Source organism: Impatiens glandulifera, chromosome 3 (assembly GCF_907164915.1).
Source record: "Impatiens glandulifera chromosome 3, dImpGla2.1, whole genome shotgun sequence".
Lineage (NCBI taxonomy): Eukaryota > Viridiplantae > Streptophyta > Magnoliopsida > Ericales > Balsaminaceae > Impatiens > Impatiens glandulifera.
The window spans coordinates 42216709-42288797 of NC_061864.1; the positions used below are offsets into that span (position 1 = coordinate 42216709).

At 36.8% G+C, this 72089-nt stretch overlaps 1 protein-coding gene across 1 annotated transcript in view; it reads left to right on the forward strand.

Moving 5' to 3' along the window:
- The window catches only part of LOC124930768 (receptor-like protein kinase 7), a 3277-nt gene extending 2217 nt beyond the window's left edge, over positions 1-1060 (forward strand). Inside the window, exons 1-2 of the mRNA XM_047471121.1 lie at positions 1-389; positions 475-1060. The exon at positions 1-389 is cut by the window's left edge and continues 2217 nt beyond it. Of these exons, the coding sequence (XP_047327077.1) occupies positions 1-389; positions 475-866 (781 nt within the window). The 3' untranslated portion in view covers positions 867-1060. The remainder of the gene's footprint in view (positions 390-474) is intronic.
- The last annotated feature ends 71029 nt before the right edge of the window (positions 1061-72089 follow it).

The window sequence follows — 72089 nt, forward strand, 5'->3', positions numbered from 1 at the left end:
CGATGCTGAGGTTCGAACTTTAAGCTCAATCCGACACGTTAACGTTGTCAAACTTTATTGTAGTATAACAAACGAAGACTCTAGCTTGTTAGTATACGAATTCATGCCAAACGGGAGTTTGTGGGATCGACTTCACATGTGCGCTAAGATGTCTTTGGATTGGGAGACAAGGTACGAGATTGCTTTAGGCTCGGCCAAAGGGTTGGAGTATCTTCATCACAGTTGCGATCGTCCCATAATTCATCGAGACGTGAAATCGAGCAATATTTTGTTGGATGAGCTTCTAAAACCTAGGATCGCTGATTTCGGACTCGCAAAAATTGTACAAGTTGCAAATTCCAATGATTCCACCCAAGTCATCGCGGGAACATACGGCTACATTGCTCCTGGTATGTAAGACTAATTTTGATTTCATTTATCTCAATGAATAATTAATCTCTAATTTGTATTTATCTTCTTTGTGGGCGGGCACAGAATACGGTTATACATGTAAGGTGGACGAGAAGAGTGACGTTTACAGTTTTGGTGTAGTGTTGATGGAATTAGTGACGGGTAAGAAGCCGATTGATCTAGAGTTTGGAGAGAATAAGGATATAGTGGATTGGATTTACGGGAGAGTGAAGAGCCGAGATAGGGAGAGTGTATTGAGCATTGTAGACTTGACAATTCAAGGTTATCATCGAGAAGAGGCGCTCAAGGTTCTTAGAATCGCAATCGAGTGCACCGCAAGGTGTCCATCGGTTAGGCCAACAATGAGAAGTGTGGTCCAAATGTTGCAAGAAGCCGAGCCTTGTAAACTGGTGAGCATCAAAGTAAACAAAGATGACAATAAGGACCGAATTGGAGACACATTAGATAAATCATAAGTTTATTATTAGCAGCTTGGTAGTAGTTGATTTACTATTAAAAAATGGAATAATCTCGAGAGTATATTCTGATCTTGTTTCGGAGTTGTCCGATCTTGTTTCAGAGTTGTAACAAATTGCTAGTTTATCTCGACATGTTGAAAAAATGGAATAATCTTGTATTGGAATTGTAACATATTGTTAGTTTATCTCTTATTGGGAAATGATTTCAGAATTTAAGATCTGTACCACTTTGTTCATATATACGAGGACATACTTTAATGGCTTCGAAATTACTATTTCAATTTATTTTATTTTTATTATTATTTATTTATTTATTTATTTATTTATTTAATTTTTAATAAATGACTTACACCATTAATTAAAAAATTCAAAAAGAATAAAAAGAGTACTACAACTAAAATTGAGCTTACAACAATTTGTTTAAAATCAACACACGATGGCCATTAAAATCCACAGTTGCCCAAGAAACGCACACGAACATTGTATCAAAGTGTAAAAGTAAATAAAGAATGAAACTAGCAATTAATCAACTAAAACAAGACGATAGAAGTTAATTTTCTCGGACTCGTCTCTTTTGTCTTTGCCCTTGATCTTTTTTTTCTTCTTTCTTATCACCCTTAGGTCTTTTTGAGATATATTTCTGGATAGAGTTCTAGCTTCTTCGTCTTCTCTAGTTTCTCTTGTCACTTTTTTCTTTTTGGGCTTGAGTTTGTAATTGAGCGTATGAGTTGTTTCCTTTAATGTGGTTTCTTTGACAACGTTGCAACTTTCTTTGGTTTCGGAGCTCATGCTTTTCGAGATGCTTTGGCTTTCGCTATCATCCACGTCGACGTCGGGCTTTTCGAACCTAATTAGTGGAAAAAGGGACTCGGTTTCAGGCTTGGTGGGATCGGGATCGGTTCGGTTCTCGTTCATGTGTTCGTTGTGGCTTTCATTTGCTTTGAGAATTTCGATATAGGATTTCTTGACCACCCTAACATTCTCTTGTTCAGGGGTGGCCACGTTTTTTTTTTTGCATTTCCCACTCCTCTTTTTCTGACTGCTTGTACATGACCTCAATGGTGGCCATGTTTCCATTCTGGCATCTTAGCTCAATTTTTTCCGGTTTTGTACTCGTTGAGTCGATCTCAATGCAAATGCGGACAAACGTGACCCGTTCAAACGAGTCAAAGTTGGGATCGATCTTAAGCGACTTTTCAATGAGTTTGGTGAGGTAGGAAAGTGCTTTGGTATTACAAAGGTGTAGTGGGATGTTTCTTAGTCTCACCCACACTTGTTCGGATTGTGACGTTTGCTATTGATGTCCATTTCTTCATTTTATTTGCCGAACTTGAAACATAAACTGAACATGAATGTGAAATCTGATTTGGCAATGACTTAGGCTTCGGGCTCCGTGCCAAAAGTGAGGAAGAAATAGCCAAAGTCATTGACTTTGATTTTTTTGAGTCCCTTTTCCCTCCATTGTCGGAAAAGAGCGGCCTTGATTGCTCGAAATGGGGTATTGTGGGTGCCCATGAAGTGACCGACGACAACTCGCTTCCAATTGTTGACGCATCCCATTTCAATTTCCAGGGGAGTTCAATTTGGAGTGGGTGTTCGAGCGTTTAACTTTTAGGTTAGGATCCACATTGAGCTTGCCTCCACTAACTGTCCCGTTTTTGCCCCAAACCTTGTTGGTTTCCATGTTAGGTTTGCGTTTGTTTGTGTATGTTGAGAAAAGATACAATCTATACACACGATAAAAGAAGATATAGAGATAAAGTGGTAAAGAAATAATAAAGAACACAAGATATAACGAGGTTCAGTCAATAATGTTTACATCCTCAGGGAGTCATCCATTTTATTGATTTTTATGAAATAATGGTCCAAGTAACCCTATGTTATAATGTCTCTCTTTATAGGAGTACAACAAAAGTCAAAAGACTAAATTATTACTCACAATCCCAATAAAGGTTTAAAGCCGCATGTACCTATTGTGCTGCCTGTGCTGATCGTATCGTGTCGCCCGTGCCGATCGCGCTTCCGTTGATCAATGCTGATTTCGGCGCCGATTTTATGACTTCCGACTCAAGACATTATCGTGTCGTCTATGTCGATCGTGTCGTGAATGTGTCTATCGTGCCGATCATGCCGTGTTGTGCCGCCTGTGCGGATCACACTTCTTTAAAAATGATTATTATTTCATTAGTATTAACATTAAAATGTAACTTTTAAAAAAATTAAAAAATGTTAGTTTTGAATAAGATTGAAGATGGGAGCAAATGATATATGCTGTGTAATAGAGATCCGAAACATACTAATATCTATACTGCAATTTGTTTGTGCAGTTTAATATTTTTATTCATCAACTACTTTTATTATTTCTGTAAGGCTTTGTTTGAATTGGAGTTTTTTAAAAATTTAAAGGAAGAAAAAAATAATGATTATTAGTAATTTTGAGGAAGTAATAATTATTTTTAATAAAAAAAAGTTAAATAATATTGGTATATATATAAAAAAATAAAAAATAATAATTTAAAATAAAATGTATTTTAGCATTTTAGTTAATGAAATAAGTAATGTGATTGTTAAAAAATTATTGATTAAAAAATTGATTTTATTTGGATTATTTTAAAACCTAAACCAAACAAGGTCTAACTTATTTTTCAAACCAAATATATTGAAACCAAACCAGACAAGCTCGGATCTTACCAAACTATTCAGTACATTTACTGCAATATCTGTAAAAAGTAGACTTGTTTCCTATTTTTCTTTTTCCATGGTGCTAAAATGTTAAAACATTTGTTTAATTTTGTTTGATCCTCTCAAATAAGTTTTTGTTTGTAGGGAGAATTGAAACTCCTTCAGGAAATTTTGATTTCTTAAATAATACTTTTTCTTTTGAATTATCTTTTTGGATTTTAAATTTTCCTATTTCAATGATCATTTAATATTTATTATTATTATTATTATTATTTATAAAGTTAATATTATTCTAAGAACTATTTTTTAACTTTAATTTAAAATGTTTTAAATGAAAATTAAATTTGAAATATTTAATCTCTTTTAATACTCTGGCCATTTAAACCTATTTTAGAAGTTGGGAATATTATTTATTTTCTGAATTGAGAATATTAAATTTTATTGATATACCTGTACATTAATTAATAGTGAACTTTTTTCAATAGAGTCCCATACAATTATGTACTGTATTCATTATTTTATATGATTGTGATCTAAACCAAACTTAGTTTGATATCATATGGTTTTTTATTGCAGAATCCTTGTAGAAGAATCCAACTGTCAAAAATGTACCGTAAATTACATGCTTCTATTATGATACTCTATTGATTTGTTACCTTTGATTATTGTGTTTTCTTCTTTGATTGTTCAAATTGTTTAGAGAAAATAATTTTGTTGAAGATTAGTATAATTATTTATATTGCATTGTAACTATTGTAATAATTTTATTGATAATATATGTATATCTTAAAAAAATAAATGTTGCGAATAAATGTCCAGTCAATAATAATCTGAAATCGAAGGCCAATAACAACACTCAAGTAGGCGATATCAATGACACTAACCAGGACCAGGTTGAGAGATATGTGAACAGGTCTAAACTTAACAGCAATGAACTCACTGAGGATGATAAGATGGGCAACCAAAAGCAAGAACAAATAAGGGTAAAGAAGAAGATAAGAAAAAGAATGAAGTGGGTAAGGGTACAAGATGGCCCTAATAACGTTGATCATATTGGTCATGTTCAGGGCATTAGTCCTAGGGATTCTGTTTTCTCAATAATAGGTCATGTTCAAAACGTCGGTCCTGGTCAGGGTATCGGTCCTAATAAAGTTGGACATAGACACACCGGTCCTAGAGCTTCTCATAAAGCTACTGTTCCTAGCCATATTGACCATATTAAGCCTGGTCCTGGACTTGTTGATCATGAAACTACTCAAGCTACCGGACTTGCTATTACCGGTCCTGATGAAAAATGTGCAACCATTGCTGATCCCGGCTATATTGGTCCTGATACTAGCACAAGTCCTATTATTGTGGATGATATTATTGTTGGTCCTAACTCCACCGGTCTCAATACTAATCAAAGAACTGGTCTTGATGTAACTACATGTCATGGTTCTAAAGTTTCTGGAATTCAAAGATCTATGGGACGGGGAATACTTGACCCATATGAAATAAGCAAAATTAGGTGTGAAGGCACTCTAATAGGTCGTGAGTCCACTCTTCACAATTCTAGGAATGCAAGTAGGAACCGAAAAAACAATGTCATCAAAATTCGAAATGACCTGATCCTTGGGCTCATAGCCACCTTTCGAGATGATGAACATGAGAATCTTGGAACAAGTAATAAAGAAGCTCTTGGGTATGGACTGGGAAATCTCGGGTTTTGTGAAATAAAAAGATCAAGTGCAGAAGACAATTTGGTCTTGAATAAGGCAGTCTGCCTTAGTTCTGAAGTAGGGCGAATTAAAATTGATAACAAACATAAATCCAGTAGTGAAGAGGTTCAAAGTCAGAAAAGACATACTAAAGCAGAACAAGATGAAAATCGAAGACAAAGTAGAAAGATCCTGGATTCAAAAGCCACTAACTCTATCACGAGAGAAGATGAGATCTACATGAGACAACCCTCACTCAATGACAGTAGTATTCCATGTAATCAAACTGTAGCCATTGAGGATAGCGAGGCAAGTGATGCTTATGATTTCTCTGATGAAGAGGTCTAGGACAGTCTGGAAAGTCAGGAACCCAACACTTATATTCATTCATGAATATAGTGACATGGAACATAAGGGGACTCAATGACACTCTAAAATGCAAAGAAATCAGGAGGATCATTGAGAATCAGAAGATCACTATTATGGGTATTCTTGAGACAAAAGTCAAAAGTCGGAACATTGAGAAGTTTAGCAAACTATGTATTGATAGTAGCTGGGAAATCATTCACAACTCAAATGACAAAACGGGCAGAATATGAGTTATTTGGGATAACAAAGTTGTTGAGATCAGGGCTCTCTTTTCGAATGATCAAGCAATCCTGATGGAGGTCAAAGAGAGAATCACAAGAATTGTGTTTAATCTTGCTATTGTCTATGGTAGCAACTCAAGTAATGACAGAAGACTCCTCCTTAATTGTCTCAGAAACTGGATTGGTATTGATAAATCTTGGACTGTCCTCGGTGATTACAACGTAACTAGAAACAAATCTGATCGTAGCCCAGAATCTGAAATAACTCGGGATATGATTGACTTTAATGACTGCATTAGAGATATGAGTTGTATCGAGCCTACCAATTCTGGGAACTTCTTCACTTGGTCTTCTACGAGAGAGAATGAGCAAATTAGAAAAAGTAGAATTGACAGATGTCTGGTAAATGAGAAATGGATTAACCAATTTCCGAAAAGTCTACTTCATATTCTGAATCCGGGTATATCTGATCACTGTCCGATTAAATTGTTCTGGGAAAAGGAAGAAAGGTTCAAAAGGCCCTTTAAAATTTTCAATTTCTGGATGGATAATGATAAATTCAAGGGTATTCTCGTAAGCGTATGGTCTACAGATGTTAGAGGTTCCAACATGTACAGGGTTTCTGAGAAGCTTAAGCTCTTGAAGAATCATCTCCAAAGCTTTGACAAGATAAGTTCAGCAATATCTCCAATAGAGTTCTAGCTGCTAGAGAAGAACTGGAACAAATTCAGAAAAAGTTATTAAGGGATGACAGTGATGAACAACTCAATGAAATAGAAAGGTATGCGCTTGAAAACTTCAGAAAGTTGAGTCTGCTTGAAGAGAATTTTGTTAGACAGAAATCAAGACAGAGCTGACTCTCGTTGGGTGACAAAAATACAGTTTTCTTCTACAGAAAATGCAAGACTAGAAACATGAGAAACAATCTGTACAGGTTGAAGAATGATGATGGTGAATATGTTCAGGGTCAAAAGGGTGTACAAGATATGGCTATCGATTTCTATAAGCAGCTTATGGGTACAAGAAAGCAGCATCAAAGTCGCCTGAATACCTTGTATCATATTATTGATAGAAAATCTCTGCAGACGATAGTCGCGAGTTAATAAGGGTGGTCACGAAGGTTGAGGTTAAAGAAGCTCTATTTAGTATTGATGGGAATAAAAGTCCGGGTCCTGATGGGTTTAATGCACAGTTCTTCAAAGACAATTGGTCGGTTGTGGGTAAAGATGTTACTGGTGGGGTTCTGGAGTTTTTCAAAAACAGGAAGATGTTAAAGCAATGGAATATAGCGAATCTAACCTTGATCCCGAAAACTACGGTACCTGAGAAAGTACAAGATTTCAGACCAATTTCTTGCTGCAATGTAATTTATAAAATAATTTCTAAAATTATTTCTAAACATTTTAAAATTTTAATAGGAAAAATAATAAATCTTAATCAATATGTATTCATCCCCGGTAGGACAATCTCTCATAATATTCTTATCATGTAGAGCCTATTAAAAGGCTACGGGAAAAGAAAATATCCCCAAGAGTGGCTTTTTCCTATGATTTTTATCGATTGGATTATGCAATGCGTTTCGTCATCCTGCTTTGTTGTTAGCGTCAATGGAGTCCACAGAGGCTATTTCAAGGGTGAAAATGGGGTAAGGCAAGGGGACCCCCTCTCTTCTTACCTTTTCGTAGTTATCATGGCGATCTTTTAGAGCATCTTCGTGATGTTCCGAAAGAATCATCCATACATCTTTCACCCATTCTGTGAGGTAGCGGAGGTAACACACTTATGCTTTGTTGACGATTTGTTCATTTTAGCGCACGCAGACGTTGATTCCATTAAAACTATTAGAGCTGCACTAACGTTCTTTTCTGAGGTAACATATTTAACTATTAATGAAAGCAAAAGTGTGGCATTTTATGGAGGCGTGAATGACGAAACAAAGCACGACATATTCAACATCATGGGCATCAAAGACGGCAACTTTCCCATAAGGTACTTAGGAATTCCGTTAATTGCGAAGTAGATCGAGATCTCACACTGCAAGCCGCTGATTGAAAAGATAAAAAACACGATATCTGGCTGGGCAGCGAAAAAACTTTCTTATGCAGGAAGGATCGAACTTATCAAAACCGTGGTTATGGGCATAGTTGGCTACTGGGCGCAGTAAATGGTCATTCCGAAGAAGGTAATGAAGGAACTCGACACGCTGATGATAAACTTTATATGGGGTAGTAGTGGAAGAAGAGGAAAGAAAGTCAAATGGACCGCTTTCTGCAAACCGAAGGACGAGGGAGGCATCAACTTGAAGAACTGTATCGAGTGGAACAAGGCTCTAACCTTCAAGCATCTGTGGGCTTTGGAGCGCAATCAGGAGTCACTATGGATCAAATGAGTGCATACGAGGTTTATGAAACACGAAACCAACATCTGGACCTGCAAAATTCACGAAGGTATGAGCTGGTCTTTGAAAAAGATTCTTAAACTAAGAAGCGATATTGCAGATCTTTATGACATTCGACTAGGAGACGGGAAAGACACTCTATTCTGGCATGACCCCTGGTTTGAAAACCAGCCTATCATCGAAAAGGAGGAGTTTCCAAATACTCGTATTAGAAGGGACTACGCAAAAGCAAAAATCAGAAACATCAAAGACGGGAATTGAAACTTGCTCTTGAGAAGAATTCCAAAAAGAAAAGAGGATACTTGATCATATAAGTAACATACAACTACACGACAGACGAAATATTCATGAATGGAAAGCTGAGGACAATGAGAAGCTGGTATTGAAGAAAATATGGGAGGTAATCCGGGAAAAAGTGCAGAAAGTAGAATGGGCTCCTCTTGTATGGTCAACGAATATTATCCCTCGACACCAGTTCATCCTATGGCTCGCCTTCTGGGAAAGACTCAACACTCGTGATCGTATCAGCAAGTATATGAGCATCATGGATGCGAGCTGTCTTCTATGCATAGGAAATAAAAAAACCATAGATCACCTATTCGGGAGCTGTTGTATTGCTTCGGAGCTTTGTGGCAGATTCTATAAAAGCCTGGAGCTGATTAGTTTCTCGAGCGAATGCAATGAAATCAAAGAAGCAGCACTACTCAAAGCCAAGGGAAATAGATTTGCAACAAGCGTGTTCAAGTGCGGCTTTGGAGTAGTGGTGTATAACATTGCAAGAACGGAATGCAAGGGTATATGGCAGAACCCGTAGGAGCGTTGACGAGTTATGGAAAGATATTGTATCAGATTGCAGCGCCCTCACGAGAACGTGGAGAGGAATTCCAAGCACGGAGCAGAACTGAAATATCTGCAGGAATTGGAGTTTACCGTTTTTTAAACTCACTAGAATTGAAAGCATTGTAAATAGATAATTCATTTACGTTTTTAGCTTTTTATCTTTTATTCATAATGTTACGACTTCAAAATCATTCTAGGCCTGTCTAGAATGATCTCCTAAACTCGTGATTTTTTTCCCGTTTTTGAGAATTTTTAATGAAATGACGCTAAGTCGTTTTTCTAAAAAAAATAAAAAAATAAATAAATGTTATAATGATGTGAAATTGAAACTATTCATAGATATATTTCTCAAATAATAAATTAAACGCTTTAATTTGACTTCTATGAAACTTATGATCTAAACAACTATAACTTTGTAAAATATTAATTATCCAATACATACACAAAGTTATTTTGTGTTAGAAATATTTGAACTTATAAAATCGATTTAGGGAGCGCTTGGTTCAAGTAAAAGAATGTGAATAGGATTGATAAATGTGTGAAATAAGAATGAGTATAATCCAATAGATACACAAAATTATTTTTGACAACATAATAATTTATGTTCATTTATTTTATTTTTGGGTATTTTGGAGTATTTATTTAATTATTTTAAGACATAAACTATACATAATTTATGTTTAAAATCAAAATTAAATTATTTTAACATCTGTTTAGGATTAATTTTGGTAAAATTAATACAATATTTCAATCCCAATTTATTTTTGATTTTTATTTAATTTTTCTAATTAGAGTTTAATTATCAAAATAATTAATCATAATTTAGTTTTAACTTCTCCTTTTGGATTATTTTGAATTTAAAAATTCAAAATATTATTTAAAAATTATAAATATTATTATAAATTGGGGTATGTCAATTTTTCATTCTTACAAAATGCCCCTCTCGAACTGAGTTTGAATAAAACAAACTTTATTTTTGGAAAACGTGGGTTCGAGATTGAACATTTGAAATTTGTATCCCATCTTATAAAGTAGAAGGATAGAAGCTAGATGGTAACAAATGCTGATCATAAAAATGATTCATAGGTCGGATTGCCACACAATCATTTATCGGTTGAATCTTGTTGGGGGATAGACTATTACAATAGTCTTGCTTGTAAGAAGACTATCGCCCGGGTTTTAAGCTCTAGGCTCATTTTACTTTCTTAGGCCATTAGATGGTCCAGGAAGATTAGCTGTATTGACATGGACTGTTTTCATAAAATTGGGTTGGAAGCCAAATCCACTTCGTGTTGCTAAGACTTAATGTCCTACATTACTTGAATAATTATCGGGGATCCACCAATTTCGAGTTACTACCGGCGAAGGTGGAATTATTCTATCCTCCTTTTTAGGCCATTGATTGACCATATTAACTTCAATAGGTTCATCCACTAAGATCATATTCACATGGTGATCGGGTAACGGATTTCTTCGTGATGTCGGGCTTATGGATGATCTTCTAATCAATCAGGTCTTGGCACTATTGCTTAAGGGAACTACAATTATCAGTAGTGTGACCTTTCATCTGATGGTATGCACACCACACATTTTTAAATTTCATGAGGAAATCCTTACCATCCCAGGAGTTAAGGGCTTGATTAGATTCCTTTGTTGGAGGAGAGCAAGAACTTGACTCTAAGTCGTACTCAAATCATCAAAAGTTCTAGGAGGTCTTGGGGCCTTTGGTATTGACAGTTTAGATGCCATTGGGATATTTGTTTCAACCAATACAGGCTTGTTTGGACTTGGCTTAGGAGAGGCTAAAGATTGGTAGACAATTGTGACCTAATGAACTTTGGCTTTGTCCTTTCCATGAGGTCGCGTAGGAGCATAATATATCTTCATGGTTTTACCCTCTTTTCTCTCCTTTTCAAAAGCTTCGTCGAGGTTTTTACGAGTCTTAAAGAGTTTCTTCATGTTTTGGAAAGTTTTAATGGTAAATCCAACAGAATATCGACCATTAACATTATCCAAAATCATATCAATTTGTCTTTGTTCCCTGGGTAAAGAATCTATTTCTTCAACAACAACTTTCCACCTTTCGATGAAAATAAAAAATTTCTCATTTTGCCTGGTTTAACTTTCTTGAGCTTCTTTTCTAGTCGTTCTAAGATGAGATGCATGCTGCATCGTTCTATAAATGATGTTGCGAGTTTATCAATAGTTTGAAGGTATGCTACCTTCTTTTGGTGATACCAACGTAGGGTGTCACTCTTGCCTACGTATTTTGATAAAGATGGTAGTTTTACACCAAATGGGATGACTACTCGTTCAACAGTCTTCATAGCATTTTTCCAATTATGGTGTTCATCAATGCTACCTTTGGTCAACTGATTTAACTGATCTTGAATATTAGCTTGATTAACATTCAACTGAGCCATTTGTACCTCGTATTTCGTAGAAGGAATATTCGTAGGGTTTACGACCTCTTGGGCGTTGGGGTCAACATCGACAACTTTTAGTTGGGTCCTAATCGATCTATTATCCTCATATTCAAGCTCATCATAAAGAGAGGCTTATTCCATGCTACGACAAGTTTGAAGGTTAATCCTGATTGGTATAACGATAGGTAGGACAGTTTATTATGGCTATCGTGACGAGGATGGTTAGTCCTGAAAATGAATAGTAGTCTTGGTCATTAAATTTATTAATATTACCAACTGTTCTGTTAATTGTTGAAGAGAATCCTTCATTTCAACAAACTCAGTTAGAGATATCGTATTCTTATCAGTTTTTGGAGTTCGTTCAGCCATTTCTTATAGCATAAAACATCTATTTTTTTTGTCTCTTCTTCGTGGGGCCGTACTGCAATTGCCGGATTGTGATATATAAGAGGTAAGTATTGCAATTGTAAAAACAAGATCAATGTGTATGCAAATAAGATGACTTATAATGAACATCTCATAAGTATTTTTTATATAAACTCCGATTTTATACAGTTCAAAATTTTTGGATTTTGTGTTACATAGTTTGTTAGCTATAATAACTGCTTTCTAACTTCTTGGTTATATAAATGTGGTAAATCTAAAGCTCTTTTTTATTTTATTTTAGGGGGAGCGTGTCTTGTTGCAGTAGGTAGAGGTGACAGAACCGTCACTTTCTTATTCTTGTTGCTGACGTCGGTACTCATCCATAATTTTGTACAGATAATCCTTTTTGTCGTTTGGGATACCCATATTAACTGCATCATTCCACATCTCTAGATAGTTTGTGTATGCATTGTGATCAATAGGCCTGTCTATGACAACTACACAATTACGATAGGGAGAATGCAGTATTGTCCAAATTGTTTGAAAAGCTCACTAGTGTAATTAGAAGTTATCCACTCAAGACCCATAAGCATAGTTACGGGCTGATCATTCATTAGATAAGCCATCTTCTTAATACCATACAATGGTAGAAGTTCGCGTATAAAATCATTTTCATGGACAGATATTTTTGTTTTATCACTCCTCATACGTCCGCATTGAACAACGATACACATCTCACTATCAAGAATTGGGGGAGGTATACACTCCACCTTTTCTTAAATCCATATGTAGAGAATAATGGGAGCCCCTCTCTTTCTTAGATAGTAGGTGAAGTAGGATTCTTTTAAACCTAGCAATGTTTTGTATAAGATAATTCCAGTTGGATCCTTGTTTCCTTCCCTAAGGAGGTCAGCCACTTCCAATACCTTTGAGGATGGTGGGAGGTTTCCTGACGGGGCGAGGTGAAAATGCGCCATCATGATCGTCATTGTGAGTAAGGAGGTACTGAAATTTTGTGGAATATCTACGCTCTAAGTGGCCAGCTTAACCCAATGCGGAATTTTCAAGTATGTTCTTTCTAGGATTTTATCCGTCGTGGTCTTAGTATAACCGAATTCTTCATGAATAAGGCACCTAAGAGACATAGACTCTGTGAAAGGCTTAATCCTTATGATGTTCTTATTATAAATCATCATGATTTCTTCGAACTCTTCAATAGTTGTACATATTTAGCGATCTCCTATGATAAAGGCCTTGTGTACTAGATCCATTTTCGTTACATTTCTATCATAAAATTATTGTGGATTCGAAAGTGAGTGTATCTAAGGGCGGTATTTAGTTCGCAGTCTCGATAGTACCATTCTGTCTAATGGAAATGGTGGCTCCAAAGAAAAAGGTCTTCGTTCTCTAATAGGGCCATTTTATGATTGTATAATCCAATTGACAAACATGCTGTTTGATTTTGATATAGAAAATATTCTTAGAGATGTTTATTATATTTATTATAGATGTACATATAATAAATAAGCATGTACAAGTTGATTTGTCGAGGTTTTGTTGTTTGGGGACGTCAAACAATGGTTGGAAAAAGTAACTCGGTTTTGTGTACTAATGTGTGGTCGATGTTTGGTTGGGAATTTCTCCCTACCGTCATTAAGGTCGCATCCTGACGGATGTATCAAAGACGAAGGGGGGGGGGGGGGGCGGTCGATTCTGGATCCCTAGGTTTTCCTCACGTAATAACTCTTGATCACATACTAGTATGATCGATCTTCACGTAATTCATAGAAGTATATAGTTCCGATCTAGTACTCCTTTACGTAGTCCCAAGTGATATACCTGTTTGATTTCTGATAATTATTCGGTGTTTGGTTACATGTGAGAAAGGGATTCCGCGCTATGTCTTACGTGCCTGTCACATTATAGTCTATACTTTAAACTTTTGACTATTTAAAATAATATTATTTTACACTTTATTTATCCAATCCTAGGCATGCGTCTAAAGGTAATCCAAGTCTAAACATGTGTTTAGTTTTATATCATTATGTTCTTAGGGCATACGTCTTTATAGGGACAGATCTATGTAGGGGCTTGGGTGGGCTAAAGCCCACCTGATTTTTTTCGGTAGAAATGTGACATCACCTCCTAATTTCTTAAAAGTTTTTAATATATTTCACTATTTGTTTATATTATTAAAAAAATGGTAAAACTTACATTGATCCACTCGTTTTATCTAGAATATTCTCGTTATGTTTCTAAGTTCACCCCTATTTTTTTTCAAGCCCACCTCAACTCTAAATCCTGAATTCGTCTCCGCATCTATGTTATGGTCATAAATCTAAAACATAATGAAATAAAATAAGATACTAGTACATGTGAACAAGAAATGATGCTAACAAAAATAAAAGTACCTACAATACATGATAAAAAGTTAGTTTAAAAGATGTAAAATCCAAATAATCTTAATTTTTTTGTGTGTTTATTATTGGAAAATAATCATTTTATTATTATTAAGTTATATATATATATATTTAATTAATTATACATACAATCATATACTTAGTAATATATACTTATATATTAATATAGTTGATAGTCATATACTATATATATATATTATATTATTTTTGGGTTTTATTTAACACAAGTGAGGAGAATATAAAAGAAGGATCCAAACAGGTCTAATATATATATATATATATATATATTTATTGTTATATATTATAAACGAATAATACAAAGAACAAGAGAGTGATTCTTATTACTTATCGAATAAGACACTTTACAACATACCATAAATGTCCTATTTATAGGACTACAAACAAAGAGTGATAAATATAGAATACGAAATGAAATGTCTTTATTAATGATGAAATATGAAAGACCAAAGGTCATACATAATAAATTCCATTTATTATTACATTTATAATACTCCCCATTGGATGCCATTTGAACACTGCCTCATTAAAAACCTTACCAGGAAAATCCATTGGGATAAAATCATGGTGGAGGAAAAAAGAGTGCAGTTCATATGCTTAGTGGGATTATACTACCCTCTTTGTAACATCAATTTATAATATTGAATCTCCGCATGCCAATTTTATACACTAGCTTTTCAAAGGTCGTAGTAGGCAATGCCTTTGTAAATAAATATGCTAGATTATCTGATGAACGAATTTGATGAACATCAATATCACCTTTCTTCTAGAGATTATGAGTGAATTTTTTTTTGATGATATGTGTTTCGTTCTATCGTATTTAATATATCCTTCCTTTAATTGCGCAATACGAGCAGCATTATCCTCGTATAAAATTATTGGAGAATTCTTATTTACTGATAAACCACACGATTCTCGAATGTGATACATAATTGATCTCAACCACACACATTCTAGACTTGCTTCATTAATAACTATGATCTCTTAATGATTTATAAATGCAGCGATAATTGTTTATTTTATAGATCTCCAAGATATAGATGTACCACTATATGTGAATACGTAATCCGTTTGAGACCTGCCATTATGAGTATCAGATTAATATCCTGCATCTGCGTACTACATCAATTCAGCTTCACATAAATATGGATAATATAATCTCATGTCTATAGTTCCTTGAAGGTACCAAAAAATATGTTTAACTCCATTCTAATGTCTCTTTGTCGGTGAAGAACTATATCTCGTTAGTAAATTTACTACAAATGATATATCGGGTCTAATATGACTTAGCTAGATATATTAACGCTCCAATAGCACTAAGATATGGTACTTCAGGACCAATTAATTCTTCATCATTCATACGAGGTCGAAATGGATCTTTATTTACATCAAGTGATCTCACGATCATTGGACTACTCAAGGGATGTTCTTTATCCATGATTTTTTTTAGTACTTTTGATGTATAAGCAGATTGATGGACAAAAATTTCATTCTCTAAATGATCAAGTGGCAAGAGAATACATAATTTTGTTTTCCTGAGATCTTTCATCTCAAATTCTTTATTGAGATAATTAATTGTTTCATATAGTTCATATGTTGTTCCAATAATATTCAGATCGTCCACATAAATTGTAATTATTACAAATTGTGATCCAGATCTCTTGATAAATACACATGAACATATTGGATCATTTTGAAATCCATTCTTTAATAAATATTCACTAAGAAGTTTATACCACATACGTCCAGATTGTGTCAATCCATATAGAGATCTGTATAATTTAACCGAGTAAAGGTCTCGACGATCTGAACTACATGCTTTATGCATTTTAAATCCTTCAGGGAGTTTCATGTATATATTATTCTCAAGGGAGCCATATAAATATTCCGTAACAACATCTATTAATCTCATCTGCAACTTCTCGTGTATTGATAAACTTATCAAATATCTAAATATTGATACATTCACCACATGAGAATATGTCTCCTCATAATCAATACTAAGTCTTTGCGAGAATCCCTGGGCTATAAGTCGTGCCTTATATCTGACAATTTCATTTTTCTCATTTTTTTCTTATAAATACCCAATTATAACCGATCGATTTAATACATCCAGGGGTACGAACGACATGTCCAAAAACTTTATGTTTTGCGAGCGATTTTAATTCATCTTCAATCGCATCTTTCCATTTTGGCCAATCATTTCTCCGTTTGCATTCTTCTACAGACTTTGGTTTAAGATCCCCATCTTCATTAACAATATTGCATGCTATAGAATATGAAAATTTTTATCGATGTCAATTTCATCTCGATTCCATCTTTTTCCAATCAAATCATAGTTTTTAGAGATCTCTTCATTTTCAGGTATTTGTGATTCCTTCAGAATCATTTTTTCGATGATTGAGTACTCTTTTAGAGTAATTATTTCCTCAATTTGAGCTTCTTTTCTTTTTCGAGGAATTTTATCTTTATAAACGACTGGTCTACACCACTTCACTTACATTTTAGGCTCGTTAGTAGTAATGGGTTGTCCTTTAGGAACATCAATCATAATTGGAGTATTTGCAACTGGAATATAAGATTTTGTAACTTTCTTAGGGTCAGTAAAAGCATCTGGCCATTGATTTGCTAAATTTGCAAGTGAATAATTTTCCGAACATCAAGTTTAGATTACTTTATACGAGGATCATAATGAGTTAATGATAACTCACGCCAGATTATTTCCTTTTCCAACTTCTTATTTCCCCCTTTTAATGTTGGAAATATCATTTCATCGAAATGACAATTGGCAAATCGTGCCGTGAATAAATCACCCATCAATGACTCAATATATTTAATTATAGATGATGATTCATATCCAACATATATCCCCAATCTCCTTTAAGGTCCCATCTTTGTGCGTTGTGGTGAAACAATTGGCATATATACTGCACATCCAAAGATTCTTAGATGGGAAATATTTGGTTCCTGACCTTAAACCATTTCTAAAGGGGAGACCTTATTATAATTTGTGGGTCTTATACGAATTAATATTGCCGCATGTAAAATAACATGTCCCCAAGCTTGTATTGGAAGTTTCGTTTTCATAAACAATGATCTTGCAATTAATTGAAGACGTTTTATCAATGACTCTGCAAGGTCATTTTGTGTGTGAACATGTGCTAATGGATGTTCAATACTTATCCCAATTGACATGCAATAATTATTAAAAGCCTGGAAGGTGAATTCTCTAGCATTATCAAGACGAATAGATTAGTTAAATAGTCTGGGAAGTGAGCTCGTAATTTGATAATTTGAGCAAGCAATCTTGCAATTGCTTGATTACGAGTTGATAGTAATCACACATGTGACCATCTTATTGATGCGTCAATTGATACCATAAAATACCTGAATGGTCTACATGATGGGTACATAGGCCCACATATATCACCTTGTATTCTTTCAAGAAATTTTAAGGGTTCAACCCTAATTTTAGATGGTGATGGTCTTATTTTTAACTTCCCTTTTGAACAAGAACACAAGAAACTTCATTGGGTAGAATGTTTTTGGTTTTCAGTGAATTCCCATATGAATGGTTAATTATTCTTCACATCATAATAGTGTCAGGATGTCGTAATCTATCATGTCATGTAATAAAATTATTTAGATTGATAAAATTATAGTTTGTAACCATATGTACTTTGCCAACACTTATGTTTGTGAGACATAATCTAGAAGAAACTGCGGGTAATTTTTCTAAGAAACATTTTTTACCCGTGATGATACTCGTAATAAATAAATATTCATTATGACTTTCATTTGAAGTCTCAATGTGATATCCATTTCCGCGGATATCTTTAAAACTCAACAAGTTTCTTTGAGACTTGGACGAATATAAAACATTATCAACAAAAATATTTATTCCTCTGGGTAATATAATATTTGCTCTTCCAGAGCCTTCAATAATTTTTGAACTACCCGATATCGTATTTACACATGTCTCATTCATCACAAGAGAAGTAAACAATCTCTTACTTTTCAAAATAGTATGTGTTGATGCACTATTTACGAAACAACTGCATTTTTCATTTATCAAGTATTCGTTTCCAGAAATCTTCATTTTGTTCATTAAATAAAATACATATTAATAATAAAAAAAATACATGAATCGATAATAATAATTCAAATGCAGCATCAAACTAAATATAGTCTCGATAAAATATAAGTTTTATTTATTATTATTATTATTACTATTATTATATATATATATATATATATATATATATATATATATATATATATATTTAGAAAATTTTATTAAACATTATAAAAGAAATACAAATATCCAATGATCCTATTCTAATTTTCATGCTCGACAAGAAAGTCGGCTACATCAAACTGAGAGAAATCATCGAGACCAAAAGTTATTTTATCATCACCGAAAGCCGAAGCCAAGTTGTTCTCCATTATTGTTTTTTCATCATTGAAAACAAAGTTGGTCTCGATGGACCCTTTTCCTTTTAACGATGCTTGATAAAGATCGATAAAATGTTTTGGCGTACGATAGGTACGTGACCAATTACCATTCATACCGCAACGATATCATTTATTTTCTACAGTCTTATTGATTTGATCAATTTTATTATCATGTATTTCTTTAGTGTTCTTCCTTTTTATCATATGATCATCACCACGTTCACGACCATTTCTGTGGGAATGACCTGAAAAATGATTGCGGCTACGATCACGATGTTGCCCTCTATAATTATATGATGACACATTCACTTCAGGGAATGGAGTATATTCATTTGGACAGGCGACATGATTTTTCATTAAAAGCTCATTATTATGTTCAGCCAATAATAAACAAGATATCAATTCAGAATAGTTCTCAAATCTTTTTACACGATACTGTTGCTGCAGGAGCACATTCGATGCATGGAAAGTGGAGAATATTTTCTCTAACATATCTCCATCAGAAATAACTTCTCCACATAGTTTGAGTTTTGAAGTAATTTGAAATAACGCTGAATTATATTCACTCACCAATTTAAAATCTTGAAGGCGTAAATGAAGCCATTCAAATTGAGCTTTTGGAAGAATAATCTTACCTTTCTTTCAGATTGTTCCATAGGACCAATGGATCTTTCACGGTGAGATACTCAATTTTTAAATCTTCGTGAAGATGACGACGAAGGAACATCATTTCTTTGGCCTTATCTTGGTCGGATGTGATGTTTTCTTCTTTGATAGTATTTCCAAGACCATTGGCGACATGATGAATTTCAACATCTAGAATCTATGAAAGGTAATATTTCCGTTTATGTCAAGAGCCGTGAACTCCAATTTCGTGAGGTTCTACATGAAATTTGAGTTAAATTAAATTAGTTTGAAAGGTTTTTGAAGATACCTTTTGCCAACCTTGACTGATTTGGCTTTCGTAAATGAGGTACGAAATTTGGCTACCACGAACGAGGAGTAGGGGTGAGCAAACGGGTAAACTCAACCCGTATTACCCAACCCATATTCAACCCAAATTAAATTTACCCAACCCATAATTCAACCCATATTATTTACTAATATGGGTTGGGTATGGGTTGAGTTGAATATGGGTTGGGTAACCCAAATTATTTTATTTTTATTTTTTTATTTAACATGTATTTGACTTATTTAACACATTTTTATTCGTTTAACACGTTTTCCACATTTTTCACATTTTTGACACGTTTTGAAATGTTTAACACGTTTTTCACGTTTTGACATGATTAATACGTTTTTCACACGTTTTGACACGTTTAACACGTTTTTGGCACGTTTAACACATTTTGATAAGTTGAACACGTTTTTCATATTTTTGGCATGTTTAACACGTTTTTAACACGTTTTTGACACGTTTGACACATTTTTCACGATTTTGACAAATCTAACACATTTTAACACGTTTTTCACGTTTTTGGCAGGTTTAACAAGTTTTGACACGTTTAACATGTTTTTCATATTTTTGACACGTTTAACACGTTTAACATGTTTTGACACGTTTTCCACGTTTTTGACACGTTTAACACATTTTGACACGTTTTTCACGTTTTCGATACGTTTTCACACGTTTAACACGTTTAACATATTTTTGGCACGTTTAACACATTTTGACATGCTGGACATTATTTTCATGTTTTGACATGTTTAACACGTTTAACACGTTTTGACATGTTTTCACGTTTTCAACACGTTTTTCATGTTTTGGCACGTTTAACAAGTTTTTGGCACGTTTAACACATTTTGACATTGGACATTATTTTCATGTTTTGACATGTTTAACACGTTTTTGACACGTTTGACACATTTTCATGATTATGACACATTTAACACATTTTGACATGTTTTTCACATTTTTGGCACGTTTAACACGTTTTGACATGTTTAACATGTTTTTCACGTTTTTGGCACGTTTTGACACGTTTTCCATTTTTTCCACATTTTGGCACATTTTGACACTTTTAACACGTTTTTGACACGTTTAACATGTTTCTCACATTTCTGACACGTTTAATACATTTTTCACACGTTTGACGTGCCAAAACGTGAAAAACGTGTTAAACATGCCAAAACGTGAAAAACGTGTTAAATATGTCAAAAACGAGTTAAAACATATCAAAACGTGTTAACGTGCAAAAAAACATGTTAAACATGTCAAAAATATGTTAAATGTGTAAAAACGTGTTAAACGTGTTATAATATCAAAAACGTGAAAAACGTACCAAAATGTGTTAAATGAGCCAAAAACCTGTTAAACGTGCCAAAAACGTGCCAAAACGTGAAAAACGTGTTAAACATACCAAAATGTGTTAAATGAGCCAAAACGTGTTAAACGTGTTCAAAATGTCAAAAACGTGTTAAACATGCTAAAAATGTGAAAAACGTGTCAAATATGTCAAAAATGTGTTAAACATGCCAAAAATGTGAAAAACATGTTAAACGTGTGGAAACGTGTTAAACGTGTGAAAAATGTGTTAAACGAGTGAAAAATGTGTTAAACATATCAAAAATGTATTTAATCGTCAAAAACGTGCTACATGTATCAAAAATGTGAAAACCGTGTTAAACTTATCAAAAACGTGTTAACGTATTAAATATGTTTAAAACGTGTTAAACGTGCCAAAAACGTAAAAAAACGTGTTAAACTTGTCAAAAATATGTTAAACGTATTAAACATGTCAAAAACGTATTAAACGTGACAAAAACGTGTTATTAGTGTGAAAACGTGTTAAACATGTCAAAAATGTGTTAAATGTGCCAAAACGTGAAAACGTGTTAAACGTGTGAAAAACGTGTTATAAGTGTGAAAATGTGTTAAAAATATTAAAAACGTGTTAAACGTGTGAAAAATGTGTTAAACGTGTGAAAATGTGTTGAAAATATTAAAAACGTGTTAAACGTGTTATAATTGTGAAAATGTGTTAGGAATATTAAAAACGTGTTAAACGTGTGAAAAACGTGTTTTAAGTGTGAAAACGTGTTAAAAATATTAAAAACGTGTTAAACGTGTGAAAAACGTGTTAAACGTGTGAAAAACGTGTTAAACGTGTTAAACATCTCAAAAACGTGTTCGACTTAAAGTTGGAAGATGATTAGTTTATATTGGATTAATAATAGAGAATTAAATTAAATTTATATAATTTGGGTAATATGGGTAACCCTAACCCAACCCAAATTAAACCCAACCCATACTCAACTCAACCCATACTCAACCCAACCCATATTAACCAACCCAAATTAATATTTTGGGTTTGGGTTAGGGTTGGGTTTGGGTAAACCCAAATTATGCTCACCCCTAACGAGGAGGGAGCCTTAACCTTTGCTTCGGAAACGAGAAACTCATGCTGATAACATGTTATAAAAGAATTATACAAAGAACAAGAGAGAGTCAAGGGAGAGAGATTCTTATTACTTTCGAATGGGACACCTTACAACATACCATATATGTTCTATTTATAGGACTAAAAATAAAGAGTAATAAATGTAGAATACCAAATGAAAAGTCTTTATTAATGATAAAATATGAAAAACCAAAGGTCATACATAATGAAATTCATTTATTATTATATTTATAATATATTTTTTATTTTTTTTTGGAATTTTTAGAATTAATTAAAAGAAGTTAAACACAATATAAAAACACATTTATGTCTCGTGTAGATGGTTTGATGTTTGTTTGAGATTGGCTCTATGTGAGATCTCAACTTCAAAACTCAGGATTCACATTTTATTTTACTGGGATAGTGGCACACAGTTTGGACTAATACATTGGTGCTATCCCTGTTCGATTATGAGCAGTTCCTCCCATTCTTTTGACTTGTCCTTTTTACTGCATCAAACACAAACAAAGAGTAACAACAAAATTTTACAGCAGATATAAACCACAAGTTCACAACAGATATAAACCAATTTTAGCAAGTTATTATTACTATTTTTTTGAATTAACCATGCATCACTCTAAGCTATTACACAATACAAAGAACAATTCCCTAACATTGATCCAAAATATAATGCCAACACAGAACATCAAAAACAAACTTTAAACATATAAATTGAAATTTTCAAGCAAGCCCATACTCATTTTAGAATAGTAGTTTAAACAATCTTCAAAACAATTAAATATTCTTATTCATAACTGGCAGCATGCTTACATCAATTTAAAACTATTAAAAGACGCCAGATTCAGAACAAGCTTAAGGAGGACATAAAAAAGCCTGTTTATACAAACACAACAGGCTCATATACCACATTCAAGAACAAGAACTCAAACCATCTTCTAGACAATCTTAGTATTCTCATATATGACTAGCAACATGTCTACACTACCTAGAAACAACTAGAAGACATCAGATTCAAAACAGTTCAACACAAAACATCAAAAACAAACTTAAATATGCAAATTGGAATTTTCCAAGCCAAACTCATAAAACACATTTCAGAGCAACAACTCAAACCATCTTCTACATAATCTAAGAATTTTTATTCATGACTAGCATCATTTATACACTATTTAGAACTACCATAGGTAGGGGTGAGCATAGATTGGCTTGATCCAAACCCCAGCCCTAACCCAATATATTAATTTGGGTTAGTTAATTTGGATTGAGTTGGGACTTGAGTTGAATTCAAGTTGTGTTTATTTTAGATTGGGTTAGGGTTACCTAAATTGTTCAAATTAAGTTAAATTAATTTAATTATATCTTATCAATCTAATATAAACAAACCATCTTTTAACTACAATATATTCTCTTAATTTTTAATAGGTTGATCTTCATTACAATCAAATGGAATATAATTGAAAATTTTAAAACAAATTAATAATATATTTATTAATTATAGTCTAGTCATACAAAACTAAAATATCACTATTGTTCTAAAATTCTTTAATGAATTAATTTGCTTATGAAAATAAATCGAGTTTACCATATTCAAAATTCTATTTAGTATGAATTATTTAAATAATCCATATTAATCTCACCTATTATTTTTTCAACTAATTTAGTAATTAAATTATTAAAATAATTTTAAACAAATTAAAATTATGTTAAAAGGATAAAAAAAACATATAATAATGTCAAAGTCATATTAGACGGAACAAAAAGCAAATTAAACGGACCGAAAATATTAAATGTGTCACAAGTGTGTTAAACGGCCAAAACGTGTTAAACATGCCAAACACTAGTAAAAAGACGACAATAGCGACGATATTTAGCGACAAAATTGAATTACCGTCGCCACTTCTCAAATACAAATATTGAGAGTACTGATTAATTAATAAATTAATGATTAATTATATGTAAATAGCAACAAGTTTATACTACTAGCCAAATTCTTTGATATATAAAATTTAATGATTTTAAATTGCATGCGGTCAGATCAATAACCTATTCTATTCTATTCTATTCTATGTAGTATTATCCACGTCAATTCGAAGCCCCAAGCTCGCATTTCCTTACGCACTGTTTGGAAATACTTTTGAGACAGTAAATATCATATATTTTATTTATAAAAAATATGTTATTATTATATATCAATATATATCCCTAAGTTTAAAAAAATAATAATACTGTCATATCTTTTGCTTAATAATTATTTTATTATATATATATATTCATAAGTATTTTTTTTTAAAAATAACTTATATTATTTGAAAATAATATCCCAATTAACCTAAACTGAATTTAAATTTAGTATCAAATAACTTATACCCAGCTTACCTAGCCGGCAACAGCCATCTCTCTCAACTTTCAACATTCCAGGGTTTCATTTCTCCCTCTTCACGTCTCTCTTATGCGCTCATGTTCTAGAAAACCATACTATCTGTTGTCATTTTCTCAAATCGCAAACTATCATTCTCAAATCGCAGATTTGCACTTCTCAAGAATCAAAGGCAGTCTTCGGTGTGTCGGAAATCGAAAGTCGTTTGTTGTGTCTATTGCTGATCGGAGAAGTCGAAGATCCGTCTGAAAATTGCAGGTAATTATAGTGCATTGGTGAGTATTTTGGCTATTTGATATACTATCTACTTTTCTCAAGTTCTTAATTGATTATCACTATACAAGCACACTGTATCATTTCCCCTCTATTTTAAATATAAACACTAATAAAATGAACTTTATTCTATACTCTCGTCGTTGATGCTGGATACAAAAACATTTTTAGCTTATAGTTGATGGAGGAAGAGGTGATACTCTTATCTTTTCCTATTTTATATAAGATATCTAGAGGATATAAAACTGTTTTGGCTCAAAAGTATCATTAAATTATAGTATTAAGTTTGGCTAAAACTTTTATCCACAATTTATTGTTTGTTCGTTAAACTTGTCATCAGTAATAATTTAAATACATTGTGAATCTTTTTCTATTCTTATACATTAGATCTGATACTGCAAAAACTTTGTCTGAATGTAATCACTTTTTAGACCAATAAATCATTAGTAAAGCATTGTTTTAGTGTTTAATTAAATTTATCATAAATCATTTATTAATTGCTTTTGATTTATGTTTCTCATTGTTTACGTATAAATCAATGAAATGAGATTGTTGTTGAATCGATATGTGTTAATATAAGTAATTATTGTCCTCTACGTGATTTCAACCCTTACTGTACTTTTTTTAACCGATATGTTTGAAGATGATCGAGACATCTTATCAATTATTTGCAATTAATTGACTCTTACTATACTTATTTGGTAGCTACTTACTTGAATTTCAGGCCTCTTTATTCCAGCTATTGTATGGCAAATATTGGACAGCTATGAAACTTCGAAGAGATGTAAGTACATAGTTTTTGATAGGATCGGCTTTATCAATAGAGATGGGGGTCTGGCGATTGATGAAGGCTTATGAAAAACGGTTTGAAAGAAAATCTTGTTAGGGATTTAATTCACTTTCTATTCTACACAAACCCTTGTAAACACTTGAAACAGAATCAAATGCAGAAATGTTTACTTAGGTTTGAAGCTTAAGATGAAAAATGAGAAGATGACAGAAAAGAACAACACAGTAGTTTGTTTATGGATGTTCGGAGCAAAACTCTCCTACGTCACCCATTCTTCTAACCACCGGAAGGATTCACTATAATATGACTTGAATCAAATACAGTTTGCACACACTTAGCTCACTGTTGAATAGAACACACTCTGTTCAACTTACAAGATGAAGAATATCACTCAGCTAAAAGAAGAAAGCATTAACTCTCTCTTAATTAACACACAGTAAAGCAAGAAAGCAGCTAACAGTTTCTAGATATTCAAGAGCTTGATTTCTCAGTAATTTCAGTAAGTAAGATGATCGAGAGCGCAAGTAATTTATTTTCCGGCCTCTTGTCCGTTGTCCTTTAGAATCTTTAAATATGCACTAGTACCAACGGTCGAATCTTCAGAATGATACGTGGCACTCTTCTATTGAAACGCCTCCATAATACACAGCAGACTCTGAATACTAAGATCGTGGCCGTACACAACAGGTAGTGTGTCGAATATTCTTCAGGGATTTACCTGCAAAACAAGTAGTGGGAAGGATATTCTCTTACGTGTCATTGGTTGATTGGTTGCATCGGGCTGTCGTACTGATCTTCACTAGAAAGTGGAGCTGGAGTAGCGTACAACTGTAGCACGTGGGTAGGCAGGTGCTAGCTTCAAGCAACTGCTTAAGCAATCTATTAGACGTATTTCAATTAGACGACCTCGTCTAATGAAATCAAACGTCCCCATCTAATAACATACTACATTAGACCACCTGGTCTAACGGGATTAGATTTACGTCTAATTACAATCACTTCAGACTAATCTGAAGGAGTTAGATTGCACGTGTAACTTTCACAAGTTAGACTGCACGTCTAACTTTCACCAGTTAGACTGCACGTCTAACTTTCACCAGTTAGACTGCACGTCTAACTTTCACCAGTTAGACTGCACGTCTAACTTTCACCAGTTAGACTGCACGTCTAACTTTCACCAGTTAGACTGCACGTCTAACTTTCACAAGTTAGACTGCACGTCTAACTTTCACCAGTTAGACTGCCCGTCTAACTCCATGATTTAGACTGCACGTTTAACTTTGTGCATCTAATGCTAAATCGGTCTAATGAGCCTCATTGAAACCAAGTCTAATGAAATTTTTTTCAATACACCTGCATAAAAAACAATTAGACGCATATATAATCCATTCATCATTTCATCATCAAAATTCCAATAGTCAAACTATTTCAACACTTAGTCAAAATAATTTGACCCAACAATTTCCTCCTTTTTGATGATGTGATTGAAACCTTGCATAGATAACAAATTAAACATTCATCATATAAATGCAGGGTAAAACTTGTTCATCCATCACACATAACCACTTTCAAAAACCAATATTTTAAAAACACAGTCAAAGAAACATAGTTTACAACAAAGTAAGAGAAAGGAGATCATTGTTCTTCCTTTTTCACTCGAGGATCGATTGGATAGTTGAAACGTCCAACGCTTATTCCTTCACCAGTTAGCAGGCTTTGGAACGGAGGAAGAGCACGACCACCACAACCGCTTCCACTTGATCTCCCACCACGATCACCGCCACTCGTGTGACCTCCTCGATCACTACCAGATTTCCCACCACGACCACCACTACTGCTTCGGCCTCTGCGATCACCACCGCTTCGACCTCCTCCTCTTTTGGTTGGCCTTAGATTTTCATCGTTTGTTGGCGCTCGCTTAGATCTGGTGCCGGTTGATACACCATCACCTCTTCTACTAGGCTTACCTTGAGTGATCCGAGTCTGTTCTCTTTCAACAGCAGCTTTCGCATTTTCTTTCTCTTGAAACTTTCTTGCAATGGAGTCGGCATACTCCAACCTTTCACCATATGTTCTTCTTAAGCTTCCTTGAATTTCAACAAGCTGATTCTTGTATAATTCCATTTATTCCATGACCTCCCGATGATTATCAAGATTGATTTGTCTTTCAAGACTCATCATTTCAGATTGACGACTGAAGAATTGCTTTTCAAATTTGGAGAAATTTAAATTTGAAACATGAGTCTCATACGTATTATTCTTCAGTGTATTATCCAATTCTTTAAGGATTTTGACACATTCAGCAACTTCTTTTCTATCCTCTTTCTGTGTCTTCAAAATATTTACTACATGTGATCCCATAGCTATCACATTCGTCTGAAGAGAGGTAAGTAGAGATTTCATTGACTTCGAAAGCTTGGTACCATATGCAGAGGATCCTTCATTGGATGAATCATCTTGTGATTCTGCTGCTATGCTCTGAATAGAGTTAAATTCGGTGTGAATCTGCTGGGATTGCTCGGGTTCACTCTTCTCAAACTCATTTCCAGTTTTATTTCGCTCTTCTTCTTCCAGCTCCCTTTCTACTCTGTGAAACCTTTCATACAGATTTCTCTTGCTGTGGAGAGGATGAAGAATATTCTCATGAACGTTACCAACAATAATATCGGGAAATGGTAAAGGCTTGAGAGTTCTAGGATTTTGATCCTGTTCCCCCTCAGACGAGGAACTCTCTTCTTCTGCATCTTTGTCTTTTGAGGGTTCCCCCTCAGATCTGGTAATCTCAGGCTAACTAACTTCAGCCACTTTTCCTTGAGCTTCCTCTGTTCTGACAACATGGGATATTACAACCTCTTTTTCATTTGGATTTTGAACAGTCTCCACAACAATTTCATTCTCTTGAGTCACAAGAGCTTGGACCAGCTCTTCAACAACAACTTCTTCTTGATTTACAAGAGCTTGTTCTGGCTCTTGAATTATCTCTTCTTCTTTTTCCTCTAGAGATGGATTCTCTTGAATGAGTTCCTTATTTAGCTCGATAACAGGTTGAGCCAGTAAACGTCTTTCTTCTGCAGAAAGGTTTCCAAATTCTATCAGAAGAGTAGCAACTTGCTAATATATATCAGCATTATCAATAGAGACATCCATTGATTCGTCTTCATCAGAGAAAATACCAAAATAGCTTACTCCTGAGCAGATAGCTCCATCAACATATCGAGTGACTATAGAGAGATAGTCAGCCATGATCTCATCTAACCTCTTTAAGACTTTTACTTCCACTTCAGCACCTTTCTCAATAGGGTTAAAATTAGATTTTCTTGCTTCAAGGATGGGGAATAAAGCTCTTCCTCTCAGATAAGCTTTAATAAGATCTTTTCTTTTCAGAGCTTCCGACACCTGCGGAGTTTTAGCCCATTTAAGAACCTTCTTTTCATTTTCTAGAAGTTTACGCCATTGAGTACTTATTCCTGAACCCGTGATGGACCTCATCATACTGGATAGACATTCTGTTCAGGATCCATGAGTCAAAAAATTCTATCTTTTTAGCAGCTATGGCCTTGACTTGATTCATCATGAGGTCAACAATACATGTTGCCTCAGAAACATCTCCACTTTCTTCAGTTACAACGTCTTTCCCTTTTCCATCAACTGGTTTTGGAGAGGGTCTTGGTTCACCAAAAACTATTCCAAACGACTGCCTTGTGGAACGCATCAATTCAAAAGCAGATGGTAGTTTCTTGAAGAGTCTAGGAGGAAGCTCGCCTCGAGTGACTTTCCCGGTTACTATTGAATCTTTTGAAATGGGATTGGTGGAGAAAGGCTCTCTGACAGAAATAGAGGAAGCCCTTTCAGCATCATCACCAGCAACAAGGGTAAGGACTGCACCTTGTTCTGGTTGGGCAAATTCTGTAGCACCAGCGGCTACTTGATCAGGTTGTTTAACAGGAGACTCAGTCTTGTCAATATTCTCAACATTTGGACCAGCTGACTCAACAGCAGGCTTTCAGAAGATTCTTTTTCAGGAATAAAAACAGATTTATCTTGTTCCATTACAGGAACATCAAACTTGGGCACATCGGCCAGAGATATAGAAGAAGTTACCTTTGATGACGTCATCATCGATTTAGACGCGTGAGGCGCCTTAGACTTGTCACTTTTTAAGACAGATGATCTTGATGATCTCCTCAACTAACTGGCAGCAGGAGACAGGGGAGACATGGGAATGGTGACAAGTTCAATTGGACATTGCCTAATTCTGGAATCAACAGTTTCAGAATCCTTCTTTGAAGAGATCCTTAGGCTAGTAGAACTAGCCTCTGATTCGTTGACTGTTTTGGATCTCTTTGCTCCTTTTGACAAGATGGAAGCGGCTGGATGTTTAAATCGAATAATCGATTTTCCACCCGTCTGTTGGCTGGAAGCACCCGAATGTGTTTCCTTAAGATTCTTCATTCTAACTAGAGTGTTGACAATTATGAACACATTATACACCCTGGTTGAGTTGATCGGTTCGGATTCACCCATCGGAACCCCCAAATGCTCCAACAAACGGCTTAGTTGAGCAACAAACATTATACTTTCTTTGTTCTCCTGGTTGATGGACAAGTAGATATTGTTGAATAATGTTGATGCCCAGTTGACCTAAATCCCCTTTGAAATGGCACACATATAGTCGAATCGATCTTGATTATAGAGGTTGAATGAACCAACCTTCCCTTGAAGCGCTTTTGCCACCACATCATTTAGCAAAATAAACCGTGGTTTAAGGACTTTCTTACTTCCGTTTATATGAATCTCCGAGCTATCAGAAGATAAAACCTTCTTCATCTCTTCCCTAACTTCCGGTGACAGATCCTTGTTGAAGGTATGACCCTCCGACGGAAGTTCAAAGAACTCTGTGTAAAAGGCTTCATCGAAAGATATTTCCATCCCGTTTACAGTTGCTAAAATGAAATCGTCCACCATTGTTGCAGATTTAAAGAAATCTCGAACTTCCTTCTCATAAAAGATGAAAGGAACGCCAAGATATTTTTCGAGACTGGAATACTCGAGGGTTCTGAACATATCTACCACTTCAGGCTGATCGAAAGTGTAGACTGATGGAAAATCCACCTGCAAAGTACAATGACCCAGCGTGATTCTCTTGTTCACCATTTTCAATAGAATACGAACAAACACAATATTAGCACAGATTTTTGAGAGAGAAATACAGAGAAATCGAGGGTTCTTAGAAATCTTGAGAGATAAAAAGCTTTCAATCTCATGCAAAAATGTCCTTATATAGACCATGGGAAGTTATGCAGGATAACTGTCGTTTTTCCTAGGGGTATGGCCCATCATTTAAAATTAGACGTCCTTTCCAAAGAGTCATCATTATAATGAGGGTATATCAATCATTCTCTTTAACTTGAGAGACACGTGTCTTCATGTTATTATGAGATGACTGTTTTAATGTTTGAGCGGGAAAATCAGATATCTCCTCACGTGGACAGCTGTCCTTGATCAGTCTAAAAGGCACGTAGTTAGACGTTTTTCTTACTACACAAATCTATAAAACTAAACGTCTATTAGACGTGTGGGTCCATTAGACGCATACGTTTAATTACGTGTTGTAAAGAATACGTCTAATGTCTATTAGACGTGTACATCTAATTCCGTATAAACATCACGTGTTAGACGTGTGTTTGGTTAGACGTGAGCATCCTCTTGCTCATGACGTAAGAACGTCTAATGTCTATTAGACGTGTACGTCTAACCGCGTTAGTTTTAAACCACGACATAGACTTAGATGTATAGATTGTGAGCAAAAATACGTCTAAGTACAGACCATTTCCTTTAGACACTCTTGTCTAATAGACCGATTAAGGTCATTCGTCTTGAGAGTATCTTTACTTTCAAAGTAATTTTCTTCTCATTTTGTACAATTACAGAAATGAATAACCAAATGTTTTGAGATCTTTAGAACCAAAAGCATTTTACTACAAAAACAAACACAAAAAAACATTTATTTTCTGAAATGGCAGCAACCATTGTTGATCCTCTAAACTGCATACTCAAAAGAGTATTCTCCATGCTTCCTTCCTGCTATCCTCCTGCATCACCTACATAACAAACTATTTACAAACTTGGTATCCATATTCAATTGGGTCCTCGATCAATTAGTCCCTTAGGAATCCATATTTGACATATTCTAATGGATTTCCCATGTTGCGTTGTAATTAATGCGTATGATTTTGACTTAGTAGACGACTTTCTGCTAGCCACTGATCCCTTAACTTTTGAAGAAGACTTTCTTTTAAAACTTCTTGACTTTGAGTCAGGTTTTAGATTGCCAGACTTTCTAGATGCTTCTAATTTGTTCTTCAGCCAGCTAACAGTTGGTGGAACATAAATAATTTCATTCTTAACAGCTACTTCTTCGTGAATAGGATCAGATTCACTATCAGTCAAACTCCCTTTAACAAAGCTTACTGGCTTAAACTTGTTATTTGCTGAGTTTGACGTTTTGCAGGACAGGTTAGGGTCATTGCCATCAAATCATAGACCGGATCTAGATCCAGCAGGTCTTAACATGCTGATCTGATATTTGACATCTTTTCTAGACCTTGTCCATGCACTGACAACATAGTTTAACCTCTTGTTTTCATCTGAAATTGTTTGAATCTGTTCTTTGAGCATCTTATTCTCAGATGAAATCTCTTTAATTTTCTTTTCAAAAACATTTGATTCAAGAGTTTGAGATAAAATTGGTTGAGATACAACAAATGAAGATTTAATTTCATTTATGGATTCTGCTAGCTTTCTGTACATAATGACCATGTCATTTAGTGCAGCTACCAGTTATTCCTTGAAAATCTTTCAGAAGAGAAGTCAAATACCTCAGTTTCCTTAGTCTGTTCTTCATCTTCTTTTTCCATGAAGCAGGCCACTTCTTCGTCATCACTATCACTTGATGAGAAGTAGGAGTCACGGATGCTTCTTCGGTTCTTCCCGTCACCTACAATAAAAGCATTCAACTCTTTTCCATCATCCTTCGTATCTTCACGTTTTGGCTTCCGACATTCCGATTGATAATGACTTAGAATACCACAGTTAAAACACCTAACATTAGCCTTTGATTTCTTATTATTATTAGAATTTGAAGAGCTTGAGTTAGGGTTGTTCTTCTTCATGAAGTTGCCAAACTTCTTCACGTAGAGAGACATGGCATCGCTGTTAGTTGATGTGCCGCCATCTTCACATTAGTAGCTACAGGTGGCTCTTCAGTAGTCACCAGGACTTTGGCAATGATAATAGATGTGAATTGATCTTCTTCAATCCTGCAGTTCAGCTTGAACCCATATGATTTGAGATCAGCAAACAGATCGAAGAAAGAGATCTTGTTGAGATCTTTGAACTCCCTCATAGCCATCGTCTTTATGTCCCATTCCCTTTGAAGAGCACGCATGAACTTGATAGCAAGCTCCCTATTGCTATAGGTCTTGCCTAGGATGGATAGGGATGAAACAATCTTGCTGAATCTGGTGTCGAAATCGTTCATGGTTTCACCAGGACGCATCTTGAAACTGTCAAATTATTGAGTGGCAACCATAATCTTGTTTTCCTTGGTTTTCTCGTTGCCCTCACACAGTTGGGTGAGTCTATCCCAGACCTCTTTAGCAGTATCACACTCGATAATGTAGTTGAACATGCTGTCATCGAGAGATCTGTACAAAACATCAAGAGCCATATTGTTGAGGTTTTTCTGCCTCTTTTCTTCGCTGGTCCAGTCAGCTTTCTCCTTATAAATCTTGATAAGACCTTCTATGATGACACTCCACATATCGTCATGAAGAGAAGAGAGATGAGCACGAACTCTCTTCTTCCATACGATGTAGTTCTCTTGGGAGAAAGTTGGAATAGCGGTTGCACTGACATCTTTGGTTATATTTGTCATTTTTCAGGAAAGACTTGAGAATAGAAACAGAGCTCTAATACCAATTGATAGGATCGACTTTATCAATAGAGACCGGGGTCTGACAATTGATGAAGGCTTATGAAAAACGGTTTGAAAGAAATCTTGTTAGGGATTTAATTCACTTTCTATTCTACGCAAACCCTTGTAAGCACTTGAAACAGAATCAAGTACGGAAATGTTTACTTAGGTTTGAAGCATAAGATGAAAAATGAGAAGATGACAGAAAAGAACAACACAAAAGTTTGTTTATGGATGTTCGGAGAAAACTCTCCTACGTCACCCTTCTTCCAACCACCGGAAGGATTCACTATAATATGACTTGAATCAAATACAGTTTGCACACACTTAGCTCATTGTTGAACAGAACACACTCTGATCAACTTACAAGATGAAGAATATCACCCAGCTAAAAGATGTTTTGATTCTAACTCTCTCTTAATTAACACACAGTAAAGCAAGAAAGCAGCTAACAGTTTCTGGATATTCAAAAGCCCTATTTCTCAGTAATTTCAGTAAGTAAGATGATCGAGAGCGCATGTAATTGAATTTCCGGCCTCTTGTCCGTTGTCCTTTAGAATCTTTAAATATGCACTAGTACCAACGGTCAAATCTTCAGAATGATACGTGGCACTCTTCTATTGGAACGCCTCCATAGTACACAACAGACTCTGAATACAAGGATCGTGGCCGTACACAACAGGTAGTGCGTCGAATATTCTTTAGAGATTTACCTGCAAAACAAGTAGTGGGAAGGATATTCGCTTACGTGTCATTGGTTGATTGGTTGTATCGGGCTGTCGTACTAATCTTCACTAGAAAGTGGAGCAGGAGTAGCGTACAACTGTAGCACGTGGGTAGGCGGGTGCTAGCTTCAAGCAACTGCTTAAGCAATCTATTAGACGTATTTCAATTAGACGAACTCATCTAATGAAATCAAACGTCCCCGTCTAATAACATACTCCATTAGACCACCTGGTCTAACGGGATTAAACTTACGTCTAATTACAATCACTTCAGACTAATTTGAAGGAGTTAGACTGCACGTCTAACTTTCACCAGTTAGACTGCACGTCTAACTTTAACAAGTTAGACTGCACGTTTAACTTTTACCAGTTAGACTGCACGTCTAACTTTCTCTTTCTATTAGACTGCACTTCTAATTCCATGAGTTAGACTGCACGTCTAATTACGGTTCCACTTCAGACTAATCTGAAAGAGTTAGACTACACGTTTAACTTTCACAATCCATTAGACTGTACGTATAACTCCACAAGTTAGACTACACGTCTAATTACAGATTCATTAGACTGCACGTCTAACTCTACGAGTTAGACTGCACGTCTAATTACGAGTTCATTAGACTGCACGTCCTAATTACGGTTCCATTAGACTGCACGTCTAACTCCACGAGTTAGACTGCATGTCTAATTCCTCCAGTTAGACTACACGTCTAACTCCGTTTAATTAGACTACACGTCTAATTTTGCTAGTTAGACTGCACGTCTAACTTTGTGCATCTAATGCCAAATCGGTCTAATGAGCCTCATTAGAACCAAGTCTAATGAAATTGTTTTTCAATACACCTGCATAAAAAACAATTAGACGCATATATAATCCATTCATCATCAAAATTCCAATAGTCAAACTATTTCAACACTTAGTCAAAATAATTTGACCCAACAGTTTTATATGATAAATTCATTTATTTTTCCTTGCATTCCACATGTCATTGTAAAGATTAAATAAAAAATATGTTTAATTTATTTGCTTAGTGGTCTTAACATATTACTAATGCAAACAAAAAAGTGTTGAAACGGGGGAATATTTGGCTTATATGAAATTGTTCTGATTTTGATTTGATTTTGACATTAACCAATTGTATATGGCAACATTTAAATATAGAAGAAGCTTTTAAAATCTGTTGTTAGACTGTAATAAAATAATTGACATTTTTTGTGTTTTTATATATCAAGTTGTTGAAGGCATGACATGTTTTCCATCTTATATTGGTGATATTTCGTTGTCACTTGTTTACATTTCTTCTATATAATTTCGATATGTTTGAGTTATAATTGACCTGACTAGTCATGGTAGACTGTAGCTTAAGTTACATTAAGGCAAAATATACATAAAAAGCCTATGTTTAAGGAGATGAGGAAAGGTAGAATAGATTGCTCTTAATATTGTTATGAAATAGTTTTGTTCTATTTTTCTGTATGTAAATTTAGCTTTTCTGTTTGATATCTACACAGTTCATTTCTATGGATTTGAAAATCTAGGCTACACAAATTTGTCTTCATTTGATCATTTTCTAAGGAATTAATTCTAGATATACCTCTCTTATTTAGTAGGCATAACAATAAACTGTAATCCATTTAAAACAATCAGTGAAATCTTCTTGTATTGAGATATATGATTTCTCTATAGTCAAGTCAATGTGACATTAATTAACATGATACTTTCAACCCTTTTTGCATGTATTGGCCTCTCCTTCCTCACCTGAATTCATATCATAATATTCTTATTGTTTATAATATTGTTCTATTATTTTCAGTTAAAGATATAATCAATTCTTACCATAATATTCTATAAGGATAGATGAATAATTCTTAACATAAATTGATGAAAAATATATTATTATAGTATTTTTAGAAAGATTGTTAATTCACGGTTCTCTTTTAACACTATTGTTTTTATTTTTTTTATTTTTTGATAAACAGTTGACCAGGTACAGCTAGATCATGTCAAATAGTCAACACAGTCTGTTATTCTAATAAATTTTGAGTTTGATATTCGACTACTCTCACACAAAGATTCTTCTTTTAGATTCTAACAAACCTCAAACGGTTAGTTAAAAATATTACTAATCCCTCTATTAAAGTTAATATTGAGGTGTGATTTAGACAATTATCTATGTTAAGTAAAAACATATCTCAATATTTTTGTTTGCATTTTCACAAACTGCAATTGGCCGAGGACTCAAATCCAAATTTTCATTGGTATTAAATGTTACTTTAAGGAATCTCTAATATTAGCAGTAGGAAGCTGGTTTCAATTAAGCTTCAATCTTCTGTTTGCAAATACGGATAAATAAGTAAGTTTCACTCTCTTTTATTGTTTACTTGCTTCACTAATTTTTTTTTGTGAAAAAGTTATTATTAGGACCTTTCATTCTTTCTTTTTTAACATAGATCTAAATGTTAAGATTGTTTTTGGTTGGATTGAGTTAAGTTAATTTATATATAGTTATTGTAGTTAAGTTATGTTATATATATATATGTTTCATTACTACTATAATTGACCTAAAGTTGTGATATGTACATTTTTTCTCTTTAGAGAATGACACTCGATAAAAAATAGATGGATCTTATCAATGACCGAATTGGCGAAGAATATAGAAAAGGGGTTGAAAACTTTTTGGACTATGCTTTTGAGAGAATAGGTCCGACAAATGAAATTCGATGCCCGTGTGTTAGATGGGTTAATGTAGATTCTGGATCGAGAGAATTAGTTCATATGCACTTGATTGTTTATGGAATACTTAAAAATTATAGACTTTGGTATCATCATGGAAAGAGGGAAGGTGAGCCTTTAGAGAATGAAGAAGATGATATGACTTTATGGAAGATATTTAAGAGATCTGCATCCTCAATATGGTCAATCATCTTCAAATGCACAAAATCTCAATTCACCATATCATGTTGAGGAAGCAAATGAGGAAGCTAAAAAGTTTTATAGGCTACTTGATGATTCTAGACAAAATTGGTACCAAGGATCAAGGGTGTCAAAATCATTAGCATTACTGAACTTTTAAATTAATTTATTAATGATCATTGTCATAAACACAAAAGTGAAAACTTCTACTAGTTTGATGTTACCTCTTATAGACTATAGACAATTATATAACTTATTAGCAACAACTTTTAAATCATGTTTATTACTGTTATAGGCACTTCTAGTTTTTATTTTAGTTATTTTATGTAATTGCAAGTTTCAAACATGAATTTCTGAAATTCAATGGGGTTATTTATTGGTGGCTGGTTTATTGTGAAACTGGATAATGAAGGTTCATATTTATAAATTTGTGTTATTGTCTTGTAGTTATGGACAATGAAATGATATAACTATCATCATCGTTAAGAGGAAAGAGCTATTGTAGAAGGAAATGTATCTTTCATTTGTTTTTTACTTTATATTTCTATCGTTTCCTTGATCTGGTTTTCAAAACTTTTTAACTGATTTCAAAAATTCTCTTTGTCTCTTAAGGTTAAAATAGTGATAGTCTTCAGTTGTATGGCTTGTTGTATGACATGTTAGTGTTAAGATTCCAGTTTTTAGTAGTATCTCATGGTTAATATTATAGCTTCAATTTAAATAAAAAACAATTTAATCTTGTTTTCGCAATCACATGAATGTGTTAGAGTACCTAGAAAACTTGCAAATTGTTCAATTAGAACTTGAGACATGCACATGTCCTTCATTGCTTTGTTTATTTGTTACATGTTGATGAATTGCAAGAACAACACTAACCTCCATACATTTAGAGAGACATAAAATAATATACAGTGAATGTCAATTACTTGACTTCCTTAACTGGATTGAGCCTATTAGTTAAATATTATTCATTCAAGTTAAAGACATTGATGAAAAGCTAGTCCATTTCATCTGCACATTAAATTGATGAATGTGTATGAACTAATTTATATTATGACTTATTTTCTTTGACAGGGACTACTTGGATAGTTTTAATAAAATGATATTTTGATAAACAAATGAGAGTTCAAATTTATATTTGATATATTTTGTATGCATTTTTATGATTGAGAAATAATATTTGTAATTGATAAAAATGTTATATTTGTTTGTTTTGATATTATAAATGATCTATTTTAGTATTAATTTTATTTTATTTTATTCTTATTCAGGTTCATAATAAATTTGTTAAAAAATATTAATATATATATATATTTAAGGGGATGATTCTACCCTTTTAGCCACAGTAATTTATGCCCTTAGCTATTTTTTAGCGACAATAACTAATTCCCTAAGCCACTTTTTAGCCACAATAATTTATATCTGTTGTCAATCCTTTAGTCATAGTATTAATTCCTGTAGCCATATTTTAGCTATGGAACCAATAGCGACACTTAGCCACAAGTGCATTTCCTGTGGCTATTGACCTTTAACGACAGTAATCAAACCAATAGCCAGTAAACACTGTCTCAATTGCACTTTATTATACTAGTGAAAAACGTGTGAAATGGATTAAAACGAGTTACATATTTGTTAAAACTAAAAATGTATTACGCGAGTCAAAGTAAGTCAAATGAATCAAATATTAGTTAAATGAGTTAAAAACTTGTTAAATAAGTAAAAAAATGTATTAAATTAGGTAAAAATAAATTAAATAATTGTTAAATGGATCAAAATGTGTTAACTAAGATACAAACGTGTTAAATATTAAACGAGAAAAAATATAATATATGTGTTACAAACTAAAATTTAGTTTAGGTTACCTAACCCATATCCAACCTATATTTCATTAATATAGGTTGGATAATGAGTTGATTAAATTTAATTTGGGTCAAATATGGGTTGGGTTTACCTATTTACACCCCTAACAAAAGACACTAAATACTTAAAGAACGTAATATTTTCACCAAAATCAATCTTTTTAATTCATTTGAGTCATTCAAAGTTGTCTACAAGACTCATCCAACACATACAGAATCAATTCATAATATAAAAGTAAACCATGGACAATTGGAAAGTCCTTTTTATTCACTATCAAATTTTTGGACAATAACTACATTACATGAAGTAGAGGAATGGTTTCAGGACTTACAACATTCCTAAAGGTTTAAGATCGACCACGCCTAAGTCAATAACTACATTACATGAAGTAGAGGAATGATTTTTTTTTTGTCTCTCTTTCATTTGCAAAACAAAACAAACAAATTAAAATATGAGAAATGATTAGGACAATAACTACATTAGATGAAGTAGAGGGATGATTTTTTTTTTCTCTTTCATTTGCGAAACAAAACAAACAAACTAAAATATGAGAAATGATTAGGGAGTGAATTTTAGTGAGGAGATGAAAGAGGTAATATGTGATGCAATCTTGATTAACTGAAAAAATAAAATAATTTCTCTCTTATTTCTTTTTTTCATACTTTTTCATTTTTCTAACAAATGACATGTCAGATCATTTTCTCTCATTGTCACCCCAAATTCTCTCCCCTACATATCACTCTTCTTCAATTAAAATCTTAGAGTGCAAAATATAGGTGTCTACAATCTTATGCATACCTTATAATTATATATATATATATATAAATTTTTTATTAGTATTTTATTGTATCTTACACTTTGTTATAATAAAATTAGTTAAATATTTATAATTAATTATTATAAAAATAATTATGAAAATAATAAAAATTAAAAAAAATATTTTCTCTAACCACACTATTATTATCTTTTAAATTCAGTAAATTTTTTATTAACTTCTATCTCCTTCTTAGACAAATATAATTTTTTATCAAAATATTTTACTTCTTTCTTATTTTTCTTTAGGTTTTAAAACGGTAATGAATTAAACCAATTTAATTTTAAACTTAATTTTGGTATTTATATTAATAAAATATATTATATTAGGTAAAAAACCAAAATAAATAAAATTAGTATCATATTTACTAATTATTATTTTTACTATTATTTAATATATCTTATAACTAGTATTTGAACCTTTCATTCTACAATTATATACTATTTATTTGTAATTTTGTAACCCAAACTTGACCGAATTGACTTGATTTAACTTGATATAGTTAGTATAATATTTCTCAATTCTATAATAAAATGATTTCAACCAAAAAGAATAATAAAACTAAATCACAAATCCAATTCATTTCATAAAGTAGAAAGGCAAACACAAAATCTTATAAAAATAGAAATTAGAAACGGGTTGGAGAGTATATTTTGGATCATATTAAGTGCATATTTAGACTTATTTATTAATTAGGTTATACGAGTCGATCTAAAAAAAATACATTACCTTAACCTGATTTTTTCGTGTTCGTTTTGGGTTGTTTTTTCATATTATGTCAGAAATTGCGAGCTTACTATTAAATCAATCTTCTTATATAAATCTAATATAAAATTTAAGTAGAATAACAATATAAATTGGTTAGGATCTAGGTCACGACTGGGGAACCGGGGTTGGCCAGTTAGCGCTTCTCACTCAAAGGTGGTGATTAATACGGTTAGAGATTAACACCGGGGTTTCAATACCACATAAACTGTCACAAACCCTTGAACCGAGTTCAAGTGCGGAAGTGGTTTGTTTCAGGTTGAAGCAGCACACATACGAGATAGGCAGAACCGAATTTGAATAAGACAGGTTTGGAGATTGCTGGGTCGTTTTTTGCAGCTTGGTAATTCGGTTTAGGTGATGTTGAATCGGTTGGAGCGGTATTAGTAGGTTAGTGCAGATCGGTTAGAATGTAAAGTAGACGGAAAGTAAATAACAAGATAGGTTTTTATGGATGTTCGGAGATGAAACTCCTACGTCACCCCTTCCTCTCGAAACCGCGAGAAGGATATTCACTAAGGAATACAAACACAATCCGATCGAGACTTATTTCCTGTTCGATAACACCCGTACAATTTTAACCGAAATTATAAATACACTTGAAATAAGCGCTTAAGCTTTCTAGAGATAAAACACAATTTTTTTCTTAGGCTGTAGAAAGTTCAAAACTTGTAACCCGCATTTATTCCTCTTCAGCTCCTTCTTTTATAGGTGAAATGTGCCAACGGTCACATTTCATTTCCTTGAATCTGATTGGTTGAGCAGAGGTTCAGTGATTCAGACCTGACGGTCAACTCTTCAGACCTGACGGTCTAGTCTTCAGACCTGGCGGTCTAGTCTTCAGGCCTGGCGGTCTAGTCTTCCAGTGTGTAGGTCAAACCATCTAGGTTTGTCTTTTACTCAATATGGCAACTGTCGGTTGTACAGTTGCCTGTACCTGGAAGATTGCCTATCTGATTTATCCTAGAGTGGAACGATCTTGTAGGACGGTCTTCTGTAGCCTGCAGACTGTCCTCCGACTTGTATGAATATGGAAATACTAAGTCTGTTCCTTTTGTATCATTCTCAAAGGATACCTGAAGTGTGTTTTTATACTGGTCGGTTGTTTATGTTAACCGGATGACTTCCGGTTTTTCCATGTCTTCTGATTGACCGACTGTTTAATGATTCTGGCCTTCTATTTTGACCGATCTTTGTCTTTTTGTTCGGTCATGTTTTTGGTCGGTTTGATTTCTTGACCGGTTGAGTTTCTTAACCGGTTGAGTTCTTTGACCAGTTGGATTCTTTGACCGTACCTGCATAGGGATTTGTTTTTGTTAAATTTTATTTAACCGATCTAATTTTATCTAACAATTTCTCCCTTTTTGATTATTTTATTTAAAATATTCAAAATTATATAAGAATGCAAATGTAGACCAGTTTTGTTTTTAAGAGTTAATTTGGCCGTATTTTTGGAAAATGACTTGGGAGAATTTTTCGAAAAATTTTGTCAAATTTTTAGAAAAAATTTGAATTTTTTTATCTTTTATCTTATCAATTTCTCCCTTTTTGATTATTTTATTTAAAATATTCAAAATCATGTAAGAATGCAAGAGTAGGCCGGTTTCCAAAAATCACTTTATATATATAAGAAATATGCTAAGGCAAAAATACTATTTATATAAAACCGAAATAAACATAAGGAAAGAAAGTAAGTGAAGCCCCTATTTCTTCGATCTGGGCGGCAGGAAATGTTCCAGCAGTTCATCGGTTGTTTTTCCCTTGTCCGTTTGAACCGGCCTGGATGAGGATCTCTGACCGCCTAAGGTGCCGGTGTGAGGAGAGATCGGTTGACCGAACGATCTAATTGGAACCGCATTCAAGCACCGTTGTTTTCTGAGCTGCGGCTCTAGCTTTTCTTCGAAATCATCATCGGCTTGCAAAACCGGGTTAAATTGAGGTTCAACAACCGTATCGTTGACTCTGCCCAACAGTGTCGCGATTTGCGCCTTCTTCTCAGTAGCCTTCCTCTTTCGTGTAACTGGAACTGAAGGGGAAGCAATCGCCTTGGACTTCTTGTGAGCCTTGGCGAACTTATTATACGTTTCTTGTTGGGCCCTGAGCCGGGTAGCATCTTTGACTTGTTGAGCCGCTATGGACGTTGCGTTGGCCGGTTCATTGATCGTTATGTTTTGCATATGTCCGACTATGTTCGCATCAGCCGCTGCTGTTTCCTTCTGTATTCGGGTCTGTTCGTCCATGGCATCTTGGAGCTGCTGATCCGCGAGAGCATTCGCCTCCTCAAGTGCCTTATCGGCAGCCAACTTAGCCGCTATTAACTCCGCCACTTGTTCGGTGACCGCCTTGAGATCGGCTTCAAGATTGACATTCTTTTCTTCAAGGGTCGTAACCCTCTCACGATCAGATCCGTCTTGGGCACCAGATTGCACCAGGTCCTCCTCGACCTTTGTCAACCTTTGATCGGTCGTTTTTTGAGACCGTTCCACCATGGCGACCCTTTGGCTTACCGAATCGAGGTCGGTCACTAGCTTCAGAGTTATATCCTCCAATTCCTTGGTTCAATCAAGATGACCGCCGTACAATTGATCTGTATTACCGTAATTTGTTTCAACGGACGTGATCCGATCGACCGCCTTGTTTAAATCATCCTTTGTTGTCTCGGCCATCTCGAAGGCTTTAGCCGCAGTTTCTTTGATTTTCTTCTTCCATGGCTGAACCACGTCGTTGACAAATTCTTCAATGAGGGTCTTGACCCTCTCTTCCGTTATGGCCGGTTCCGAATCCCCGATTTGAACAGATGCTCGCTCGTTATTGGGAGGTGTACCTGTCCTGACTTCGGTTATGTTGATGTTCTGGTCCTGTGGAGGAGAGGATAGCTCTTTATCGGGCGGATTCTGACCGCCAACATTCTCAGGAGGGGATCTGGATGAGTTTGATGTTTCTTGGTGGTCGGGCTCCGTTTCAAGCCGCGCCAACTCCTCGGTCAGTTCCCTTTCCTTGTCCGCAAGCAATTCTAACACCAACAGTTCAAGTTGAGAGATCGGTGTCCCCGGAGTATGCTTTTCTTGAAGGCGTTGAATGTGTTCGGTGAAACTTTGTAACCGAGCACGTGATTCGACCATCGTGTTTCGTTCTAAGGCGGTTGTGACATCTTGAGCCTTTTTGAGGCTGATGACCTCCTCCTCCATCTCCACCAACTTTTCGAATTTTTGGCTAACGGTGAGATCCGGTAGCATGTTTTTGTAGAGTATCTGATGCCGGTGCCGGATCCATTGATAGAACACTTTGGATACCGCGCTAGCCTGCTGATGTATTTCGTCCATGATTCTGCTGATGAGAATCTCGGCCGTTTTCCGGATGTTATCATCAGCGTAGTCATCTTCCTCCCCAAGTCTGTCCGAGCCAGCATCAGCATTATTATGACTGACCGATTGTTCCTCGACTATCGATCATTTCCCCTTACCGGACTTATCTCCTTCGGTATGTTGTGAATCGGTTCGGCCAGAGCTGGATGCCGAGTCTTCCGTGTTGGGTATGTTGGACATTGGATTAGCCGATCCGGTTGGTTGTCTATCTTTCTTACTTCCGGATTTTTCTTTGACCAGAGCTGCTTTCTTACCGGTTGCCTTCTTCTTTCGGCCACCTGTAGAACCGGAGGCCTTTCTTTTGCTTTTCCTGTCCTTGAATTAATGAGACTTTATTATTTTGCTGGGGGGCGAGGAGAACACCAGGGCCGGTGTTGATGTTGAAATTGTTAGGATTTAGGTAGCCGCTGGAGGACCGGAGGTTGGACCGGTTAGCGGTTCTCACTCGGAGGGTGGTGATTAATCCGGTTAGAGATTAACACCGGGGTTTCAATACTACACAACCTGTCACAAACCCTTGAACTAGGTTCAAGCGCGGAAGAGGTTTGCTTTTAGGTTGAAGCGACACACTTGTATAATAGGCAGAACCGGTTTCGGAAGATGAGGGTTTAGAAATTGATGGGTCGGTTTCGGTAACCTGGTGATTCGGCTTGGATAGAGTTAAGTCGGTTATAGTGGTACGAATCGGTTAGATAATGAAACGGCAGAAAGTAAATGACAAAACAGATTTTATGGATGTTCGGAGATAAAACTCCTACGTCACCCTCCTCTCGAAACTGCGAGAAGGATATTCACTAAGGAATACAAGTACAATCTGATCGAGACTTATTTCCTGCTCGATGACACCCTTACAATTTACACCGAAATTGTAAAACACACACTTTAACTTTTGCACTTAGGCTTTCTTAGAACAACACAGTCTTATCACTTGTAGAGTAAATGCTCTTAGAATTTCTCACTTTTCTCACTGTATGTCGCTTGTCCCTTGTGTCACACCTTTACTCTTCTTCAACTGCCCCTTTTATAGGTGAAATATGTCAACGGTCATATTTCACTACCTTGAGTCTGATTGGCTGAGCAGGGGTGCAGAGGTTCAGTGATTCAGACCCTGCGGTCATCTTTTCAGACCTGACGATCAACCTCAGACCTGTCGTCAATCTCAGACCTGGCAGTCTGTTCTTCCGGTATGTAAGACAAACCTGCTAGGTTTGTCTTTTACTCAATGTAGACACTGTCTGTTAGACAGTTGTCTGTACTTGGAAGATCTCCTTTCTGACTTATCCCGAAGTGGAAAGATTCTGTAGGACTGTCTTCTGCAGCCTGCAGACTTTCCTCAGACTTGTATGGATATGGAAGTGTTCAGTCTGTTCCTTTGGTATCATTCTCAACAGATACCCGAATTGTCTTCTTGTACTGGCCGGTCATTCGACTTAACCGGATGGCTTCCGGTACGAGTGATGTAACCGGACTTCTTCTGGTTATTCCTCTGCCTTGTGGCTGGTCGGCTGTCTGATGTTTCCGGTTTTAAGCTTTGGCCGATCCTTTCTTTGTGCGGTTATATTCCAAGTGTTCCTGGTCGGTTTAATGACTTGACCGGCTAGTTTGCTTTAGCCGGTTCTTTTGTTTGTCCGGTCCGGTTCCTTGTTCCTGCATGGAATATTTATTTAAGTTAGGTTTATGTAAACCAGTCTAATTTTATCTAACAATTTCTCCCTTTTTGATTATTTTATTTAAAATTATCAAAATCATGTAAGTTTGCAAACGTAGGCCGGTTGTTTTGTTTGTCCGGATTTTTGAAACTAACTTGGGAGAATATTTCGAAAAATTTGGAAAAATTTTTGAGAAGTATCTTGGAATTTTTGAGAAGTCTTATCTTTTTATCTTATCAATTTCTCCCTTTTTGATTATTTTATTTAAAATTATCAAAACCAAGTAGAGATGCAAAAGATGGCCGGTTCCAAAAATTTCTTTATATATATGATAGATAACCGAAAATAATATATAGAAATACTAAGACAAGTATAGATAAAGGAAAGAGAGCCCTATTCCGAGTCCGAGAAGTCATATATGTTCCGCTTTTTCTTCGCTGGTTGCGGTCGACTGGCCGATTCGGAGACTCGCGGTCTTGTAGACCGGGGCTGCAGGTGCTCTTCAACTTCATCTTCGTCTTGAGTAGCCTGCTGCGGTATACTCACAATGACCGTTTCAGTGACCTCATTCAGCAGGTCGGCCATTTGAACTTTCTTTGAAGGTTCCCTCTTTCGCTTTGTCGGAACTGAAACGGAAGAGGCCGCCTTTTTCCTTTTGTTATCGGCTGCAAAGCTTTCTAGCCTCTGTCTTTGTCTTTCTAACCGCTCAGCATCCTTCGCAGCTTGAGCGGCTACCGTCTTTGCAAATCCCGGGAACTTAGCCCCTGCCCTTCGAATTCGTTCGGCTTCTTCCTCTTCCGGGAGTTGTGGGGGCTCCTTCTTTTTTCTTGCCTCGTTGTCCAGCTCATCCTGGACTTTTTGAGCCGCTCGGGCATCGGCCTCCACAGCCGCGGTATCCGCATTTATCTTAGCATTGAGCAGTTCGGCAACTTGTGCGGAAAGCGCCTTGAGTTCGGCCTCGAGACCCTCATTTTTCTTCTCAAGTTCGGAAACCCGTCCGAGTGTTGTGCCGACCAGGTCCCCAACAACCTCCGTCAATCGTTGATCGGTCTCTCTTTCAAGCCGGTCAAAGTCCTCTTTTATCTCGGAAGTCGTATTTTCCAAAATCATGGTTCGCCTAAGATGGTTGCAGCGCAGAACCGCTTCTTTCTGTTGATCATCGTCGATTTCTGAGAACCGGTCTTCTGTTCTCTCCAAAAGTTGCCTTGTGGTGTTGGCGAACTTGAGTGCCGAGCAAATGGTTCTCCTGAATTTCTCCTTAAAAGGGAAAACCTCGGAGTCTTCAAACTCTTGAAAGCGGCTCTCAACCCATTCTTTTGTGACGGCCGGTTCGGAGACTTCCGGTTCGGAGGCTTCCGGTTGTTTAAGTGGAGATTGCCCGGTGAGAGGAGGGTCCGTCCTTTCATCGGATTCCTCTGTTGCCGGATTCTCCCTTGGAGATGTCGGACAGTGAGATGGACTCGTATCGATCCGTGGAGCTGTATATTGCGGTATTTCCCTTTGGCCGTACATCGCCTCCAGCCGGTCAATTTCTTGAATGAGTTCTCCTTTTGCTTTTTCAAGCCTTTCCAACACCAACGGTGTTAAGGTGTTCTCCGATGCTACCTCTTCGAACCTTGCCGTAATCTTCCGGATCCTTATGGTTAGCTTCCGCAGCTGTGCTCGCGGTCCTAAGAGATAGGTTCGGTGTAGGACCTCTTCAATGGTATTGGATTTTGTGAGATCCATGACCACGTCCTCCACTTCCTTCAGTCTTTGGAGGCATTCTTCGTCTGTGTAGCCCGGTAGGATGTGCCTATACCGTTTGCCGAACCGGTGCTCGTGCCATTCCAGATATATTTCGTCATTTGTCTCGGCTCGCTGTTTAGTGCCCTTTAGGAGTTTGAGCGCTATCCTATCGGCCTCAGCCTCTTCGTCCCCCTCCTCCTCTTCGTCATCGCCTTCTTCACCGCCTTCTTCACCACCTTCGGTGGTCTCAGGATTTGCACCTGTACTGGCATTGTCGGGACTTTGGGCCGACTGCTCTTCATCATCGGTCTTTTCAGATCCGGTTCGTTCAGATGTGGAGGCCGACTCTTCCTCCTCCGTTGGCTGTGGCGGTTCCGAGAAGATTATTTTCTCTTTCCCTTTGCTCTCGGCCTTTTCTTTCGCTGGGGCCGCTTTCTTGCCGGCTGTCTTCTTTCGGCCACCTGTGGAACCAGGGGCCGGTTTCTTCCTTTCTAGGAATTGTTTGGCTCTGATGAGGCTTTTAGATGGGATGATGATGCCGGGTCCGATTTTGAGGTTATGGTGAAGGAAGATCTTACCGAGAGGAACAACATATCCCCATGACCGGACCGAATCCGGCTTCACCATATCCATCAAATTTTGGAACACGACATTTGCCCAGTTAACCTTTGTCCCTTCTATCAGGCCGACCAGCATCCTGATTTTGTCTTTGGTTAGGCTGCTGTAGTTTCCTCCCCTTGCTTGAATTGCCTTTGAAAAGATATTGCAAATCGGTATATATTCCGGTTTCAACGTCGATTTGCTACCTGATACTTTTATCGGCTCCTTAGTCGCCGAGAGTATCTGGCAAGCTGCCTCAAATGTTTTGATCTCTATGTCTGCCGTTGCATCTTGGCCGGCAGTTGGAAGGCGCAAGCTTTCCGCCACCGATTCCTCGGTGAGCTCTATTTCAGTACCGCATACAGTTGCGGTGATCTTATCGTCAGAGATAGTTGCGGTGTTGAAAAATTCGTTAACCGCATCTTTGTATAAAACGTGGGGACCGCCGAGAAAGTACTCCAGACCGGCTTGCCGGTCAATAACCTCTTTTGCCGCAGGCGTGCCTTTCTGACGGATTTCCTCGAAATCCACTTGAGTCAAGTGTTTAAACAAGACCGAGTCGCGCCCCATCTTAGAGAGTTTGAAGAATATGATAGCAGATAACCGCTTTGAGAGAGTTTGAAAGCTTTAGAGAGAGAAAGCAATTTCGCGTGAGAATGAAATAAAATGGCCGAGAGCCCCTTTTATAGGTGCGGTTTGGAAGCCCAACCGTCCCATCAAGATTTGGCGGGAGTTTTCCCTCCAAGCTGAAAGGGCGGCAAACCATGGGCGGGAATGAAAAGGCGCCAATCCGTGGGCGGTAAACCAGGGGGCGGGAGTTTTGGGCGGGAAATTTCCCTCCAAAAATTTTGCTTTCGCCATTGATGACGCAATCTTCTTTTGAGACCGATTGATGCACCGGTTTTCTAGAGTTAACCGGTTATTTTGAGTAAGCAGAGTTTTGCAATCTTTTGGTTTTAAACGATTTTCTTTGGGACCGGGTAAGGGCGCGGTTATAATTTGAAGATGTTAACCGGTTACTTAGATAGATATTCAAGGTATTAAAAAGACCCGGTCATTTAAATTGAAATGAAATTTTATTCAAGAGACAATACAGAAAGAGAACAGAAAGATAGTTCGGTGCGAAAATAGGCATTCAAAATGTAAAAACCATTTTGGAAAACTTCTCTTCCACCGCATCCACATCAAGGATGTTAAAAGGGGATGCCTGTGCACCCGGTCCAAACTCTGGCCGGTACTTGAGAATCAGCTTACTTATGTGTGGTGCATAACCGAGACCTTTCTTGGTCAGCACCATGTTTTTCAGTTTTTGAAATATGACCGTTGACCAGTTGATGGCCGTTTTGCCAATAATGTGAGTCATTATGTTGTAAGTATTTATAGAGTACCGCTGATTCGGTGACTAACATAGAATAGACCGAGTCACAATCTCAAGAAGAAGTTGACCGTGACTAGCGAGTCGGGTCTTTAACCCATAGTGTTCCACCGGATCAATGGTGGCCGAGAGGTATAGTGCGTGTTCAAATTCCGCAAGTCCCCCTATAGTTGGAAAGTTAGAAAACCCTTCCGTGGGCAGGTTGAATAGGGAAGCAAATTCGGCTTCATCCAGCCAGAAGGTGTGGTCTCTTACGGTAGAGACGATGTAATTTCCCCTGATGCAAGCGCTTCGAAAGAAGGTCTTGACATCCTCTAAGAGAATGGGACCGGCTTCTTCGAGAAAGGGTCGAAGACCGGTTGCAGTGAGTGAGTGAAACATGACCTCCTTTCCATGATTTCCGTCCCACTCTTCCAAACATGAGTTGAAATCAACGCTCAAGAAGTTTCCCAAAGTTCGGCTCGGCATGATTACAGTTTTGCAGAGAGAGATAGAGTTCAAGGAGTTTCAAGAGTGTTTTGTGAGATGAGTTCAGTACATGATGGCCCTTTATATAGGGTCGGTCTTGGAGGGAAGATGTGAGCATTGATTATCAGTTTTGTTTTATTAGAAAAAGGAATCTTTATGTTTCCAAAGTTTATTGGGAAGAGGCTGATTGCGGAGCCCGAGGTAGGTATTAGTTGGGAAGTAACCAAGTTAGTTGGATAGTAATTATTCAGGTGGTTGGGGGTTACTCCATTAATTAAATATTACTTTTCAATTAATGCACCAACACAAAAGAGATTAATCAAAGAAGACCGAGAACAACATAGATAAGGCCGAAGAAGGCACATATAGAACCGAATAGAGAACAAAGATAACACCGAAGAGAAACATGATAGAAACCGAAGTGATCATAATGATGTTGGATAAAGATACACCCGGTACGTGCAACAAAATGACCGGGTGCAGGAAGGAGTGACTCAATGTGCGTGGGAGTTGACGACACCGGTAGGGTTGTTACGGCGGTTCCTTCTCCTCCAGGCCCTCTCAAACCGCTCATAGAAGGAGTCGGTTATCTCTTTGGTCAGCACTTGGGCTTGGTTCAGACCTTCTCCGGGACAGGTCGGAACACCAAGCTCCACAAGAAGGCAGCTTAGTTGGGGGATGAACCCGACTGATCGGATGCCAACCATCCAGATGAGGACGTCAAACAGCACCCTGGACCAGTTCACCGGTGTACCGGTGATTATAGCCGCCATCATGTTGAAGGTCGAGTTACAGTAGGTATTTGTGACATCTCTCCCGAAGATGCTCCTACCGATCACATCATTGAGAAGCTGATATTCAGCTCTCAAGTGTGATTTAGTACCGTGATCCTCAACCGGTTCGTCAGATCGTGCAAGGGTGAGGGAGATCTCGGCCTTTATGTTGGCCGGAACATCGAGATATGTCAACCCTTGCTTTGGTAGGCTAAAGCACCGCGCAAAGTCTCTTTCGGTGAAATCAAAGACGATACCTCCCACTTTAGATTGGATGTGAGTTTCAAAGTGAGGGGTCCCCCTGAACACCCTGGCGTGATAGAAGAATTCTAGTATTGATTCAGGATATATGGTGTGCTTGTCGTCCAGGAAGTACCGAAGACCGGTATCTTCCAGGGATTTGATCATCTTATACACCTCATAGTGCTCTGTGCTTGAGCAGGATTGAAAATCAACCTGAAGGATGTTGGGGAACTGAGACATTTTTGCCTTAGTGAGAGGATGATCTTTTGTCTTGTGAGTGTTTTGGTGAATGTTTGCTTCACTTAAATACTAGTTTGGGGAATATCCTATTGTCCAGGTATTTCATGAGATGATATCTATTAACTGCAGGATAAGAGGTATTGCATGAAATAGGTATGTTTGCAGTATAGGGTGTTGGTCATAGACCTGGACTGTGAAAGATATCATCAGATCTTCACGTCTTTTTAGGTGCGACCAGTTTACTTTGAAAGGGCAATGTTTCAGAACAGATATCTTTAAACACTGATAATTATTCTACTTCTGTTTGGAATTCAAATAATCTAGGATAACCTGCTTCCAAACCGGTCAGTTATCAGTTGTTCATCCCGATGCGGTTATTTGGTGCATGCACCAAGTAGCCGGTCGGTTTACTCTATCTGATGAACTGGGCGGTTCTTCCATAGGTAACTTGAAAATTTGAAGTCCAACAGTTTAGGAGGAACCACCAGTTTTATCTGTCCGAACCGGTTTCCCTTTAAGCATCCTTAGGAAGGATCTGACTAATGTCGGTTAAACCGAGAGTAAGTTTGAATTGAGAGAACTTAGCTTCCTATAGAGGCTTCGTGAAGATATCGGCTACTTGTTGATCAGTCGGTACGTATTCCAGCCGGATATGCTTCAGCGTGACATGTTCCCGGATGAAGTGGTGTCGTATGTCGATATGCTTGGTCCTAGAGTGGAGAACCGGATTTTAAGTTATTGCTATGGCACTCGTGTTGTCACAGAAGATCGGGGACTCTTCGGCTGTGACACCGAAGTCCTTCAGCTGTTGTTGTATCCAAAGGAGTTGTGAACAGCAGCTTCCTGCCACCAGGTATTCAGCTTCTGCGGTCGACGTGGCCACCGATGTCTGTTTCTTGCTATTCCATGAAACAAGCCGGTCACCTAGGAACTGACATGTTCCGCTGGTGCTTTTTCTGTCGATCTTACAGCCTGCATAGTCTGCATCTGAATAGCTTGTTAGATTAAAGGACGAGTCCTTTGGATACCACAGGCCGACATCAGGTGTGCCCTTTAGATACTGCAGTATCCTCTTTGCGGCTGTGTAGTGGGATTGTTTTGGATTTGCTTGGAATCTCCCACACACACCGACTGCAAACAGAATGTCCGGTCTACTCGCTGTAAAGTATAGGAGAGAACCGATCATGCCCCGGTATGCGATCTGGTCTACCGATTGGCCCTCATCATCCCTGTCCAATTTAATCGATGAGCTCATTGGAGTAGCCGCTGAGGAGCATGTGTCCATTCCAAACTTCTTTAGAAGCTCCTTGGTGTACTTAGGTTGGCTTATGAAAGTTCCTTCTTTGAGTTGATTAACTTGAAGACCTAGGAAGAAACTTAATTCTCCCATCATACTCATTTCAAATTTGTCAGTCATCATTTTTGAGAATTTATCACATAGCTTAGGATCGGTGGAACCGAAAATGATATCATCTACATAGATTTGAACAAGTAGGATATGTTCCTTCTTTTCAAATTTAAACAACGTTTTATCCACCGAACCGATGGTGAAATCATGTTGTAACAGAAATGCGGTTAGTGTATCATACACCTCTTCACGTAGGTCACCGTTCAGAAATGCACTTTTAACATCCATTTGAAAAACATTAAAGTTTTTGAAAGCAGCAAAGGCTAGAAAAATCCTAATGGCTTTAATCCTGGCCACAAGAGCAAATGATTCTTCAAAATCAATGCCTTCTTCCTGTTTGTAACCTTGTGCCACTAATCTGGCTTTGTTCCTCGTGACCAAACCGTCCTCATTGAGTTTGTTTCTAAATACCCATCTTGTTCCTATGACCGATTGATCTTTCGGTCTAGGGACTTGGTATCAGACTTTACTACTCTCGAACTGGTTTAGCTCTACTTGCATTCCCAAGATCCAATCCGGATCTGACAATGCTTCATCTATTCTTTTCGGCTCAATCTGGGATATAAACGCGGAATTAAAGTATCCTTCCAGAAGTTGACCCCTAGTTCGAACAGGTTCTGAAGGGTCACCTATAATTTGCTTAGGAGGATGTTTACTGTTTCTTCTGAGGTTCAGTTCAGGGATGTCTACCAAATTACCGTTTACTTGATCAAGGCTAGACATGTCGGTAGGCTGAACAGGGTTGTCAGACCGACCGACTTCCTCGGATTGGACCGAAGTGTCAGCTTCCTGTTGTGGAACAGCTTGATCCAGCTGGGTTTCAATGTTACCCATTTGGTCATGGACAAACCGCCTGAAGACCGGAATCTCATCTTCACTATCAGAATGGATATTGTTGTTTACCAATCTGTTGTGTAAATCAAAGCATGAATTAGTATTACTTTCAACCGATTCATCGAAAACAACGTGAATTGTTTCCTCCATGGTTGAGGTTCTATTATTATACACTCTATATGCCTTACTCACTGCTGAATAACCTAGCATGATCCCGGTATCGGTTTTTGCATCAAAAGCAGTGAGTTGGGTTTTACCATTTATATGTATATAGCACTTACAACCGAAAATCTTGAGGTACTTAAGTTTGGGAACCCTGTTAAAATAAACCCCATAAGGTGTTTTGTTATGAAACTTGTTAATCAGAGATCGATTTTGTGTATAACATGCAGTGTTGATAGCCTCAGCCCAAAATTTCTGAGCAATGCCCGAATCGGCTATCATGGACTGTGCGGCTTCCTTGAGAGTCCGGTTTCTTCTCTCGGCCAGGCCATTTTGTTGTGGAGTCCTAGCACTAGACAACTCGTGTCTAATGCCGGATTCATCAAGATATGCGGTTAATGTACTATTGGTAAATTCGGTACCTCGATCACTTCGAATGCTATTAATGCGAATTGATTTTTCATTTTGCAGGCGTTTAAGAAGTGTAATCAGGTTTGATGTGGTTTCACGTTTAGATGGTAGAAATATTACCCATGTAAATCTAGAATAATCATCAATAACTACCATGGTGTAAAGCATACCTCCTAGGCTAACAACCTGAATCGGTCCAAATAAATCCATGTGAAGAAGATCTAAGCATCGGCTAGATTGTATATTTCCTTTACTCTTAAAGGTTGACCTAGTTTGTTTACCCATTTGACATGCTGAGCAGACCTTATCCTGATAAAATACTATATCAGGAATACCTTCAACTAGCTTTTTACCGCGAATGTAGTTTAAAGTTTTCATGTTTAGGTGGTTTAGTGTTTTATGCCACAACCAGGTTTGATCAGTCTTAGCTATCATGCATATAGGATATTCTACTTTAGTTTTCTAGTCTACCTTGTAGATATTACCTATCCTATTTCCGGTTAATAGTATAATACCTTGAGAGTTCTTAACTAAGCATGCATGTTTAAGAAATTCTACAGTATATCCAGCATCACACATCTGACTAATGTTGAGAAGGTTAAAGCGTAGGTTTTCAACTAAAAGTACGTTATCAATAGTTAGGTTACCATGGACAATCTTACCCTTGCCCACAGTTCTACCTTTTGAGTTATCACCGAAGGTGATTAGAGCACCGGTTTCTATTCTGATGTCGGTTAGCAGATTGTTGTTCCCGGTCATATGCCTGGAGCAGCCGCTATCCAAGAACCATTCAGAGTTTCCTAGCCGTTTCTTTGGATCCTGCAAAATATACATATTTACAACTATTTGGTACCCACATTTACTTGGGTCCACATGCGATTAGTCCCTTGGGTATCCAAACCTTGACAAGCCGGACAGTCTTCTTTACTAGGGTTTTAACCGTCCTTTTGACACTCGGTCTCGTGTAACTCGGTTTCTCTACATAGGTCTTAAATGGTGGTGATCTTCGGTTTGGTGATCTTTGGTTTGACCTATGCGGTTCAGGATGGGCTTTCATATATTTGAGAATTTCGGCTTTTCTTTTCACGGGATCAAGCCACTTTTCAGAGTCGGTTGGACCAACATAGTCGTATTTTAGCTTTTCTTCCCTATAGTATGCGGTCAACTCTTCTTCAGCGGTCCAGGAGCTTTTAAGGAATCTTATAAGAGGGAGGTTACTTCTTGTAAACCTTACTTTCTCTACGAGTTTTTGGTCTTTGGAGCTATCCTCTGTGTATCCTAGGCCGAACTTGCAACGGGGATGTCTGTAATGACTACACATTTTCTTTACTATATCACTAGATCTCTTATATGCAGCCATCTTGTATTGGAGTCGGGCATTTTCTTCCTCGGTTAGTTCTCTAGCCGGTTCACTAGGCTGTTCGGTACTAAGTGGTGGTTCAGGTTCTGACTTGGTTTCTAAGGTGGAGGTTTCATCAGGTTTTATGATCTCCGGTTCGGTTATAATGGGTACTTCTAGTTCTGTAGGAATGGGTACTATAGGATCGGTTCTAATGTTGAGGTGCTTAGGTAGCATGGCTAGTAGGTTCTTATACTCTTCTACCATGTCATTCAATGCATTATATAACTCATCTTTAGTAATTTTTTCACAAGGAGAGTCAAATACCTGTTCCTCGTTTCCCATGAGACATGTGAGTTCATCATCACTGACACTGTGAGCCCATAAGCTTTCTCCATCATCGGCTATCAGTGCTTTCGGTACCTCATTTCCTTCACCGGTTTGTTGATAATTGTTTCGGTTATCTTGGTTATCCTGTTTCTGGGTATCCCTCCTCGGTTTCCTACATTCCCACTTAAAATGTCCCAAACAGTTGCAGTTATAACACCTTATATTGGATTTATCACCATAGTAGTTGTTTGTCGGTTGGCTTCTTTTCATGAACCTCCCAAACTTCTGTGCAAGCATTGCCATGGCATCCTCGGTGAACTGTTCGGCGGTTCTGATCGGTGCTGGTGCAGGAGCAACCGGTTCTATGGGTGTGATCAATGCTCTGGTCGAGGTTGAGGCCGAAACCTCTTCTTCAGTTCTAGTTCTCATTTCAAACTCATATGCCTTAAGATCTTCGAATACATCGTGTAGTTTCATATTACGTAGGCTTTTTGATTCCCTCATTACCATGGTCTTTATGTCCTAAGCACTTGGAAGTGATCTCAAAGCTTTCATAATGACCTCTTTGTTGTCATACCTCTTGCCAAGAGTTGCTAGCTCATCTAACACACCGGTGAACCGGTCACTGTATTCCTTCATTGTTTCTCCCGGTTTCATTTTGATGCTTTCAAACTTCTGTGTAGCCACCATTATCTTGTTTTCCTTTGTTCTTTCACTTCCCTCAAAGATCTGGATAACCGTGTTCCATGTCTCCTTCGCGGTTTCTAGCATGATTATCCAGGTTGTTTCTTCTCCTATCTTCAGCCGTCCATTCCTTTCTGTCCTTATCAATGAATATCGGTCCTTCTGTCAGAATGGACTCCATTTCATCATCCAAGGTGATTAAGTGCAGGTGCATGCGTGCATTCCAGTTGGCAAAGTCATCACCTTCTAGCATTGGAGGCCTATCTTAAACATGCTTGCTTGAGTATTGAAAACTAACTGCTCTGATACCAATTGTTGTGATCTAGGTAGCCGCTAGAGGACCGGAGGTTGGACCGGTTAGCGGTTCTCACTCGGAGGGTGGTGATTAATCCGGTTAGAGATTAATACCGGGGTTTCAATACTACACAACCTGTCACAAACCCTTGAACTAGGTTCAAACGCGGAAGAGGTTTTCTTTCAGGTTGAAGCGGCACACTTGTATAATAGGCAGAATCAGTTTCGGATGATGAGGGTTTAGAAATTGATGGGTCGGTTTCGGTAACCTGGTGATTCGGCTTGGATAGAGTTAAGTCGGTTATAGTGGTACGGATCGGTTAGATAATGAAACGGCAGAAAGTAAATGACAAAACAGATTTTATGGATGTTCGGAGATAAAACTCCTACGTCGCCCCTTCCTCTCGAAACCGCGAGAAGGATATTCACTAAGGAATACAAGTACAATCCGATCGAGACTTATTTCCTACTCGATGACACCCTTACAATTTACACCGAAATTGTAAAACACACACTTTAACTTTTGCACTTAGGCTTTTGTAGAACAACACAGTCTTATCACTTGTAGAGTAAATGCTCTTAGAATTTCTCACTTTTCTCACTGTATGTCGCTTGTCCCTTGTGTCACACCTTTACTCTTCTTTAACTGCCCCTTTTATAGGTGAAATATGTCAACGGTCATATTTCACTACCTTGAGTCTGATTGGCTGAGCAGGGGTGCAGAGGTTCAGTGATTCAGACCCTACGGTCATCTTTTCAGACCTGACGGTCAACCTCAGACCTGTCGGTCAATCTCAGACCTGGCAGTCTGTTCTTCCGGTATGTAAGACAAACCTACTAGGTTTGTCTTTTACTCAATGTAGACACTGTCTGTTAGACAGTTGTCTGTACTTGGAAGATCTCCTTTCTGACTTATCCCGGAGTGGAAAGATTCTGTAGGACTGTCTTCTGCAGCCTGCAGACTTTCCTCAGACTTGTATGGATATGGAAGTGTTCAGTCTGTTCCTTTGGTATCATTCTCAACAGATACCCGAATTGTCTTCTTGTACTAGTCGGTCATTCGACTTAACCGGATGGCTTCCGGTACGAGTGATGTAACCGGACTTCTTCCGGTTATTCCTCTGCCTTGTGGCTGATCGGCTGTCTGATGTTTCCGGTTTTAAGCTTTGGCCGATCCTTTCTTTGTGCGGTTATATTCCAAGTGTTCCTGGTCGGTTTAATGAATTGACCGGCTAGTTTGCTTTAGCCGGTTCTTTTGTTTGTCCGGTCCGGTTCCTTGTTCCTGCATGGAATATTTATTTAAGTTAGGTTTATGTGAACTGGTCTAATTTTATCTAACAGAAATGACGTATGATTTTTCCAAGTGGGATGGCGTATCCCCATGACCGAGTGGATGTCGGATCCACCATTTCACATAGGTTAGTGAAGACTACCTTAGCCCAATTTATTTTGATGTCGTTGACCAAACCGGCAAGCATCTCAATCTTTGCCCGGGTAAGACTGTCAAAGTTTCCCCCTCTTGCTTGGACCGATTTTGTGAAAATATCACATAGCGGTCTGTACTTCGGTCGAAGATATGATTTATTTCCGGAGATCTCGATAGGGACCGCGGTTTCCGAAAGAACCTGGCAAGCTGTCTCGAAGGTCTCCTCATCTAAAGCCGGCGAGAAGTTGCTCCCTTCGGATGGTAGATGTAGTATTTTAGCGACTGACTCCTCCGTCAGTTCGAGCCGCTGACCGCCTATGGTTGCAATTATTGATCCTTCGGTGATGAATGCGGTTAGGAAAAATTCGTTAACCGCATCCTGGTATAATACAAATGGACCACCCAGAAAATGTTCAAGACCGGACTCGTATATCCGGGATAGCACATGCTTTGTCTGAGCCGAACCGTTTGCCCGGATTTCCTCAAAATCGACTTGGACGATATGTTTGAACAACACGGAATCGCGACCCATTTTAGATAATCGAACCGAGAAACAAGAAAATAAGGATTTGAGAGAGTTTGAAGAAACTGAAAGTTAGAGAGAGAAAGCGATTCACGTGAGAATGAAAGAAAATGACTAAGGACCCTATTTATAGTTGCAGTTTGGAATTCCAACCGTCGCGAACCGTCCCATCATGACTTAGGCGGGAATTTTCCCTCCAAGGACTTTGAGCGGGAAAGTATGGGCGGGAATCCATGGGCGGGAAACTATAGGCGGGAATCCATAGACGGGAATATTCCCTCCAAAGTTTTTGAGCGGGCTTTTAATTTCGGTTATTTAACCGGCGGTGAGACGGTTTTTCGATTTTGACCGGATTTGTCAACGAAGTGATTTATCGATATTAACCAGTTAGTTAGATGGATATTCCAATATTGCGATTTTTGACCCGGTTAACAAGCTTAAAAATTAGATAGTCATTTAAAGAAAAGGTACATGATAGAATACATAGGAAATAAAATTACAACCTATGTAATGACTATTCTGGAGAGCTTGTCCTCCACCCCATCCATATCGAGAATGTTTGATGGGGATGCCGGTGTACCTGGTCCAAATTTTGGACGGTACTTAAGAAGGAGCCGACTTAAATGAGGAGCGTAACCGAGACTTTTCTTGGTCTCCACCATAGTCCTCAGGTTTTTGTAGATGACCGATGACCAATTTATGGGTGTATAGCTGACAATGTAGGTCATCATGTCGAAAACCCTCTTGGAGTAGTGTTGGTTCGGAGATTGACAAATGATGGATCGATTGACAATCTCGTAAAGGAGTTGGATGTGGTGGGCAAGGCGAATTTTTAGCCCGTGGTTCTCCACCAGCACCTCGGTTCCGGAGAACAGTTCTGAATATTCGGTTGCTGCGCTTCCCACCCTGGTTGGGAAATCAGAAAACCCTTCAGTGGGTAAGTTGAACATTTGAGCGATGGCGTTTTCATCCAGGAAAAAGAAGTGGCCTCTCACTGTGGAAACAATGAAGTCTCCTCTCATAGAGGCATTGTTGAAGAAGTCGGTTACGTCCGGAAGTAGTATGGGTCCGGATTCTTCGAGAAAATCACGAAGGCCGGTGTCGATTAATGATTCAAACATGAGTTCCTTTGTTTCCAGATCATAATGTTCCATGCAAGAGTCGAAATCGATTCTCAAATAGTTCCTTAGAGTTCGGCTCGACATGTTTTGAGATCTTTCCAAGATAGAGAGGGTTCAAGAAGTTTTGATTTTAGGGTGTGTTGAGTTGATAAGGTGGGGTTCTTTATATAGATCTGAAATTGGAGGGAAAATATCAACATTTAATGCTGAAATTCAGTTTTGTCTTATTTATGAAGAGAATATTTATGTTTCCAAAACTGCTTGGGAAGGAGTTACTTTTGACCGGTTGCGGAGCTCGAGGTAAGGAATCTAGTTAGAAAATAACTAAGCTTGTTAGATAGTAATTACTCGTGTAGTTGAAAGTTGAAAGTTACTATCATTAATGAGAGAGTACAAGAAACTGGAAGTTGAATAATTAAAAACTGAAATTATCATAGACTAAACCGAAATGATTATGATAGAGTGGGACACTGATACAACCGGTGCGTACAGCAAAATGACCGGTTGCAGGAGGGAGTGACTTACTTGCTAGATGAGTTGAGGTGGCAGTTCCTCCTCTTCCAGGCCTTCTCAAACCCTTCATAGAATGAGTCGGTGACCTCTTTGGTGATGACATGGGCTTGGTTCAACCCTTCTCCCGGACAGAGTGGAACCCCAAGTTCCAAAAGTAGGCAGCTTATCTGGGGGATGAGGCCGGTTTGGAGAATGCCGATCATCCAGATTAAAACATCGAACAACACCCTTTACCAGTTGACTAGCGTACCCGTGGTTATGGCAGACATCATGTTAAAAACTGATGCACAGTAGGTGTTTGTTACATCCCTACCTAGGATGCTTCGACCGATAACATCGTTGAGAAGCTAGTACTCAGCTCTCAGCGATGACCTGGCACCGTGGTCATTGACCGGGCGGTTTGACCGAGCAAAGCTTAAGGCGATTTCGGCCTTTAGTTCAGCCGAAACGTTTAGATCGGTGAGCTCTTGCTTCGGAAGGTCGAAGCATCTGGCGAAATCATTTTCTGTGAAATCAAACACAGTCCCTCCCACTTTGGACTGAATGTGGGTGTCAAAGTGAGGAGTACCTCGGAAAACCCTGGCATTGTAGAAAAATTCCAGGACTGTTTCCGGAAAGATGACATGTTTGTCATCTAGAAAGTGTTTGAGACCGGTGTCTTCAAGTGACTTAATCATCTTGAAGACTTCATAATGCTAAGTGCCTTGAGCTGAATCGAAATCTACTTGAAGGATGTTTGAAAACTGAGACATTTTGTCTTAGTAAGAGGATAATTTGGAGCTTGTAATTGTTTTGTTTAAGGTTTGCCTAAATTATATATTAGTGGAGAGATGATAGTATTATCCAGTGTGTAGCAGGTAATGATGTCTATTAACCATAGGGTAAGACATTTTGCATGAAATAAGCATGTCTACAACCTAGGATGTGAGTCATAGACCTGGACGGTGAAAGATATCGTATCTTCACGTCTTTTGAGGTATGACCGTTTTACTTTGAAAAGGTAGTTTTTCAGAACAGATTAGTTTAAACACAGATAATTATTCCATTTTTGTTCGGAGGCCAAGTAATTCGAAGTAAACTATTTCCAAGCCGGTTGGTTTTCAGTCAGTCGTTCCGATGCGGTTAATTGGTGCATGCACTAAGTAATCGGTCGGTTTACTCTAACTGATAGACAAAGCGGTTCTTCCATAGATACCTTGGTGAATTTAGAATCCGACAATTTAGGAGGAACTACCGGTTTTGTCTGTTCGAACCGATTCCCTTTTTAAACATTTTTAGAAATAAGTTGATTAATATCGGTCAAACCGAGTGTGAGTCTGAATTGAGAAAACTTAGCTTCCTGCATAGGCTTTGTGAAGATATCGACTACTTGTTGTTCTGTTGATACGTATTCCAGCCGGATATGCTTCAGCATGACATGTTCCCGGATGAAGTGGTTCCTTATGTCGATGTGCTTGGTTCTAGAGTGTAGAACCGGATTGTATGTTATTGCTATGGTACTTGTATTATCACAGAAAATTGGAGACTCTTCAACTGTGATACCGAAATCCTTCAGTTGTTGTTGGATCCAAAGAAGTTGTGAATAGCAACTTCCGGCTGCCAAGTATTCGGCTTCTGCGGTTGATGTGGTCACCGATGTCTGTTTCTTGCTGTGCCATGAAACAAGCCGATCATCTAGGAATTGGCATGTTCCGCTGGTGCTTTTTCTATCAACTTTACAACCTGCATAGTCGGCATCTGAGTAACTTATGAGGTTAAAAGATGAGTCCTTTGGATACCACAAACTGACGTCATGGGTTCCCTTTAAGTATTTCAATATTCGCTTTGCGGCTGTGTAGTGAGACTGTTTTGGATTAGCCTGGAATCTTCCACACACACCGACCGCAAATAGTATGTCCGGTCTACTTGCTGTCAGGTATAAAAGGGAACTGATGATTCATCGGTAAGCTGTCAGGTGTACTGCTTGATCGTCATCATCCTTGTCCAGTTTGACCGATGAGCTCATTGGTGTAGCGGCTGAGGAGCACGTGTCCATCCCAAATTTCTTTAGAAGTTCCTTGGTGTACTTGGGTTGGCTTATGAAGGTTCCTTCTTCGAGTTGCTTGACCTGAAGGCCTAAGAAGAAGCTTAATTCTCCCATCATACTCATTTCAAACTTGTTAGTCATCAAGGTTGAGAATTTATCACATAGCTTAGGATCGGTTGAACCGAAGATGATATCATCTACATATATTTGAACAAGTAGGATATGTTCCTTTTTCTCAAATTTAAATAGTGTTTTGTCCACCGAACCGATGGTGAAATCATGTTTTAACAAGAACGCGGTTAGTGTATCATACCAAGCTCTAGGAGCTTGTTTTAAACCATATAAAGCTTTGTTTAGGCGGTATACATGGTTGGGCAGTTCAGCATTTTTGAAACCGGGTGATTGTTCAACATATACTTCTTCACGTAGGTCACCATTCAAAAATGCACTTTTAACATCCATTTGAAAAACTTTAAAATTTTTGAATGCAGCAAAAGCTAGAAAAATCCTAATAGCTTCAATCCTAGCTACAGGGGCAAATGATTCTTCAAAATCAATGCCTTCTTCCTGTTTGTATCCTTGTGCCACTAATCTGGCTTTGTTCCTCGTGACCAAACCGTCTTCATTGAGTTTATTTCTAAATACCCATCTTGTTCCTATGACCGGTTGATCTTTCGGTTTAGGGACTAGGTACCAGACTTTGTTACTCTCAAACTAGTTTAACTATTCTTGCATTCCCAAGATCCAGTCTGGATCTAACAATAATTCATCCACTCTTTTCGGCTCAATCTGGGATATAAAGGCGGAATTAAAATATTCCTCCAGGATTTGTCGCCTAGTTCGAACGGGTTCTGAAGGGTCACCTATAATTAGCTCAGGAGAATGATTTGTGTTTCTTTTGAGATTCGGTTCAGGAGCGTCTACCAAATCACCGTTTATTTGATCAAGGCTAGACGTATCGGTAGGCTGAACAGGAGTGTCAGACCGACCGATTTCCTCGGTTTGAACCGAAGTGTCAGCTTTCTGTTGTGGGACAGCTTGATCCGGCTGGGTTTCATCATTACCCATTTGGTCATGGACAAACCGTCTAAAAACCGGAATTTCGTCTTCACTATTAGAATGGATATTATTATTTTCCAATCTGTTGTGTAGATCAAAGCATGATGCAGTGTTGCTTTCAACCGATTCATCGAAAACAACATGAAGTGATTCCTCCACGGTTAAAGTTCTAGTGTTATACACTCTATATGTTTTGCTAACTGCTGAGTAACCTAACATGATCCCAATATCGGATTTTGCATCAAAAGCAGATAGATAAGTTTTGCCATTTATGTGAATGTAGCATTTACAACCGAAAATCTTAAGATACCTAAGGTTAGGGACCCTATCAAAGTATACCTCATAAGGTGTTTTGTTGTGAAATTTGTTGATCAGAGACCGATTTTGTGTATGACATGCGGTATTGATAGCCTCAGCCCAGAATTTCTGGGCAATACCCGAATCGGCTTCCTTGAGAGTTCGGTTTCTTCTCTCGGCCATGCCGTTTTGTTGAGGAGTCCTAGCACTAGACAACTCGTGTCTAATACCGGATTCATCAAGGAATACATTTAGAGTACTATTTGTAAATTCGGTTCCTCTATCACTCGTAATGCTATTAACGCGTGTTGATTTTTCATTTTGCAAACGTTTAAGTAGTGTGATTAAATTTGATGCGGTTTCACGTTTGGATGGCAAGAATATTACCCATGTGTACCTAGAGTAATCATCAACAACTACCACAGTGTAAAGCATACCTCCTAGGCTGACGACTCTAATTGGTCCAAATAAGTCCATGTGAAGGAGATCTAAGCATCGGTTAGATTGAATGTGTCCTTTACTTTTAAAGGTTGACTTAGTTTGTTTACCCATTTGACATGCTGAACAGACCTTATCCTTATTAAATACTATATCAGGAATTCCTTCAACTAATTTTTTACCGCGAATATAATTTAAGGTTTTCAGGTTTAAGTGGTTTAGTCTTTTATGCCACACCTAGGTTTGATCGGTTTTAGCTATCATGCAGACATGATATTCTACTTTGTTCTTCCAATCTACCTTGTAAATGTTTCCTAACCTATTTCCGGTTAGCAGTATGACACCTTGAGAATTTTTAACTAAGCATGCATGTTTAAGAAATTCTATAGTGTATCCAGCATCACACATTTGACTAATGCTTAGTAGGTTAAAACGTAGGTTTTCAACTAAGAGTACATTATCAATTGTTAAATTACCATGGACAATCTTACCCTTGCCCACAGTTCTACCTTTTGAGTTATCACCGAATGTGATCAATGCACCGGTTTCTATTCTGATGTCGGTTAGAAGATTGTTGTTCCCGGTCATGTGTCTGGAGCAACCGCTGTCCAGATACCATTCAGAGTTTCCTAGCCGTTTCTTCATATCCTGCAAAATGTACATATTTACAACTATTTGGTACCCACATTTACTTGGGTCCACTGGCGATTAGTCCCTTGGGTATCAAGACTTTGACAATTCGGACGATTTTCCCAGTTAAGGTTTTAACTAATTTTCTTGCACTCGGTTTGGAGTCTTTCTACTTTCCTAAGAGAGCCTTATGTGGGGATGATCTTTGGTTCGTCCTATGCAGTTGTAAGTTGGCTTGCCTATTTTTGAACTGGTTGGCTTTCCTTTTCTCAGGGTGAAGCCATTTTTTAGAGTCAGTTGGACCTACATAGATTAGTTTGTCTTTCGGATATGAGGCACTTAATTCCTCTTCAACGGTTAAGGAACTTCTAACAAAGCTTACAAAGGGGAGGTTATCCTTTGTGAGCCTCATTTTGTCGAAGTGTTTCCGGTTGTTGGATTTGTTGTTTTTGTATCCTAGACCAAACATGCACTTAGGGTGTCTTTTATAACTACACATTCTGTTTACCATTTTACTAGACCTTTTCCATTCGGCCATTCGATACTGGATTCGGGCATTTTCCTCTTTGGTCAACTCTTGAACTGACTCCTTGAGCTGTTCGGTCTTAGAGGATAGTTCAATTTCTGCCTCGGTTTCCAGGATTTCATCAGGTTGTATGATCTTTGGTTTCGTCAAAGTAGGTACTATGGGGTCGGCTCTAAAGTTGATTTGAGTAGGTAATAATGTTAATAGGTTTTTATACTCTGCTACCATATCATTTAGTGCATTAAATAACTCATCTTTAGTAAATTTGTCACAAGGAGAGTCAAATACATGTTCCTCGTTTACCATAAGGTAGGTGAGTTCATCATCACTGTCACTGTGAGCCTATAAGCTTCCTCCATAATCGGCTATCAGTGCTTTCTGAACTTCATTTCTTTCACCGGTTTGTTGATAGTTATTTCGGTGATTCTGATTGTCCGGTTTCCGGTCATCTCTCCTCGGTTTTCTGCATTCCCACTTGAAATGTCCCAAACAATTGCAGTTATAACATCTAACATTAGATTTATCACCGTAGTTATAGTTGTTGTTTGTCGGTTGGGTTCTCTTCATGAATCTGCCGAATTTCTGTGCAAGCATTGCCATGGCATCCTCGGTGAACTGTTCAGCGGTTCTGATCGGTGCGGGAGCAACCGGTTCAGTGGATGTGATCAATGCTCTTGTTGAGGTTGAGGCTGAGACTTCTTCTTCAGTCCTAGATCTCATTTCAAACTCATATGCCTTAAGATCTTTGAATACATCGTGTAGCTTCATCTTGCTTAGGCAGTTTGATTCCCTCATCACCATTGTCTTTATGTCCCATGCACTTGGAAGAGATCTTAACGCTTTCTTGATGACTTCCTTATTGTCATACCTCTTGTCAAGAATTGCTAGCTCGTCTATCACACCTGTGAACCGGTCACTGTATTCTCTCATTGTTTCTCCTGGTCTCATCTTGATGTTTTCAAACTTCTGGGTGGCCACCATTATCTTGTTTCCTTGGTTCTTTCATTTCCCTCATGAATCTGAATCACGGCTTCCCATGTTTCCTTTGCTGTTTTGCAATCTCTGACCTTGCAATACGTATTTCTGTCCAAACCGTTGGATATGCGGTTTCAGGCATGATTATCCAGGTTTTTTCTTCTCCTATCTTCAGCTGTCCAGTCCTTTCTGTCTTTATCAATTATTATCGGTCCTTCAGCTATAATGAACTGCATCTCGTTATCCATGGTGATTAAATGCACGTGCATGCGTGCCTTCCAGTTGGCAAAGTCGTCACCTTCTAGCATTGGGGGCCTATCGAAAGACATGCTTGCTTGAGTATTGAAACTAACTGCTCTGATACCAATTGTTAAGATCTAGGTCACGACTGGGGAACCGGGGTTGGCCGGTTAGCGCTTCTCACTCAAAGGTGGTGATTAATCCGGTTAGAGATTAACACCGGGGTTTCTATACTACACAAACTGTCACAAACCCTTGAACCGAGTTCAAGTGCGGAAGTGGTTTGTTTTAGGTTGAAGCAGCACACATACGTGATAGGCAGAACCAGATTTGAATAAGACAGGTTTGGAGATTGCTGGGTCGGTTTTTGCAGCTTGGTAATTCGGTTTAGGTGATGTTGAATCGGTTGGAGCGGTATTAGTAGGTTAGTGCAGATCGGTTAGAATGTAAAGCAGATAGAAAGTAAATAACAAGACAGGTTTTTATGGATGTTCGGAGATGAAACTCCTACGTCACCCATTCCTCTCGAAAACGCGAGAAGGATATTCACTAAGGAATACAAACACAATCCGATCGAGACTTATTTTCTGCTCGATAACACCCGTACAATTTTAACCGAAATTTTAAATACACTTCAAATAAGCGCCTAAGCTTTCTAGAGATAGAACACAATCTTTTTCTTAGGCTGTAGAAAGTTCAGAACTTGTAACCCGCATTTATTCCTCTTCAGCTCCTTCTTTTATAGGTGTAATGTGTGCCAACGGTCACATTTCATTTTCTTGAATCTGATTGGTTGAGCAGAGGTTTAGTGATTCAGACCTGGCGGTCAACTCTTCAGACCTGGCGGTCTAGTCTTAAGACCTGGCGGTCTAGTCTTCAGACCTGGCGATCTAGTCTTCAGACCTGGCGGTCTAGTCTTCAGACCTGGCGGTCTAGTCTTCCAGTGTGTAGGTCAAACCAGCTAGGTTTGTCTTTTACTCAATATGGCAACTGTCGGTTGTACAATTGCCTGTACCTAGAAGATTGCCTTTCTGATTTATCCTGGAGTGAAAAGATCTTGTAGGACAGTCTTCTGCAGCCTGTAGACAGTCCTCAGACTTGTATGAATATGGCAATACTAAGTCTGTTCCTTTGGTATCATTCTCAAAGGATACACGAAGTGTCTTTTTATACTGGTCGGTTGTTTATGTTAACCGGATGACTTCCGGTTTTTCCATGTCTTCTGATTGACCAACTGTTTAATGATTCTGGCCTTCTATTTTGACCGATCTTTGTCTTTCTTGTTCAGTCATGTTTTTGGTCGGTTTGATTTCTTGACCGGTTGAGTTTCTTAACCGGTTGAGTTCTTTGACCGGTTGGATTCTTTGACCGTACCTGCACAAGGATTTGTTTTTGTTAAGTTTTATTTAACCGATCTAATTTTATCTAACAAAATTTGTCATTTCAAAACATTTAATTTGAACTAAAAAAATTTTACAACTATGATTTTAATTAGGATCCATTTATGTAATAGTGTGGGTAAAATAATACTTACGTTTGTAGACACTCATTTTTCACTTTCTATTTTTTATAGTTTATAAATAACTATTTTTGAAATAAGTGAATTTTTCAAGAAATAATTAATTTTGAGTTTTAATAAAGTTAATGTGATAATTAGACTAAGTTATAGAAACACAAGAGTTTTATCATGCTTAATATATTTAGGTTGTTTTATCATTTAATATCACCTTGGGCCTTAGGGTTTCTTTTGAGATTTCTCTATTTAAACACCAACCTAGTGCACTTGCACAAGACCTTGAATTCTTCACTTTCACGCCCCTATGCTACCCATTTTTAAAAAAATCTCCTAAGCAAGCACAAATTAGTTTTATTGGTCACAAGTGTTGCTTATAAATAAAAGATTCACTTCACCTAAGTCAAGAAAGTAGTCCTCTATGAGCTTCTTGATTTCCAATATTTGTCTTTGCCTATACTATTGATATACTATCTGTCTTTTCATTTTTCATTATATAATGTGATTGCATCAATTGTTAGTTTATGTTTCTTTACTAAATATGTAAACTGCAATAACATGTAAATAAATAAAAAAATAACAAATAATAAAAAAACAGAAAGTTAAAAATTAAAAAAATTAAATCAAAACTAAAAGTTTTTTTAGATCAAGATTGGTTTTAATAACTTTATAGCCTAACTCCCCTCAGAACTATTTTGAATATGGACAACTAAAATCTTAAATGGTTTAAATAAATTTTAAAACCTTTTGAGCTTTAAAAACCCATTAGTTTAATAAGAATCTAAGGATACTTGGTTAAAAAACCTTTAAACTAGTCAAAATCTAACTAAAAAATAAATAAATAAATCTTCCTTCATTCAATTTGTTTGAGTTTTTTTATAAATGTTATAAATAAGATTTTTTTATATAAATGTTCATATATATTTTAACAATAATTCTACAAGTTTTTATTTTAATTAGGATCCATTTGTATCACCAAATAAATAATTAGATAGGGTTAGGTCAAAAATTGTAAGAACAACAAACCCTCAACTGTAGCGGCGCTTAGGACTAGAAGAACGAGCCCAAGAGCGCATTGGAGGAGCATCCGATCGATAAACAGGCACCCTGAATCGCACACGGATGCATCCGACACTTTCCTGATGCTTCAAACGCTTCTAGATGTTGCTGTTGCACACATGACCGAGAAAACTAGCCTGTCTCAACACTTGAGCTAGTTTTCCTGATGCTTAATACCGATAGATGGACCCGAGGTTCTTCACTCGACTAAGAGGACTTAGCTCTGGGCTAGTTTCCTTGCCACTTTCGACCAAGGCAAGGGTTCACTCAAGGGCTACTACTGCATGTTTTCATTTGACTAAGTGATGGAACCCTAGGTTATGTTTCACATGCACATCCAACCTATAGACACCTCCCTGGATTTTTATTGTGTTATATATTATATTTTTAGCCTCTTTTGACTATATTTTGCACCTAAGAGTACCTACTAATTGTTTAAGACCGAGTGGAAGTTGTTACACCTAGAACTAAAGGATACGCACCTGCTGCTAACCATATTTTGCACCGAAGGACCGAAAAAATGGACCTATTGCAGTTTGCATTCTTTGCACCTGATGCGCTTTAGGACCGAGAAACTACACTTACTTTTGGCTGCACATTTTACAACCGATGCTCAACTTAGACCAAGAAACTACGCCTGATGCTGACTGTCTCTTGCACCCGATGGGAGACCAAGATCGAGAGACCCTACACCCTACTTGGTGCACCTGATAGATTGAAGACCGAACCTACTATGCACATGGGACAAAAAGAGACCGTTGCACGCTAGGAACTTGCTTTACTGCACCCGATAGGGTAAAGGACAAACTTTCTCTATACCTAGGACCGATACTGTTTGTTATACCTAAGACCGATACTGTCTGTTGTACCTAGGATCGATATTGACTTCTAAACCTATGACCTATATTGTTTACTACACATGAGATCGATAATGCCTATTGTACCTCAAATCGAGGCTTGCTGCACCTAGGGATTGAGGAATGACCTATTGTGCATTGTTTGACCGACAAGTGTTCACCTCGGCTAAAATCAAGTTTTGTGACAGTGGAGGCTAACCTCAGTTATTTTCTTAACATTTTTCATATATTTTTGTCTTGTCAAGGTTAGGTTTTTTGTTAGGGTTTTTGTTGGATTTATTTATATGTAAGTTTGTGACTTATGGGATCACATGATATCATGTAAAATTTCTAACCTTGTAAAGCGTAAAATATTTTAAAAACTGTCAAAATAAATTAGTTGAGACCTTAGGGCATTGTGTGACATAGCGTTTAAAAAACTCTTTCCCACACGTAACCAAATGCCGAACTCATTTATCTTAATTTCCTAAATTTTATAAATTAGGTTTGTGATTCTCTAGTTGTGAGGATAATTAAATTAAAAAAAAATAAAGTAGGCATATGTCACACGTCCCATTAAATAACCTAATTTTTTCCAAATTCGACATAATGATAAGTTTTGGAGTTGTGTACAGAGCCTTATTTTTAAAACCTTAATTTTTTAAACCCGAAAATTAATTCCCCTCTTATTTGACTTTTTTTTTAAATAAAATTCCGAAAAAATATTTTCAAGTTGACTATTAGACGTATATCACACAGTTTTCTTTAAACTCTCATTGTTAATAAAATAATATATATTTTTTTTAAAGTCTAACTTAAGTCTAATTTATGAAAATAAAAAAAATATAAATTTTAATGAAAATCAGGATATAAACTTATTTTTTTTTATTAAACACCATTATTTATTAAGATTGAATTATAATATTAAATCTATAACTTTAAAAACATTTTGATTTTAACTAAAAAAAATCTTTCACAACACAATTGTTAAGATCTAATTTACGTATTAGTATTAATAATATAATACTATGTTTATAAGATGATAAATGTCTTATTTAAATTCTAAGAGAGTATAATTTATGTAAGCAAAACCATATAAATTTTAATTAAAATGGGGATATATATTACAAAACCTAAAAAAAAAAATTTAGTAAAAAAATTATTATCATTATTTTTAAGATTAATTATTAAATATATTAATATTTATTTTTATATACCAAGTAGTATCTCCCTGATTAATATAATATTTCTAAATGAGAACTAAATTTAAGAGCTAGATTTATATGTAATCTTATGGTATTAAGTATAGTGATCAAATATTGTTGTTTGAGGCACAATATAATGTTAGTTTCTTACAATTCATTTAGTTATTATTACATCAAATATTTTGAATTAGTCCTTGTTTAGTCCTTAATTAATCTCTTTTCATTCTAATGAAGTAAAATTTCTACCTAAACCTTTGCATGTTAATAATTATTGTAATATTATTGTCAAAACCACATTCAATGTAACAAATTAATTAGTTTTACAATGGGTAGACACTCATTTTTCACTCCCACTTTTTTAGTTTATACTTTTAATAAATCCAAGCCTATACAAATTTCTCAAATTCATTCACAGGCTTATTGCACAATTTATTTTAGAGACAATTATTTTTAGAATAATTGAGTTTTAAGAAATAATTGATTTTGAACTCTTAATAAATTAAAGTGGTAATTTTTCCAAGGTTAAAACACGTAGGAAAGTTATTATACTTTGAATATTCAAGATTTGATTTAAGTAAATACCTTGGATATTTATAAATAAATAAAAAACATACAAAAATGTATATATTCACGTTTTTTTTATAATTAATTATTTTTTGTTATGTATAATTTTGTTAATTAAATTAGTTGTTTTAAATAATTAGCTTAGTTATTTGTTATGGATTAGATTAGTTGTTAGATTAAATTTTGCAATTTAATTTTGAATTTTACTTAATTAGTTAGAATTTTATTATAATTAGAATGGTTTCTTAAAAATATGAATAATTAAAAATAAAAATTGCTTTCTTTTTATTAATTGTTTGTTTTAATTTATTTTTAACAAACTCTTTTTGTAGGATAAAGGGAGACGTGTGACTCTTCAAGGATGTATCCAAGATTCAGATTCAAGATCCAGATCAAATTTTGTGAATGGGGGCCGAAATAATCCAAATCTAAAGCAAGTGAACCCGAAATTAAGTCAAGAAAATGATCCAATGACGGATCCGACCGATGACCCGACCTATGGAGCGACCCATGCCTAAGATTTGAGCTATGGAATTAAATGGTAAGAGGGAAATAGTAAAATATCTCAAAGTCGACGGTT